This window comes from Ptychodera flava, chromosome 3, assembly GCF_041260155.1.
Source record: "Ptychodera flava strain L36383 chromosome 3, AS_Pfla_20210202, whole genome shotgun sequence".
Classification (NCBI taxonomy): domain Eukaryota; kingdom Metazoa; phylum Hemichordata; class Enteropneusta; family Ptychoderidae; genus Ptychodera; species Ptychodera flava.
Window position 1 is genome coordinate 45,203,909 of NC_091930.1, and position 72,089 is coordinate 45,275,997.

The 72,089-nt window shown below is 37.5% G+C and overlaps 2 protein-coding genes across 4 annotated transcripts in view; both read left to right on the forward strand.

Annotated features, from left to right (window-relative positions):
* Positions 1–15,024: 15,024 nt before the first annotated feature.
* Positions 15,025–32,051, forward strand: LOC139130117 (myosin-2 heavy chain-like). Of its 3 annotated transcripts, none has more exons than XM_070695834.1 (15): positions 15,025–15,086; positions 15,256–15,377; positions 18,473–18,517; positions 19,443–20,655; positions 21,878–21,922; positions 23,112–23,177; positions 23,579–23,656; positions 24,485–24,553; positions 24,937–25,014; positions 25,297–25,365; positions 25,748–25,825; positions 26,878–26,949; positions 27,291–27,680; positions 28,621–29,094; positions 30,447–32,051. In XM_070695834.1, the coding sequence occupies exons 3-15, from the start codon at positions 18,500–18,502 to the stop codon at positions 31,262–31,264; spliced, it is 3,468 nt and encodes a 1,155-aa protein (XP_070551935.1). In that variant the 5' UTR covers positions 15,025–15,086; positions 15,256–15,377; positions 18,473–18,499; the 3' UTR covers positions 31,265–32,051. The 3 variants fall into 3 exon arrangements, with proteins under 3 accessions (XP_070551935.1, XP_070551937.1, XP_070551936.1); XM_070695835.1 differs by having other exon boundaries at positions 15,055–15,097; positions 30,447–31,624; XM_070695836.1 differs by lacking the exon at positions 23,579–23,656 and having other exon boundaries at positions 15,044–15,086; positions 30,447–31,624.
* Positions 32,052–63,163: 31,112 nt separating this feature from the next.
* LOC139129341 (uncharacterized) overlaps positions 63,164–72,089 on the forward strand; it is a 10,677-nt gene continuing 1,751 nt past the window's right edge. The window contains exons 1-5 of the mRNA XM_070694975.1: positions 63,164–64,430; positions 66,842–66,904; positions 68,674–69,069; positions 69,494–69,790; positions 71,138–72,089. The exon at positions 71,138–72,089 is cut by the window's right edge and continues 1,751 nt beyond it. Coding sequence (XP_070551076.1) covers positions 63,164–64,430; positions 66,842–66,904; positions 68,674–69,069; positions 69,494–69,790; positions 71,138–71,988 — 2,874 coding nt within the window. The 3' untranslated portion in view covers positions 71,989–72,089. The remainder of the gene's footprint in view (positions 64,431–66,841; positions 66,905–68,673; positions 69,070–69,493; positions 69,791–71,137) is intronic.

The window sequence follows — 72,089 nt, forward strand, 5'->3', positions numbered from 1 at the left end:
TCTTTCACACTGATTTGGATTTTTTTGACGGGTTATTTAAAGTAAATCAGAACAAATAGTAATTCAATTTACTGTGTCTTCATGCCGGAAAATGCCGAGAGAGTTTGACCGGTTGAGAAGGGCTTGACTACGCAGTTTCTGCGTAGTGAAGCTTCATTACGTATTCATGGTGACCCCTGGCCAGCTGTCAATAACTTTGGGGGCTTTTGTCTTTTGGCCTGCTTTGCATATGCGTCGTTGGACACGACCTGCCAATCACCCAGGTAGTCAATTAAACTATTAATTGACTGTTTACCGACCCAATTAACACTATCCAGCAGTATCAGTCATATTTTAATCGCGTGGCCCGGGTGGGCACAACGTAGGAACGCGCGTATTTCTGTGTGTACGTTTCACTTGTGGTGTTGTTTGTACCATCGTGTGTCCTTGTTTCACCTACAGCATTACCTTCAAGGTGACAGGCTTACTATTAATGTTCAGTATCATTGCACCGAGTTCTGCCCACGGTGAAAACCACCTGTTTTGCCTACTAATTACTGCCCGTCGCTGCCCGTCCTGAATGTAGCCTATCTATAGCTACAGTAATCACATAAATCATTTATCAGTTTTGATATATACTCCTAAATGTAAGTTTGATCAAAATCGAGACCACATTCAAGGGCTATGCAGACTGTTCATGTAAGCACACACAGTGACAAGAAGGCGGCAAACACCTACTCACCAAGCACATCGAATCGGCGAAAAGAAGCATAAAAAGCTAGGCTTATCGCCAAAACAAACGCGCCAAGGGCTAACAAAAACCCGTACCAAGCGGCCCTTTTCGGGGCCACCAAATACTCCAAAAAGGGAACTACCAAAAAATACGATAAGATGACATAGAACACACAAACACTTAAAAGAAATAACAAAAATCGTACACATAACAAACAACTGAAACACAACATTAAATACAAAATAAACAATCACAGTAACGTAACAGAAAACATGGCCGTGGAAATAAATCAGCTATTTCCAAAGAAAAGCCGACAACAACATGAAATTCAACAACAACCTATCATCGCTCAAACTATGAAACTCCGAAAAATAGTACTAGGCAAAAACCTTAAAATTCATTCGGACACAACAAAACCAAACAGAATAAAACCACCTCAGGATTTCAACAAATAAAGTCGTACAATGTGACTACGCTACATCGTGAGACACAAACAATCGCAACAACACCAATTCAAAGAAAAGTCAAATTGGACTCCACGAACAACAAAAAAACAAAAACTTGAAAGCTATCTGAAGCTTCTAAACTCGCACTTCTAGAGATACCCTTTCAAACAAGGAAACAAAACATGTCGCGTGCCAAAAGAATCGCGATAAACCAGCTTGCAAACATTGGACAAATTTTGGGAAAATAACCCTTCGACAAGGGTCGGTTTTTCGTTATTGTCAACACAAACGATTACGTACTCGAATGCGAAAGGCAATTACGTAACACTCAGTATTATACACAACAAGCCAGAACAAACAGTAAACAAAGTAAATGAACTATTAATTAAAATGTACGAGAACAAGCACATCAGCCAGGATACTTGTAAGTATCTTGATCCAATAAACATAAAATCCGTACCCCGCAGTGGTACTTATTGCCTACAAATTCACAAACCTCCGCAAAAATCTAAAAGACACACCAGTCAAAACAAAATTTACCGAAGTAAAGAAATATAGAACAAACAAACCGAACCACCAAACGGACTCACAACGTGACCAAAATTAATATACTTGCCTCGCTAATCGGAAAGCAAGACCACTAAAATGCATTAAAATAAATTTTCACAAACACAAACTAAGGAAAGAATCTACACTGCGACTGATGAGAAACCACACTCGGGTTTCGAAACGCAAGCGTCAAAGGGCGACTCTATCAACTTTTGTAACAACATAGGTCCGGCTGCGTCTCGCCATAAGCTTTCCCCACACAAACAAAACATTACCGTACACACTAATCCAAACTTCTCTACAAATATCCAAAGCGAAACAAACATTTCATTAACACAAACAATCGGATAAGAATGTAGGAACACATTTTCGAAACGAATCAAACACGAACTCGACACAAAAACATTTAGGATAGTTAGGTGGGGAGCCTGTTTCACATTTTTTACATCTCGCTATACTGTCTATGATTCTAAAAATAAAGTCATCTGCCACTTTTTCTGTATACGCGGTTTGGCAAAACTCATCTCTTCAATCGAAAGTCGGGCGATTTCATGGTTCTTTGGGGCACTTAAGTGTACGTCGAGCTTAAGGAATGTAGTTACATTCGCGATGTTATATTCGAAAATTATTTATTCCTTCAAGGGCAAATGCACATAATTTATGCTGTTGGAAATACTGGCCGCTCATAAACAAGACAATAAACTCAATATATGTGCATTTTACTTATATTGTCAAAGTACCACCGACACCCACAAAAAACCAAATGGTTCAGTCCAGGTATTTGCAACTCTGCCATCCGACTGGTCAACAGGAAATCAACCATAGGTGTCTTTTGGCACGCGTATACGCCAGTCACCTAGGCGACGGTAATCTGCACCACTTATCACCATCGGGAAGGTACTCCTCCCCATATACCACTGGTGATCCCACCCTCAAGGCACTGCGTCATTCGACCAAGCATTGTTATTGTAATTTCCTGCATAAAATTAACAGCGAGGTCAACCGGTCAAACTCTCTCGGCATTTTCTCTCATGTTACTATTATTAATTGTGAGCACTAAAATGACTAGCCAGAGGCGGTGGCCACACAACCCTATAACCTTATATGCTGTCACCTGATGATAGCCTTGGGAGGGACATAGTTCTATTGTTGACAAGTGGCCATACCTGACTGATTCTGAAAGTGTGTTGAAACTGTTTAAAAGAAAAAGCATTGCACAATCATTGTGATAAATTGCAGAAGCCAGAAGTAATAAGCTCTTGGCAAAGTCAGACTGTCATACTAGTGGGAATAGTTGACATTGTTAACGTAGGATTACATGAATACACTAATTACAGAATGAATTTATTGACGCTGCTCAAAATTTCGGAATTTCATCGTGTATAAATCCGTAGTATCAATTTGCGCTCTAACAAAAGCTTCCTTCCATTTCCCGCGTCCCCTAAAATAACACAATTCAACCCGAATTAGCAGTGAAGAGCGTGATTACCAAAGTAAAATACTTGTGATTGAAACAATCGGTGACAGAATTTTAGCCACTCTGCGTGATATCCGCCACTTAGTATCGATAGTGCAATGATGCATGTAGCGTATACGGTAGCCGTCATTATTTACTGCCCGGGGGGTCACAGGAATCGGTAGGGCGTGTCAAGGGAATTTGGTCGGAAACTCCGAAATTTTGAGTAGCCCCAGCTAGCCATAATTAATTTGAATAAATCCCCTGTGTAACACAGAAATGTTACCCTACCCCCTAACTTGGAAAAGTTATATACATAATACATGTATTTCCAAAATTTACACATAAACACAGCAAAAAATATTGAACGGGCTTGTCTGCCTCATGGCCGACCATCTTAGAAGACAGTTGGTTGTTATCACAATTTGATAAATCTCTTCTTAAAATTGTCATACAATATTGTGAACATCTTACTTAATCCATGGAAATCCATTTATGGATGTCTATATTAAAAAAAAATCAATGAAATGAAATGAAATTTGTTTTTTCGTGTACTCCATGACAAGCAACACCGAGCTATTCTTCACCTATAATCTACACCGCCATGCTGTATTTCGCCAATCATAAGAGAAGAAGGTTTTAAGTGAATACCCAGTATCAAATTTGATCTTAAATTTGCCGATGGACAGGGAACGGATACGAGCTCATTTCTAGCAGCTTTGCTTTACAGGATGGTACTGCATGGAAGGTTGACTGAACTGCGTTTTGACTGAATATTGGTAGTGCATATTGTGTGTCACATTGTTTATGGAGTGCTCTGCAGGTCGTTGCTAGTGAAACAACCCTTTCATAAAGCATACAATTTCTCATAAAAGCTCTATTTAAGATGGGAAACAAGCATATTGTACTGGGACAGGGTGAACTCTGTTTCTCATTCCGATAAAGTAAGACAACTACAATAAGAAGAGAGAAGTCATATTACTATTAATGCGTTTGTATGGGAAAGCTTTGGTCAATTCCCAATGTTTGTACTTCCCTTCTTAGTAATTCCTAGTATAGGTGTGTCGTGACACGTTGTGCATTATGTTCCGTTTTCTCTCTCTTTTTAGCGGTTGACGTTAGACAGGCACCACGGTTAGTAGCGTGTAGGATTTCATAAAGCTATTTGCAGTGAAATATACCCTCTTGAACTTGACTATTACGTACAGACGTATTTACTATAGAGAGTGCCTTTTTTGACTTTCTCTTTTTCTATTATTTGAAAATAGAATAATATAAATTATTACTTTCATTTTCTCTTAACAGACACAGCGTCGTATATCTAGGTTACCAACGGCAAGGCTACTTGTGGAGCTCATATGTGACTCGAAACGTAAAACTATCTTTACCAACTGAACTTCCTTGATATTGATCGAAACTTTTTGTTTTGTCCTCGGCCGACTACTTTGATATAAAACATTGGCACCTATTCTTAATTTTTATTCGATACATAATCAACTACCAAACATCGCCCATTGCTGACAGGCTTTTTGGCCATACATCTTCTCCCCAGCAACACTTGCTATAAAGGCTATTTGCTGTTCATTTTGCTATAGCTACTTAGTATGCTTTTACGAATCGAAATTTCAGGTCATTTCCATACTGTGCGACATTTGCCTCACCAGCAGTTTTACAGCTACGATGAAAAATAAAGTCCAGCCGCATGGAAATTCCGCTCTAGTTATTTAATATTTGTCCTCCGATCCCCGTGAACAGGAGTCTGTTTCAAAGTCATTAAAAAGACTGCAGCGATAGGAATTCAAAATGACGGGCCACATTATTCGGTTTAATCTGCGATGATTGATCACTTCAGTTGTACCATGGCCAAAAGAAGCAAACAACAGTGACATAACTCAGGTGTGCCATAGTATTCTATCGACCTGCGTGCTATAGGTTCAGGTTTTATCATTCTAGAATTTTCCACTTTGTCTGACGCAACTGTAAATTTTAATGACTCAGAGTTGAAAGGCAAAGGAAGACCACCTATCACGTCATTTTTATACATATTCGAGCTTATTTTGACAGTCATCTTATTGTGCAATCCCTCGATATCCATGAAGTAACGTCAATCGAGAAAGATATGAAGGTCACTTTATTCGTGCCATTTGTAGATTTGTTGGATAAGAATTCTGAGATTCCTCTACACTACATATCAACGCCAAATATACTTGAGCTTGAATAGAACAAATGTTGAGAAAGTTGAGGCCAGTCGACTTCTCTGTTCTGACTATCTATCTGTAGATCAGTTGGCGTGACCAATATCTTTGCTAATACGGTGCGTTAAATGATTAGCAGACCTGTAGCCTGGATATAAAACCATTCGAAACAGTGTTTGCATACCTGAAGACCACGTTTATAGGTTGGTCTAAGCCATTAATTGACTGATGAGTGAGAGGGCCGTTGGAAACCCTAAAAGTGTGGCTTACTTTAAGAAACATAATTTAAATCTATGTTATGATATTAACTTCGGTATTCTTCTCAAATTTTGAAATTTCGCGTTTAGATCACGGTTACGCCCGAAGGTCAACTTTTTAACGTGTCTCGGTGTCAAAAATGATTTGTGGAAAAAACATATTCATAGTGTACGGAAGTTATAGTTTCATGGTCAAAATACCGTCATGGGTCGATACTCATGGTATCGATATGTAGATTAGACCTATTCCAGCTACATGCATAGTTTTGGAGTGGAAGAGAAGAACTCAGAATTACGTCAACTATTCTTTTTGTCAAACACCCGTATGAAAACGGGAATTATATTATATCATGCTACCATGCGCCATTCTGATTGGACGAGAGCTCATTCCACCGATGCTAAAATACTGTTTTAGCACTGATAGCAGTGGTAAAACGGGCCCCTAAACCAGAATTTTCGAAAATTTCCCACTCGCTGCATTTTGAACGTACCCATCTAAACCATAGACCCTCGCGAAAAACCGAAACAGTCCGCTTTGTTTCAAAGAAAGAATACAGAATTTTGATACACAGATAGAGTGTGGGTCTGTAACTCACCTCTTGGTGAAAATAAGTTGGGATTGATGATAAACTACATCTCTGAACCAGCACACTTGAGTTTGATGTAGACGAATTATTGCATTTAGGCGACAGCGCACCGTGCACTTTTCTTGATATTGCGGGAATCGAGACGTGATATATCCTACCGCTCTTTAAAATGAAGCTAGTATTCGTTCACACACTGATAAATTGACACTTCGTCACAGTAACGGTATGTCAGATATTCTTTACCAAAGTTTGGGCTGCAACAGACCAGGGTGTCCTAACGATGTAGACCAAGAAGTTCAAAATAACAATGGGACGACTCCTGGCGACTGCGACAAAATTTGACATCAAATGCTACGAACAATATCAGCGTCCAGCTCTCGCTGCATCGGTCTACACACACTGTACAACTGTTCATCACAATTGCAGTCATCGTACATCTGGATTATTTCAAAACTGCATGTTTTCTGGTACGTCCGAATTATCCATCAAATACATCCTGTAACTTCACTGTACCACCTCTGAATGTCGCGACGGTCGAGGTATACCGTATACGCGTAAGCGGTACAGAATGAGACAAATCTTTTTTTATTAGGCCTATGCCAAAAAAACCCGGACTATTGTTCATATGTAAATTTACGAAAAAATTGTTATTTTCTTTTGATTTGAACTCTTGACCTGTTTTCTGTGTCTGCAGCAGGTATTTTTATGATAGTCTTCGCGTTGCATGCGAATAAAATGCAATGTTGATGAACGTATGCGTATTTATCGTACGATACTGTGTGCGTGTACGTAATCCCAACATAAAAATGCTCGGTCCTGGGCGCAGAATTTCCGATGATCGATCTCTCACACGTCCATTTTCTGTATTTGGGGCTTAATGTGACGAAAATAGTCAAACAAGACAACAAAGACACATAAGTTGATATAATATAATAGCAATAACCCCCTTCGCAGTCGGGTATACACTCGATTTTGGTACAATACGCTCCATATAGCACTCGCCTATCGGCTCGTGCTATATGTCGCGCATTGTACCAAAATCTCGTGTATACCCTCCTGCGGCGTGGGTTATTGCTTAAATCATGCTATTCTCTGATGTTGGTCATTGTAATCTCGAATTTCTTTAATTTTGAATCGTTTATTGAGAGAGTTGGTCGTCAAGTCGAAAAAACAGTTTGTCACGTATTTACTCAAATTTGGATGGCCCATCACAAGCTGACAAACATGATGTCTATGATAGTAAGGGTGCTGCATTCGACATAGACCATGCAACTGAACTGGGTGGCGATCGTAATGATTTTGCGGTTGTTCTAAGGGACCGTCTCAGATTGTCGCAGAAGTTCAAAAAGCGAAATTCATTCGTTTAGGGGGGGAGGGGGTTTGACCTCCATTCAATTAGTGAACTTCACTTTCGCACTTTTATTTTGTTATCACAAGTTTTCGTGTGTATATTTTAAATTAAACAAAAACTGCACACTCGTGCCAACAAATTTGTAACTGTTACCATCTCGTTTGTGCCCCAAACACAATTTACCGATAGTAACATTGTATCCTAAACATTTCATTCATCAAATTATACAAAGACAAAAAGTATCATCTTTTTAAAAATGTGCTATTTATAAGCGTCTGCTCTAACCACTAGATGTCTTTATTCTCACTTGTTATGCACCTTGTCATAGCCGTTTTAATATGATTGAACATGCCTGGGCCCCCTTGGCAAAGTTTCTCGCTTATTTACCGCCCCTACCAAGTACAAATTGCGTGTTCACAAAGACAAAGAACAGCACAAGAGATGCAAAAAGGAAAAGTAAAATAAAATGAAATTTTTATGCGGTAAAATACCCTGTTAGTACTCAAATCTGATGGATTACTTTAATTGTAATGAGGCAATGGGAATACGTCTTTAGTAGCTATAGCAAAATGCAACATTGCACTCTCAGGTAGACATGAACATTTCACACTTTTGAAGTTTCGTTTAGGGGGAGGGGGGAGGGGGTTTTGATCTTAACAAAGGAATTTCGTTTCTTGAAATTCTGCGACAATCTGAGACGGTCCCTAAATGACCTAAGATTTTAGCAGATGTGTTTTGCATCCGAGACAATTCAACTCTAATTGCACAATGTTTTGATATGTTAGCTGTTGAGACAGGCCCTCCTCAACCTTCATGTTGTTAAGTTTTATCTTCTCGCATGACTATGGATCGTTTGCGCTCCCATGAGAGAGAGAGAGAGAGAGAGAGAGAGAGAGAGAGAGAGAGAGAGAGAGAGAGAGAGAGAGAGAGAGAGAGAGAGAGAGAGAGTTTGCAGTTACCTTTTAGTTTCATGTCATGTGATATGCACCGAATGTTTGATGCTTTTTGTACTGTCACTGGAATCATGTTTGGCAATTGAAACTTCAATCATTTCATTTATTCCGTCTTTAAATTTTAAGGAAAAGAAAGTGGCTTCCTTTAATTTCCTTTTTGTGGTGTAAAAACAGCGAAGCACACAGTATTAAAGTGAATTACTTCTAGGCAGCACTCTGCATTGTCGCATGATATGAGTCGGGCTATTCGACACCGATTAGTTTTTTGAAGAGTTATGCAAAGTTATACTGAACAGATAGTTATTATATTTACCATGTTTTACTATTGTTGATGGTGAGCACTAAAATTACTGGCCAGGTGCAGAGGCGTATAGCCTTTCAAACCTATGACCTTATATGACGCCAACTAATGTTTGCTGTGCACATGGGGGCATTGTTGTATTGTTGTGAAGTGACCACGCCTGACTGATCCCGAAACTGTGTTCACACTGCTGAAAAAAAAAACCTTGCACAATCATTCTGATTAATTGCAGAAGCCAGGAACGTTTATGGGCAACGTCGGACTGTTGTACTAGTACTTGTTGAAACTGTTGCCATATGATTATACAAGTACACAAATTTCAGAATAATTTGAGTGACTGAGCTCAATAATTCGTAATTTTATGACTACGACTAAATCGGTACCATCAATTTTAAGTCTAATGAAAGATTCCTCGGATTTCCCCTACCCCCGTAAATTAATACAACTCAACCACAAATACCAGTGAAGCCTCAAATACACGATATATTGCATATCTATAAAACTTCATTGGTAACGACATATCATAATTTACCGAGATAGTCCTCGCAGTATTGCCGCATTCAGCACGTTTGCTACTTAACATTTCCCAACCCGTCTTTTTAGGAGAATTTATTTGTTTATCCAAAAAAAATCTCGAGTAAACTGTAAAGCTGCCTAACATATGTTCAGGCTTGTTATATTGCAGTTTGTCTTAGGGTGTGCCAGTAGGACTTCTGTCGGCAACTTATTATCTCTTCCTCAAATCATATTGTTTTGCCCGGCCTAAAAATCACAGATTCATATTTTTATAGAATAAGCATAGCTAATTGGCTTGACTGACACATTGATAATCATAGATAATCACTATCTTCGTTCTAAATTGAATAACAGTCAAAGATGTAGAGCACAGGGTATGTCATATTCCTTAAAAAGTGACAGGATGCCTATCTGAATCTCTAAATAAAGGAGGGGAACCTACAAATTGAATTTAGAATCCAAAGAATGTTCCTCGTTTTTTTAATTAAAGACTATCGAGATCTCTGTGAAATTATCTACTCTGCTGACGCCAAGAATAGAACCAACACATCAGGGAGTATTCCATCGGCAAAAGAACACCCACTTTGTCGTTCAACATTTCATGACCGAGGAAAGAAGCTATTTATAAAGCTCTAAATACACTTTAATATAGTAATTTTTGAAATAAAATGGGAAGTCCTTCGGAATAAGAGTTCTTTGATCTCTATGGCCATTCAATAACACCTTGCTGTTACTATAAGAATAAAAGTGTGACCCCTCACGTGACCCCACGCGGGAATACGTGACGTTAGTACAGATCATGTTATGTCAGGCTCCTTCTTTTCCCCTGACGACGCGAGATAGACACAATGGTGAGTACAATCAAATATTTAAACTCAACAATGTGAATAACAATGTCTAAATTAATTTAAAATATCTGTGAAAACAAGATGTAGACGAAGAAATTTCTATATTTTCCCGTCCTTGTACCATGTATGTAACACAGTCCGGTTAAAATCGTTATTTTCATTTTGTTTTTAGGTGCTGTGTATAGTAAGGCTACGTTTCCTCAAAGGTTTTGTTGTTCAGTTTCGTTCGCTGTGTGTCTTTAAGCAGTCGCTCAGTTCAAGAAAGTTTGAAATACTAAAAGGTTTATACGGTATATTCCCGTTCGTCAAATCTCTCAGCAATAGCATTAACTTCTCGTCCGATCCGCACGATAAGCAAATGGCTCATACAGTCTGCCAAATCAGGCCTTGCTTGAAATTCAACCTGTTTCATGTGCCTCCTTTGTATTAAAGCGCATGTTTGAAATAGAGCTTATTGCGTTCCTCAAGGCAGTTTACCGGCCAAGCAGGTAGTCGTTATATGTGAGTATTACAATAAACGGAATCAAATTAATGGATTTCTACGAAAACCTATTGAGTTGAGGGTATCATTACTAAACTGAAACATTTGTGATTAAAAATAATCTGTGAAAGACTTATAGCCACCATACGCCATATTGGCCAGTCAGTACCGTAAGGGAGCCGCCATTATTTATTGCCAGTGGGGGGGGGGGTCTGAGGAATGTGAGGCGGGTCACTAAAAAATTGAAAACTTAGAGGAAGGTTGCTCAAAATGTTGAGAGGAAGAAGGGTACTCAATTTTCTGTTTAAAATAAATTGAAACACCTCTCAGATTGCACCATTCCACACATCAATTTCTCAAAATTTTCCACGCAAGATAGGGAACAGCCCGATCTGACACTTTTCCTATCAGCCTCTCACGTATTCTCCCAGGTACTTTCAAATTCTGCCCAGTCAGACATCCTAGTGAAAACCATGTCATGATACCCATCCAAGTTAAACAATACTTAGTCTATATGGTTGGATACGGTTTATAGTGTGAGCTTTTATATCTGTTTTTTAGCTGTGACTTTGAATTTCATTTTGTTTGTTTCATCTTATTCGACCGTCAGGAGATGACCGATGATAATGTAGCAGGGTAAGCTTACATCAGGATTTGAAAGGTCTTTACTATTGCTGTATTTATGTAAATTTTACAAATACATGTATCGGTATTAACTTTTCTGAGTGAAGGGGTCAGTAATAATTTCTGATTTAGAGAGGGGGGTTACTCAAATTCATCATGGTTGAAGGGGTTACTCAAAATTTCGGAGTTTCCGATGAAATTCCTTCGACAACCCCCCCCCCCCAGCTGCAGACCGTAAATAATGACGGCTCCCCACGAAAAATCTTCCTTTATTCAAGTGGCTACTTTGCCTCAACACCGGTCATCTTAAGCGACAATTGGCCTGATATCACAATTGGATATGTTTCTTTTCGAACTCGTCATACGACATAGTGAACATCTTACTATGGAATGAAATAAAATCTCTTTCGTATACTCCACGCAGAGCAACCCCGCGTTATTCTTCACCTATAATGTACATTTCTTTCATGAAGACGTTGCCATACTGTTTTTTTTTTCGCCAAACTATAGAACAGAAGGGATTGATTGAATACCCTATCTGGACATCCTTAAAATCGCCCTATTATGCTTGACCTTAAAATTTGCCAATGAACAGGAAACGGATACGGGCTACTAGTGGCTTTTCTTAACACGATTGTACTGTATGGCTGGTGGATTGAACTGTGTTTTGACTCAATATTGATGGTGCATATTGTGCGTCACATTTTTATGGAGTACACTGCAGGTCGCTGCTCGTGAAAGCTCCCTTTCATAAAACAGACAAGCAATCACAATTGCTCTATTGGAGATGTCCTGTTGGACTGGGTGTATTATTTCTCATTCAATAATGTAAGATAATTCCCATAAGAATAGTGTGAATTCATGCAACTATTCGTGCGTATTGGGAAACTTTGGTTAATTCCCAATGTGTGTACTTCCAAATATGCACTCACAAAATTGTACATGAAGCGACAGCTGTCATGGGACTTGAAAAGCACTAAGGAGTTGCTCAGTGATTTTTTGTTCTCAACATTCAAATTCAGTGCATAACGTACTTAGAGTATATGCGACTATTCTGACTGCAGTTCTCAATGGAGGAAAGCGACCATTTCTGAAGCATACACAAATGCATCAAGGAATTTCTTGGACTATTAACAATGAAACAAATGACATCCATCTATTACAGCGAACCTTGTACTTGGCACGACACAATGTACACAGTGATGTCGGAAACACATTGTCCTATTATAAGTTCATTTTTACTCCTTAAAACTTGTATGTTTTTTACAGTTTCAAAAAATATGACTCAGCTGGAATTACTGTCTAGCTAAAACCGGCAAAAAAGACCCCAAGGACAAAAACAACAAAAAAACCACATAGACACAATAGAACCATAACGACACCATAAAATGATCGATACACGATAATACAGAAACATGCGTCGGACTTGGACGTCGTAGTTCAGCATTACAATGCGATGACTCACCACTTCTACCTGGAGGATAAAGCGAGACAATGTAAGATTCCTCAGCGTTAAAACATGTCATGTCATATCAGTCTCTTTCGCAGTCCATTGAAGATGCCAGACAGAAACAATAGTGAATATAATTAGGGATTTAAATAGCATAGCATAGTATACCTGGATTCATCACCCATTTATCACATCTGGTCTTTCACGATCTCTGAGTTGAGATACCGGTTGCGGATCTTAATCCTCTCAGTTATGGAAACTGACACACAAAGTTGTCGGTTGTAAGCCATTTTAGATCTGTTTTCGAAAATAGAAAAGGTGAGGAGTAAACATTCTAATCTCCACCCGACACTCAGCTCTACTCTCCCTCTTTCTAGATAGCATACAATTTAAATAGCTTCCAAATTGTATATACTATAATGAATGATTTGAGCGTAGGACTCTATTTAAATACAGATTCGTCCGAAAAAATTACTGAAAAGGCATATTATCAAATCTTTGAAGTTATAGTGAATGTACGCCTATGGTAATTTTTAATAAATTTAACTTCTGTTAAACAGTACAATCGCTCAACGCAAGGCAGACGGTTACTCCGGCCAAAGGAAGTTATATCTGCTGGCAATCAGTCAAGTTGATTACTATGGGGCAGTGTTAGACATCGGGAATCATCGGAAGAGGGAAGAGCAAAGCATTACACAACATTTTGTTTTAAAATTAACATATTATGATAGATATGTCTTGCAATAACATCAATTAAATGACCAACTTTTCTCTCAGCATACTTAGGAATATAGTAGGTGGATATTTGTAGTATAACGGTTATGCTTAGAGTTCAGAGCTGGGGTTTTAAATGTCTTTGTTAGATATTTTATCTGTGTTTTTTAGAGAGAGACAATCAGATTGGTCTGACGGATATGACAAAGCAGGCGACAGAATAAGTTACTCTTATATGAAAGGCCAAGTATTTATCAAGGATTTTAATAGCATACGGAGACATTTCTGTTCCATTGAAAGAGAAAGTATGGTTACGACGTTAACAATAGAACCAGCTCAAGAGGTATCTGACCAGCGAGATGAAAAGAGAAATCATGAATAAAGAATGTACTATTGTTTTGCTTCTCCACATTTTTAAGTCACCGTAATGAAATGCTTTATGCGTGATACAGACGGAAATTCAAACGGTTAAAAATGTGACAATTGGAAATCTACTATCTTTTGGAACAACAAATACATATCTCTCTCTCTCTCTCTCTCTCTCTCTCTCTCTCTCTCTCTCTCTCTCTCTCTCTCTCTCTCTCTCCCCCAACATGTGATTGCCTGTCTGTCTTTGTCTGTCTGTCTGTCTGTCTGTCTGTCTGTCTGTCTGTCTGTCTGTCTATCGCTGTCTCTCTCCTTCTCTCTCTCTCTCTCTCTCTCTCCTCTCTCTCTCTCTCTCTCTCTCTCTCTCTCTCTCTCTCTCTCTCTCCTCTCTCTCTCTCTCTTCTCCTCTCTCTCTCTCTCTCTCTCAAATGTTATTGATATATACTTTTAGGCATGCTGGGAGCTTGATCTACTTTTCAATTATTTACTCTACATTCTAATGTATGTTTGACCTTAACTCACTACTGTAAAATGATTTTCAATGTGTTCTGTTGCGTCCTTCTATTGTTTGTTGTGAACAGGGGCAGTAGCTACACAAAGGAATGGGTAACCCCATAACCTTATATGCTGTCAACCAGTTTATGCTGTGGGAGGGCATTGTTCTATTGTTGTGAAAAGACCATGCTTGACTAACCTTGAAACTCTGTTCACACTGTTGAAAAGAGTTAAACATTGCACAATCATTGTAATAAATTGCAGAAGCTATATAAGCTCTAAGGTGTTTGTACTGGGGAGAATTACGAAAGTTTGACACCACATTTGGTTTCAATATTAACATAATAAATGCTTGCAATTGCATTACATACATGGCCAACTTTTCCTCGGCATACATAGGGATGCTGTCAGCGGGTGTATGAAGTATAGCGTCTTTGCTTTAAGTCAAGACAAGCTCTGCCTCTTTGAGTTTTTATGGCCGACGGCCATTCCCTTCGTACAATTGTCTTTTGCCGAAACGTTGCAATATGCCAACCCTTAAGAATAAACTGTACGTCAGCAACTTGTTTAGACATATCGAGATCAAAACTTCATTTGACCTGTGTGTCAGGTAATTCTATACTTTTCAATAAAGTGTATACGTACTTACCTAACTTATGTCAATGAACGGGTGCGGCCTTTTGTTAAACCGCTAAAGATACGTCATGTGACTCGCCAGACAATTATAGAATGAAACGTCTCGTTCTGGTCTTTCTTTTCTACCGGAGCCCAGAGACGGCACCACAGTGAGTAGTGGGTATGACTTCAATGAATGATTTGTGGATAAAAAATCCCATTTGAACTTGTCTTTGATGAACACACATCACAAAAGAAACGAGCCTCTTCAATTCTTGCTTTGTATGCCTAAATATTGGACGAAATGATATTAATTTTGCACTTTCGCTTTGTGAACAGGTAGCGTATTGTGAGGGTCACCATCAGCTGAGGAAAGGTAATAAGTTGGTTGACCATTTGGTGCTGTCTCAAAGTTTGAAATTGAACTTCAAGTGTCTGTTTGGTTCGCAACAACTTCAACGGTAAGTATGCTAAATTTATGTATTCACATGTCTGCACCTCTGTAATCGACCTTAGCTTTAAGGGCTGTTATTTGTTGCCAGGCAACCCTTGTAAACATAACACGGACGCTGACTTTACTATATCATTGGCTGTGACTTGAATAAAGATTATATACTAAGACCACACTGTCCCGTATACCCTTGAACCTTTACCGACTGACAGAATAAAATCGATCAGCTAGGTATCCGTTACTTGATACGAGTCTAGCACAGTCGAATATTGCTGACAAAAGTCATTGTTTGACCTCAGGCGGGGCAACAAAGCAATCAGACGTTCTGTGAGCCTCTCTTTCCTTTAACATATAAAGTTCCAATGTTGACTTGTCCAATGTTGACAATGTAAACTTGACACGAGTCTGAAACTGCTCAGGGTTATTCCAGGCAATCTTATCCTGTCATACCAGGGAGCATACCCTTGAATGACTATTCATGAAGATGCGTTTTTGTTTTCCGTCAATCTTTGTTGTTCCGGCAAAGCATTGTTCTATTATGACGTGGCCTTATTTCTGACTCAGCTGGAAAATATGTCTGGCCGGAAAATCAATCAGGTCTCACAAAAAAAAAATTGAGGCACCAATCAAGTTTCTTGCAAATTCCCAGGAGATTTGTTATGAAAAGTGTCTCATTATGAAGAATACGGTTGATAGTAATGGCAGAGTTGTACGTTTAGGCACAGTCCAATTTATTTAATAAGGATATGACTCTGCAAAGGACGTCAGTTTTTCAACAGTAGGTGTCAGCAACTGTAGGGTTGTAGGGATTGTGTATTTTTCAGGGGGGTGAAATCATTTCACTCTTACTGAGGAAATATCTTTGAAGTTACTGATACGTTTTAGGAGCTGTACCCAAAGCCTTTTTTTATGAAGGTGTGTTCAATTTCACTGTAGGATACGGACTGTTATATCCGGAGAAAAATAACACCTTTTGAAGTACATGTACCGGGAACTACATGTCTCAAATTCATGTGGCTGTTGCTTTGTTTGAATGTGTAACTATGACGAAGAGTGACGTTTCTCAACGGCTGACATATAATTTGTTGAAATTTTATTACATTGGAGCTTGTTAAAAGGTAAACTAGATGTAGTCAAAAATGTAGAAGTTACTTTCATGACATTTAATTGTTGAATACGCCTTCTATCACATTAACATTTGACGATTGTAAATGTTGCGCATGCACTAAATAGTTTTTACAGCATGTGTACAGCCACACTTGACACATACGGCAGAAATGGCACTGACGGTTGAACAGACAAAGAAATTATATGATTGGCCGCTAAGGGCGTGCAAATCTAGTTTATCATACCAGGTCACTGGTACAGAGCTTGACATGTCCATAGACATTAAGACACACGGACAAATCAAAACAAGATGTGAACTGAATGTGCTCACGTGTTTTACATGAGGTTAATTAAAAGTAATAGCTTCACAGAACTATCAGATATCTGTTATATCATTATATGTAGCAGGTTTCATCAACTTTCGCACAGTTCTCTCAGAGTTAGATCACAAATTACAAAACTTCATTTAATATGCAAATTAGCGGTTTATTAACTTGACACAGCCGAATGATTCATGGGACAATTAGATATCTATCAGGTCAGCATTTGTAGCTCAATGACGAGGCGGACAATAATCTTTGGCTAATGGTAGCGATATACATTAAATTTATGTTTGTTAGTAGGGGCACATCGTGTTATGTCACTAGTTCTGAGTTAAATTGCTATCTTTGACGATACGTTAGGGTGACCCTATTACTCCTAGACCTTCCAAAACTTTGCCGTTCAGTTTTTGGTTCGGCCTTCAGCAACGACTAAGTTAGAGGTTGAACAATTCAGGGCTATTCTTTGACCAGGTGTCTGTTCTTTAATTGTAAATTGAAGTAGAAAATATAGGTTGCACTAAGTCCGGGCGTATTGGCTATTACATGCTGATTAGATTGGCAACCTGTGAAAACAAACCAAGCAGGGAAAGATTACACAGTAGAAAATATATTTTAAAGTTAGACGACCGTTTGATATTGAATGTACATGTGTCACACCGTGTCTCTTCATACAATACTGTGAGGCATTTAACTGAAAAGCATTTTAAATAGACACATTCAAAGGCTTGGACATTCGAGCGCCTGTCATATTTATTCATTCGCCATTAAAATAGACCTGCTAAACTAAACAGCGACATTTGTACCAACTATAACATGTTTCTCACAGTCACAAAACCTAAAAATCTACCTAAATTGTTTATTGCAACTATTTCTAGAATTTCCCATTTTAGAGATGCTGGATTTATTTCGATTTGTTTTCAATTGATTTTTCCTACTCCTATGACGGGTTCAGACCTTGTCGAAATAGCTTGATCGGAGGTTGAAGTATAAATTTGTTCTCGGGTCGGCATTAGGGGCATTAAGAAACTGACTCTGAAATTTTATTAGAAGCTTTGAGTTTTTAGCCGATAGATATTAAAGGTATACTGTCACCTGTTCCAATTTTGCCACAATTACCATGGAAAGAGAAAATCTAACCAATAACAGATTTTAAGCGGGTGGCCGCTTTTAAAAACAGCGCCCTCAAATGGAAATTTGAATACCAAGGAACGCCTCTTTGACCATATATGGGTATATTTAGATTACAGGTGACTGTATACCTTTAAACAAAGGCTATCTAGCCGATGCACCATTGCATATTAATGATCTTGGATTTTAGATCGTAAACTTCTTCTGAAAATTGTGTCCTTTAATGTATAGTCTGTTATTAAGAATGTACATGTTATGCGTACATCGTGTTTTACTCGCAATGAAAGTTAGACTTATGTAACGTTTCTTAATATTGCCACCATTATACATTTGGTCTTGTGAATAAGACCTTTGGATTAACAGGCATAGACGCGGTTTTGCCTTTGCGCCTGGTGACATTGGATTTAAACTTTGACCATGTAAGTTTTACTTTTCTTGCAACTTAGGAAGAATGCTTCAATTAAAACGCTAGAAATATAAAAATACTTTGTTTATTTCTTTTCATTGGTTGTTCATTTCATCTCTTATTCCCTCTCTTTTAACCCAGGAACAAGAATATTTCAAATCTATAAAGATGCAACGTCCGAACAAGGTAATACCGTTGTGAATATTTAAAATTTCTAAACTTTCTATACCTCTAACCACCTACCTACTTGCTAACCTGCCGACCTATTTTATAACCTACCTAGTACATAACTACCTAACTACCTACCTTCCTACATACTACCTACTTACGTATCTACCTACATACCTAGCTACTTACGTATCTACCTACATACCTACCTAATGCCTACTTGCCTACCTACACACCTATCTGCCTGCCTGCCTGCCTGCTACCTACCTACCTACCTACCTACTTACCTACCTACCTACCTACCTACCTACCTACCTACCTGCCTGCCTACCTATCCATGCACTGACCCATTCATCCACTCAACTAACTACCCACTCATCCATCTACCCACACATCCACAAACCCACCCACCCGTCCATCCATCAATCCATCCGTCTGTCCGTCAATCCATCAATGCATCCGTCTGTCTGTCTTCTGTCTGTCTGTCCGTCTGTCTGTCTGTCTGTCTGAATTACAGTCCGTCCGTCCATCTATCGATCTATCGATCGATCGATCGATCGATCTATCTATCTATCTATCTATCTATCTATCTATCTATCTATCTATCTATCTATCTATCTATCTATCTATCTATCTACCTATCTATCTATCTATCTATCTATCTATCTATCTATCTATCTATCTATCTATCTATCTATCTATCTATCTATCTATCTGTCTGTCTGTCTGTCTGTCTGTCTGTCTGTCTGTCTATCTGTCTGTTTCTTTGTCTATCTGTCCGTTTGTTTGGCTGCCTGTTTACCTATCCTTGTATTTATCTATTACTCTTTTTCTTGATCTACTGTGTACTTTGTATCTCTTAAAGGTTTTCGGTCACCTGTTTTTTAATTACAAATCACATAAAATCTCTTTTGTAATTCGATTTAAATTATCACTCTTATAGGTTTCAGCATTAATCGTAAACGAAGGATGGGGTTCGGCATGTAGTGATGGAATTCCGTCAATCAATCGCATGATTGCCAGCGTCCTCAGTGACATTGAGATCGATAACATCTATTCCACGGTGGTACAATGTGGCGAGAGGGAAGAGGAAGAAGCTGAACGATTCAAAGTTCTATTTAAATACCCAGTACCAGAAGAGCGGAAATTAAAACAGTTACTACCTAATCATTCAATTCCGGGCACCGTTTACCTTTACTTGCACGATCACTTTTATCCAAATCTGCGGAAACTCTCAAGAGACGTCAAATTCGTGTTTGGTTACTCATTAACAACAGCTGCGGAAGCTCGAAAGCTTAAGCGAGATATCTTTCATGATGCAGAGCTGTATCTCATTAACGTGTGGGATCCAGATTCGATCAACCCTGAAATTATCTCGTGCGATAAGAAGGAACTATCAACGAGAACTGACGAACTTTCGGAGTTGCATACAGGGTCGCACGCACACGTACTATCTGTGGGTAAAAGCGCCCACGAGTACTTCCAACCTAAACATCGAGGATCTCAATCTAACCGACACCACTATGTTCAACCAAACCTCGGCAATGTCTCCAAAGCTTACGAAGAACTAGAAATCGACTCAACATTTGAAGTAGTTTCGCTTCTACAACCAACAAACTTGCAAAATCTCAAACCATTAGTTGAGATATTGGGATATATCGCAAATGCCCGCAAGGGCAAATTAAAGATCAAGTTGAAAGTTATCGGTGATGTCAGCGAATCAGAAGGAAACATAAAGATAGAACTTTCGCATTCCGAAATCAGACTTGTTTCTAAACACTGCGAAACTCAACGTCAACTTGAGGACGCGCTACTCGGCTGCCATTTGGTACTTGCAAACCCAAATGCTCACATTTCCGATCCGTCGATCTCGTCAGCGCTATCACTTGGAGTTCCACTTTTGCTACCGGACAGTGATGACTTCGAATATATGATTAAGAAATATCTTGAATCATATCGACATAATTTATTAGTAGATATGAATGATAAGAACATGCTTAGCATAAAGTTGGAGGAAAAAATTGATTCCTATCATCACGCCGTTTCAACCGCTAAAAAGATCAAGGAAAGTCTTACCTTTGACACTTGTGTCGAACTTCGCGAAGATTTGAAAAAGCAGCTTCTTCGTATTACCCGTGTCGGTCGACCAAAACAAGGTAATTAATAAGCCTTCCTTAAATACGTTGCAAAAAATGATGATTTAAGCATGGCGACTAACAATATTATAACACATACACATAGACGTATGTGCGCATAGAAACAGAATAAAAACATATAGACATTCAGTTACCTAAATAGACACATCCATGTCTTCACGTGACAAAAATTGATATTTTTCACCATCGTACAGTCGAACATGGGCAGCCAAATGAAAACAACATTGTCCGTAAAAACAAGATAAATCTAAATCGAGAGATTTTTAAAGTGCCAACAATTATCATAACCACAAAACATTTCTTACGGCAATAATACACTCTAAGATAAATATGAAATACGAAAGACTGGTCATTATTTATAATAATCGAATAACAGCTGCATGGCAGTACAAATGCAAGAAATCGTATGTTGTTGGGCAGCCATGACCTTACCATGTGTTCATAGAAAGGGAGCTCACCATTTGCTGTTTGCATATTAGATCGGCATGGCTGAGGTATTTCTGCTGGGCTAATCATACACGTTCACACTTCGGAGGAGGTTGCCTCTGAGCTGAGGCGTCTCTGGCTAAAATTGTGAGCACTAAGGTCGGCCATTGGCTAATGTACTGCATATCTTGCTGGAGAGATGACTTCAGAGAAAAATCAAATTTTTAAGAGCACACCAAACTCTTGTGTTAACGGTTAAGAACGGCCCTGCACCCATTGTACTAGAACGATGTGGACAATTGACTTGGAGGATTACATTCAAATATCGTGTGAAAGCGGACCAATTTCTCTTATGTTATCACATCTAGCAAAAGTTGCAGAGACGGCCTATGGGCTGAAGTTGAACGTGACATGAGGATACTTACGTTTTGCGGGAAAAAAATGGATTTTATATGCTCTAAAATATCTTCACAGAAAACGGCTAGGACAAACAAATACCTAAACATTTAAAAGGTTGAAATTTCGATATCACACCTTCACTGTGTTGAATTTATTAACTCCTTCTGGCAATACTCTGGCAAAACATAAGACCAAGAAATTTCGCTGGTGTAGTAACTTCTAGATATTGCCAAATGAAGTGTGGAGTATCAACTGCGAACACAACACAAGACAGATGAAAAGGTTGGTTATTCTTATCCTACGATACCAGGCGTGCTTTAGATGTAATCCCTACGACAACTCATGATCCGAGTTACCTATCTGCATAATGTATTCTTTGGTGTATTCGGCTTTTCAGAATCGACGTCCGAAGATGATGATTTAAACAGTAGTCAGGCTGAAGGTTAGTTCAATAATTTATCGTCAGTTCAGATAAAATTGAAAATGTGATAGTGTTGTTCCCGTTGTAGCAATGCAATGAATTACTTTTAAAATTTTACTGGAGTTTCATTTTGTCTCCAAGGTTTATCATATTCTCATGCCCATATCGCCCCATGTAGGCGACATATCAGCCGTGATATTTTGTGGTAAACGTCGAGATATACACGATAAACGTCATCGGTTTTGGAGTGTTCCCGAACAACATTTCCAATATTATAGTAAACCAAGTAAACAAACAAGATGGGTGCCACTCTCAGACAACGATTAGATGTTGTCGACATAAATACTTGAACGGCTTTGAGGAAAAGTATACTTTGGTAGCTACAAATGTGAATTATATATTGAATCTTGTAATATTATTCCATGGTTATTCACTTAAAGTTCTTGTATTTCTAGACAAGCACTAGCATATTATTAAATACCTTTATCAAAGTATTATTTGTACCAGTGTACGGAAAGTGCTATCTCTAGCTGGATAGCTCCTATCAAAATCTGAGATGTCCGCCACGTTTATTGAGCGAGTTGGGCGGGGTGGGGTGCGGCGCAGGACTGAAAGAAGTTCCAGTTTGGAATATTAAAGTTTGCCTGCAGCAGAGATATGAGGGGCCTAGCGATCAACGAGTCGGGGACCGTCAAGGTTTGTTAGAATTATCCAAGCCGCACCCGCTGACACACCGCGCTCCGATCTCTGTGTGGAGATTGCCTCCGAAGAGTTGTGTGCATGTGAAGTGACAACGATATCGCGCGCGCAACATCTGTTGACAAGGCAACTCGCAGAGTAGAACAAAATGACTACCACTTTCCGCTCCGTACGACGATGGAAAGCGATCCAAATCAGAAGAGATTTAACGGAGAGAAACGTTTACGATAACATATTGCATCATAAAAAGGTCTTCCCGTAAACTATTTTTGAATGTCGGTGTCTTTTCTATTTGTTATCATCTAGGAGGGTTTGTCGTGCATGATTTATAAAGAAAGCCTGGCGTAGTGCTTATTTCCAGTCCCTCATTGCTTAAGCAATAAATCTTAACAATATTTTCAAACAACAGTTACATGATTAAAAGCAACAGCATGACACATACAACACTTATCGTGTCCTCCTAGAAAGGTATAAAGTGCGATAACACGAAATATTATTTGTTTAACAACAGTTGGCAATGAACACTCGCCCAGCGGGAGTAAAGATTTTGAAGACATGGAATTTGATAGCAAGTCAGGTGAGTTGAATTTTTATAATATCGATGTCTGTTGGTGGAGTTTGACTTCTAATCTGATAGTGATGAAATAAAAACATAATGAATTTGCATTGTAAACTTTTCCATAGGTAATTGCCATTTTAATAATTTTACGGGCAGGAAATTTGCTTTCATGTATTTAGAACAAATTTGAACGGACGACTTCGCTTATGGTATGTTTTTATAATCTAACTAGCGATTAAGTTAGACAAACCTACGTACCGTGAGTAGGGATACATTTCATGCGTCAGATGTTCTACATTACATGCTTCATTCACTGTCATCGCAATAAGCAATCGCCATGAAATTTTCTTCAATTCAATAATACTGTGTTCTTGTAAGTTCAATGTACAATTCCATTCTGTTAAATTCTGTCTACACAGTTGCCGTAGCAGTAGCAGAGACCACGACTGACGATGGAACTAAAAAGCGGGGAGATGTATCGGTAGCAAGCACACCAAGTAAGATACATTGATTTCGCACTCTACTACCATTATAAGGGTGTACACAGACATACCTTTCATGATCTTTGTGTTGATTTCTTGATGAGGAATGAGCTTCAGAATGTAATTAAAAATTCCAGCATAGACAACGACTGACGATGAAACAAAAAAAGGGGGAAGTTGCATCGGTGGCAAGCAGATCAAGTAAGATACATGGAGTTTGTATTCTCCTATTTTCATGAGGTTGGAAACAGACATACCTTTCATGATCTTTGTGTTGATTTCCTGATGAGGAATGAGCTTCAGAATTTATTTCAATATTTAGCTTCGCATTTCGGGAAAACAGGTGCACCACATGACCAGTGCTTGTTACCCAAGTACTTCATTCATACTTGAATGAGACCAATACCATATCGCCGCATGGGACTCTATGGCAATTGACATCAATTCAATGCCAGACGAGCTATACACATTTTCCGCGTCATCAAAAGATGTTCCGCTCGTATACATATGATCTTTACAGCCAATGATACACATTTAACTTAATATTTGCATTCCATGCATTACCTTGTAGACATTATGAACGTGTCCATTATAGTATCACAAAACCCAATATTTGCCGCGACTAAACAAAATCAAGTCTCAGGGGCATATAACTTGTACTGCGTGAGCCTATTATCATCATTATTTCTGTACTGGCCCCTTTCCAAGTTTACGCAATAATCTTCACCGCATTGTGACGTCAAATTTATATGATTTAATGGCAACAGCATGATACGTATGATACTTATCTTGTCCCTCTGGTGTGGTATAAACTGCAACAAAACGAAGCACTTTTTTTTACAGCGGTTGGCGGTGAACGTTCGCCCAGTGGAAGTACGCATTCTGAAGAGATAGAATCTGATGGTAAGTCGGGTGAGTTGAATTTCCAATAATATTGATGTGTGCTCGTGGAGTTTGACTTGTAATCTTATTGCGATGAATAAATAATATCAATTGATGAATATATAATTTTTTTGGCCATGGGTAATTGTCACAAATAATATTACTGGCATGCAACTGTTTTTCTGTGAATTTGGAACAACATTTGAAGTTACGTTAAAATGTCTTAGCAACTGCCCTTTGGGTATGTTTTGATAATCTTTCTCGTGTTTCAGTCAGTTAAAGCTACTATTATTAAGCTTTCATTATACTTAAGTCATTGTCATTGCAACAAGCAATCGTCATCGAAGTTATTTTAAATCAATTGTACTTGGTTCTTATAAAGACAACTGTACAATTTCATGTCGTCTACACAGTTTCCGCAGCAGTAGCAGAGACAACGACTGATGATGGAACTAAAACGGGAGAAGATGCATCGATGGCAAGCAGACGAAGTAAGATACATGGAGTTTGTATTCTTCTATTTTCATAAGAGTGTGAACAGCTAGACATACCTTTCATTGACTGTGTTGAATTTTCAATGAGGAATAAACTTTAGAATTTAATTCGATATATCAGCCTCGCTTTTCGAGAAAATAAGTGCATCACATGATAACCTTTGCTTTGTAGCGCCAAATTTATGTGATTTTATGGCAACAACATTATACATGTAACACTTATCTTGTCACTCTAGTATGGTATAAACTGCAACAAACGAAGCACAATTTGTTTTACAGGCTTTGGCAGTGAACAATCGCCCGGTGGAAGTATACATTCTGAAGAGATAGAATCTTACAGTAAGTCGGGTGAGTTGAATTTCTAGTAATATGTATGTCTGTTTTTGGAGTTTGGTTTCTCATATGATCGCGATAAAATTATAATTCACTTGACAAATATATAAATTTTCTGCCATACGTTATTTTCACATATTATACTACGGGCATGCTACTGGTTTTTTCATGTAATTTTACAACATTTGAAAGTAGGGTTAGAAGGTGTCAGCTACTTCCCGTGGGGTATATTTTGATAACATGTCTTGTGTTTCAATCATTTAAATCTACTGTTCTTCACCTTTCAATATGCTTTAATCATTTTCATTGCAACAAGCAATCGCCGTGTAAGTTTCTTCAAATCAATTATACTTGGTTCTTGTAAGGACAATTTTACAATTTCATGTCGTCTAAACAGTTGCCATAGCAGTAGCAGAGACCACGACTGACGATGGAACTAAAGTGGGGGAAGATGCATTGGTGGCAAGCAGACCAAGTAAGATACATGGAGTTTGTATTCTCGTAGTTTTCATAAGGTTGGAAACAGACATACCTATCATTAACTTTGTGTTGATTTTTCTGATGAGGAATTAGCTTCAGAATTTATTTCAATATTTCAGCTTCGCTTCTCGGGAAAACAAGTGCACCCTATGACCAGTGTTTTGTTACTCCAATACTTCAGTCATACTTGAATGAGACCAATACCATATCGCTGCGAGCATCTCTGTGGCAATTAAAATAATAACGTTGCCTGACGAGTTATACTCAGTTTTTACGTCATCAAAATATTTGCTGCTCGTGTGCATGTGATCTTTACAGCCAATAATACACATTTATGATAAAGATCAAAGATAATGAACTAGTAGATTCTAAAATCACAAAATCTATAACACTTTTCTAGTGAGTAGGCGTTAATTTTCAGTAGTTTTTAACTCTTATACCCTATATATTACACCCTAGACAGTATCAGATAAAATACGAAAATCATCATGTAAGGAATACAAGATAAGAAGTGAACCCTATTTGACATCATGATAAATACAGATTATCTTATGGTTCCTTCATAACCCTACATTCATATCATCTATACACCGTATACAACATCTTGATTTGTTTTCACCGCTAAAGTCAAACCACTTGTTGCTTTTCTGTTCAAAAAATACAGAGGTTGTATACAGAAAAATAAGATAGGAAATGAATATGCTTTCTGCAGATGTCTCCTCGATACACTGATTACAATTCTAATAGCCTTTGGGATCTCGGGAGGTTATTTACATGCAACAATACAACCCTTCTTCAATTTCGATTATACATATGACGAGATGCCCCCGATAATCCAGCTGTGTTTTTTTGCGACTAATCATAAGTACTACAACGACACGTCTCCTTTAAACAAAACAAAAGATATCAAAATAATATAACTATAAAATCTGCCAGAAAGTGAGATGCAGTGGTACAACCTTTCACTCATTTTAACCGTACATATACTGTGATACTCTTACATTTAAAACTTCAATAACACTAATCGAAAGTTTTGTATTAAAACAGTAGCTAGTGGTGAAAGCTCTGCCGATGGAAGTACTGACCCTGGACAGAGTAGGGATGATCCTTCCGTAAAAGGTAAATAAGACTTTTCATTTACATGTTTTGTAGACTTTCAGGTATGCGGAATGATTGTATAATTCTGCCCGCCTCTCCCATGTAACTTCCATACTTGAAATTCGAGTTGGGAATTTTGTTTTCGTAACCTGTAGTAGGCCTATACGTAATGATACTTTCCAAAAATAAAGAAGGCTCCATTTATTTAAGACGATAAGTTTGAAATGAAGTTAAGTTATGTTCCACGTTCAACACGATAACGTCTTTAGAGGACACTGAAAATGATGAAGGTTGAGACAAGATTGCTTTAATGCTCATGTTAACAAGTATTTAATCTTTTACTATCGGCCATGCTGTCCCAGCGGAACTTCGAGTAGCGAGTGGTATCCCAGAGCATGGTGGTACAATGTCTATGGTATCTCACAGTCTGTACAACACCAGCGCCGAGGGGCTATCTGCAGAACATGAAAAGACGAGACAGGTACTCAAAGATGATGACCCAGACATCGAAGTAAGCGATCCCGAGGAAGGGAGCATCAGGTACAACGTCAAATGTAAAACATCAAAAGCACTGCAAGGTTTGTGGCAACGCTATCAAAGCGGTAAACTGCGTGAATTGGTGCAGAAGAGCTTGATAACACCAGAAGTGTTAAGTAAAGTGCACGCTGTTTGCATAACGATGAGGGTTATCATCGATTACAGTGAATACGAAGAAGCTCTTCACGTATTGGCATCGCGGGAGAACAAATCAGGTGAACACTACAACGAATATAGTTGTTAACCCCCCACCCCCCCTGAAAAATTTGCACTATTTGGAAGCATCAAAACCACCGAATTCCACATTACTTTGATACTGTGCCCTATTATCATAGTCATTATATATAAATCATGATAGTAATTATATGTAAATAAGTCTGTTAGTTGTTGTTACATTTGATAATATTATATGTTTTGACATTTACTGAGATTATTTACTTTTGAGTTGTAAATGGATGAATTGCGCAGACCTAACAAACCGTTTCACAATAGGTATGTATATTGATCGGTAATTTGGGAATGTAAAATAAAAACAAAACGCGTCAGTACTCTGATACAAGCTGAAAATCACTGCGAATAGGATGAACTAATGGCTTAAATTACTGGAGTGTTAAAATTACGAATGACCGATCTTCTGAACTACTGATTCAGTTGGCTATTGGGGTGCTGACTTCTTTAGGATGTCCCGCAGACCTGTGCACATTTAATGTTGCATCTTGTGTGGGGCATCTACGTCACAAAGCTTAATGTGCAAAGAAAGCGTCTATTGTTGTACGTGAACAAAATGACTAACATAACGTTTTAGTCCAGTAACTTTGTCAAATATTTTAAGGGGCATTATCCTTTGCGCCTATGGGGTTAAAACTTTTATATGCAACTATTTGACACAAAAGTGCTGTGTATTTAATGTGATCAGAGCACAAGGGGTGAGGAAAAGAGCTCCAAAATTTACTTATGAACGTTGTTGAATGGAAATAAGTTCTGGAGTTTGTATGCAATTCACAAGTGAAACATTAATACCAAGTAACCGGTTCATTCAGACGCGGTCTCTTATGGCATTATCTGAATAACATAATTATCACGTACAATACAATCACTCAGTCTGGCCACAATATCTTTCTAAAATGTTTTTCGTTAATCTTCTAATGAACACAGGAAATATCATATCAACTGAAACTGATTTAACCCTAAGTGAAAATAAGGACAAGGAATTTCAACAGAGAAATATCACTGACATTTCGACTAAGTCTAGACAGGAGCTACTGCAAGAAAAAAACAAAGACGATCTTCGCTTTCAAATGGAAGAACTGAGGGCCAGGCTTAAAGACAGCGAAAAAGAAAGGGTGCAGCTGGTTATGGAACTGGCGCAACAGGGAAAAACCAAACAAGATCTTGGTTTTGGAATGGAAAATCTGAAGGCCAAGCTTGAAGACAGCGAAAAAGAGAAGGATAAGCTGGTTATGAAACAGGCTCAACAGGGAAAAACGAAAGAGGATCTAGACTTTGAAATGGAAAATCTGAGATCCAGGCTTGAAAACAGCGAAAAACAGAAGGAGCAACTTGATATACAGAATGAGAAACTTAACGGAGAGTTCGACTACCTGAAGTCGATGCTGATATCTATAGAAGGTAATAGATGGATGTATTATTCTCTGCACATAAAACAAACTGTGGATTATACCGTGTATTTTCATACAGACTGTATTTCTGTTGTCATTCTCGTAATGCTCACTTAGCACAGACATAAACACATATGTTACATGCTTAAACATGATGTTATATCTACTTAGAGCTGGGCGTACATATTGTCATGTCAACATGTACGTATATAACAACTGAACACATAAAAGTCAGTTTTTAAAATTTCAATGTCCTTCGTCAATTGTTTGGCTGTTGTACATACACACAAATACGAGCAAGTTTTACTGATTTATTACAAATAGATGCATTCAACAACTATGTATTATGAGTGATAGTTTTCAGTCTTCACGACCAAAGGTAAGGTCACGATAAACAGTAAAACATGACAGAGTGATGAGTCTCCTATTAACGATTTTTATGTGAAGTCAGAGAAATACAATTCCAGGAAAATATTATGTAACTCTCTGCTCTTCAAACGGTATTCCATCCTAAGAATGTTGCCGCGCAAAGTTGGAAAGTCACGTGAATACTCAAAGGTGAAATGCCTGTTTTTCGTGTCCCAAATGAAACATGCAAAAATGTACAATTTTGGGAAAGTACTACAATTCATTGCGCTTTGCTATGATACCTTCATTGTGCTGTATCTATTGCTGAAATCACCAAAGGTTCAATGCTGAAACGTGTTCGTAACGTCTTATGCGATGGTATTGATATTTTGGTCGAGTCATCTTTTTCCTACTGACAAAAATCATTTTAAGAACGTCTAGAGTATCATTCATGTTAGGAAGGTCATTTCAATTTTTTTGATGGAGCACTGACTGCGTTCCATTGGCAGCATAATTCATTGTTTGAGTCTCGCTTTGTAGTGAATATTATCTCATCAGTATAAAATGAGTTATATGTGCCCTTCATACTTAGTGGTCATAATCCATATACCCCCTGCCATTGATGACTGTATAATTCTCAGTTTTATATCACATGATTTATTAATATATGTGAAATGTACGCCACATAGTGTTGCTGCGACAGAGTATCGGTTCATTACGATTGCTTCCAGGTTACCTTGCAAGTTTAGGACAATGATAGGTTAGTAAAGGTATAAAACTCTAGCTTTAAGAAAGGAACATATCACAAGTGTCAGCATTATTTGGTGGTGCAAAAGAACTCAAAGGATTCTAAAGCAACTTAAATGTTGATTAACAATGCTTTGAAAGTACATGAAACCAAATACCATGTAGACACTTTTGCAGAATAAGAGTGGGACTTGGTCGAGCAGTTCTGTCTGTGGCTACGTCGCTATGTGACTGTGTGTCGATTAAAGATTTACTGTAATCTTTCAGATTCAAACACAATTGGTGGTCCCGGGAAAGAAGATGGCCGATTTGACCATCCGAGCGGACTAGCAATTGATGAAAATGGTGACTTGATCATTGCTGACAAGAGCAATCGAAGGGTGCAAGTAATGGGTTGGAACAACGAATGCAAACGTAAGAATGTTTTTGACAAATACGAAGGATGGTTCAGACCACGTGACGTTGCTGTGTCTTCTGATGGTATCTACTTATCGACTGATCATGGGAAAATGCAAGTTGTGGCTTATGATAAGAATAATGAGCTTATAACCTCATTTGGTGAAGACATAATAGATCCCTACGGCATTACGGTGTCTAAGGATGGCTATGTACTCGTCAACGACCGTGGTAATCACTGTGTGAAAAAATACACAAAAGATGGAAAATATTTGACAAGATTTGGATCTCATGGTAAAGATAAAGACCAATTTGATTTCCCATGGTCAGTCGTCGTCAATAGTAAGAATCAAATTTTAGTATCAGATCAAAACAATCATCGCATACAATTACTCAACTCAGATGGAGAATATGTTAAATCACTAGGTTCGAAAGGATCGGGGCCAGGTCAGTTGAAAACTCCCTACGGTATTGATGTTGATAAGAATGATAATGTATATGTCTGTGATTATGGGAACGGAAGAATTGTTCAGTTTTCATCAGACGGCGAATTCGTTCAGAATATCGGTGAAGGAAGGGTTAGCCCGAGGTACGTAGCCGTAAGAACAGACGTAAATCCGTTGAGAGTAGCTGTAAGTGATTGGGATCAGAATTGTGTCAAAGTATTCTATGTAATGAAGCAAATGTGAATTGAGGCAAAAGCAACCAGGATAAGGAGAGGGGTTACCTTGAGTGTGTGAATCTCGAGATTTATCGCAATGTTGTGATATGGCAAAGGCGTTCTCTGTGTATTAAGTGTACAGGTATAAATATGATGGAGATCTGCAAATATATCAATATAGCAAACTTAAGGCCTTCTTAATCCTTATTTTCACTGTAAAGACTCTTAGAGTTTCAGCTATATGTTCCTAAGACGAATCACATGCTATCGATATGTTTTCTTCTTACTATAGAAAAAAATCTAGTTAGATATTATTCCTGTTCAGCAGTAGCAATAATTGAAAGCGACGTTAAATTGAATTATTGTGCACACCTCCTTTGTTTTAAATTTACGCTTAGCCCCATGGGAAAGTAAATATCCTTTCCAGATAACTTTACTAGCAAAGTGTCATACAACGGCAATTTAAAAAATATTATGTTTTCTAATTGTTGTTGTTGTTGTTGAATTCCAAACCTTAAATACGTTTCTTGTAACTTCTCACATGTATATTTGCAATAAAAAACAGATCTAGATCTGTCATGAGACATGTCAACAAGATTTTGGGATAACATGAGTTTGCGTCTGTTTTTTGTAATGAGGATTGTATTTTATGTGCCAACCATTTGAAATTTGTGTAATAATTTATGTAATAACTGCTTGGTAAATGTACCTGTAATTAATATTTCAATCAGAACTGATGAAAGGCGTAGTTGGTGTCACCTGTACCTTTGGCTCCAAATACTGAATAAATAAATCAAATAAATATCTTGATATCGAAACGTATTGACTTCATGTTTTACATTTGAAATATCGGTGCAAATCAATTAATGTAGTGTACGATTTTTCTGTTTCATACAATTTAGCTTTTTTGCACACCTGAAGTATTGAGTGGCAGCGTACTTTTAAGCAGCTCTCTTAACTTGAACTTGAATTTGAAAAACTTGAAACTTTGCTCAAACTTTTTTAAACGAAATTTTCAACTATCCTCTTTGATCAAACAAAGATCAAAAATTTGTACTAGATAACAAAGTTTGGTACAAGAGAGTTAATAACCTAACATTTACCGAGATTTAAAATGCGAAATCAAAGAGAAGAAAAGTGCAAAAGCCAACAGTAGTCTGCGTCTGAAGAAAAGTCTCTTGATCGAGGGTGTCATTCTTTTCTGTTTACACATGGAGATCAACAACTAGATAACTTGTGCACACAAGAGGTTCAAAAATATTAATTAGTAGTGCATAGAAGTACACGCAAATCATGTTCTTGAAATAAAATTTTGATAACAATGTGTAACAGAATATCACCCTGTTAAAAATATTAATAATCTCAAGTTATACAGTCTAGGTTTTTTCGTAGTCATTTCGTTTGAAAAGGGCGGTTGAAAACATTTGCCACCCAATGGTCGTTCTTTCCATGGCACACACAGCGGCAGTCTTTCCCCTGCCCCAATTCTACCGCTAGCTGCGCTGCTCACGGAAATAGGGTCAGGTATGGGCCGCCATTTTAGTCAGAACTTTGACTGCACATTAATGAGAACAGTCACTTGACAATATCATGTGGAAAACTGTTAAGTGTCAGACTCTGTACTTCTATGGTGGCATTAAGTGGTGAAATATTACGATTATCGTCTATTTTTTTTCTCGGATGTGACAGACTATGCCACCTTCGCATACGCCTGTGACTAAAAAATGATTGTTCTTTTTTCATTTAGTGTTGACAGAGGATGCTTTGTTGGGAAACCATGTAGGTAAAATTACTCGCATGGGCAAACGGAATCTAAATTCGATTGGTAGCTTCAAGTTGGATGTAATTCAATGCAATCACTGCACTCGTACTATTTACCAATGACAGCCATGCTTACAATAGTCCATACCTGACCAAGCAACTGTAGAAATCGGGCAGGTGACCAGACTTTACCTAGCGGTTGTTGGTTGTACATAGAGCATGCGAGCCGATGGCGCATATTAGTCAGAGGGTTAAGTCACTCCATCATAATCACGCGACATAATACATTGATACGGTGCCGTCTCGTATTCGCACAGCATTTAACCTTTGCTTACCATACACAGCAATCTGATGTACTCGGAGAGAGAAGAATTTCCTGCATATATAGTAAACGTTACAAAAACCCAGCTTGCCGAGAACGATTTTGTTCAAACAGGTCACGCATTGAACAATTGTCGATAACCCGTGTCCTGAAGAGATATTTAACATGTGGCGACAACATGACCAGTGCAGAGCGACGAGCGATGATCGAATTTCGAAAATATCTGATGATGTCGATATTCTTATTTAACGTCATCGATAAAATTTTATGAAACTTGTTATGAACAACGTCAATTTTCTGTAATTTAATCAAGGTGACATCGACCGATTAGTAAGGATGACGGTCATTTATGCAATTTTACGATGGCGTACGACCCCGACTTTACCCATGACAAACAAGCAATAAACAATCATGGTAATACCAGACAGATGTTAACCATTGTATTCTGTCTGCATCGCGGTATAACCTTCAACTGGACGACATCCCGGGCCTACCTTACTGCAAATATCATGACCTATGCAAATACGATGACCCAGGCTAAAGCTTTAACACAATGACTCAGTACATGTACTACACATCATGGCAGAATGTGACACTGGCCTATCGACAAATACATGTACACTTTATGGAGATTACCCTTGGCTATAAAATACATGTACACACTATGGTAGATGACCCAGGCCTATACACGATACAAATCTATTGAAAATGACCTAGGCATATCCATCTACAGACTATGTGTATTGATGATGGATGTTGGTAATGCTCAATAGTGCATACATGTATTTGTTTTCTAGATAGGCCTGAGTCCTCTTCCACACTCTGTGTATGTGCGTTTATAATGGACTGTCATGAGTCATCTTCCAGTGGCTGTATTTGTATTCACCATCGTGGATAGTCTCAGGCCATATTCCATATTTTTTGTATATAATTGTGATGTGGATAGGCCAGATCATCTCCTTAGCACCTACATGTATTTGTCGGACTTGATTTGAGGATAGGCCCGGGTCATCTTTTGCCATGATGTGTACATGTACATGTTTCATAAAGCTGGCTGAGAATTATCTTAACGATAATCCCTCGATTTAAATAAGTACTTAGCAGCTATAAAGATAATATCATTCTTGGCACCATAACCTGTTGTCTTGGTGAGTGTTGTGCGAAAGAGGTCTGCGATTCGACACCAAAGTTGGTGCTTAATATATGCGAAACTATTTAGAATCCGTTTGGAGAACAGAAGATATCGATTTACGTCGAACAAAGCCAATCCTCACAAGGAGTGTGACAACCTGCTGCAGCTGACCTACACGGGTTATAATACCCAGGGTGACTGAATATGCACACCTAGACTACTTGTAAATAAGTCAAATTAAAGGATTGGTCTTACGGTAAATTGTAAATTTGACATAGGAACAGATCGTTCAAGGTAAATAAAAAAACTACCAAGGAAAAAAATGGACTCAATGGACTATTTTGAATTGTCGATTTAACTTCACTACAGAGATTCGGACATTCAAAGAGTTTTATAAGAATCATAAAGGAAATGGCTATACAATAGTTGACCTGGCGTACATGTTGGAAATCGATCTGATTTAACTTTTTAGTGTTAGTGTAATGTTAATATATAATTTTAATACATAAAAATATATAAAAGAGCCAACACGCTTTCTTATTGCCGATATTTCAGTGTTTCCCATCATGGACGTCTGTTGATACCATTGGTTGAACGACATATCTCAAAAGTTACAAACTTCACAATGTATATTAATGATCTAGATTTCATTAAAATTCAAAATCATCATCGTCACATACTGTTTCGACGTAATGAGCTGAGTATTTTTACGTGAAAATGATAGCAATTTGTTACATAAAAATATCTGCTGCCTTTTGTTTTCTCACGATGATGGATCTGTGTTGATTTTGAAAAAAATGCATACTATTCTTTGAAAAGTTCACAATACGAAAACAGTTTCAATGTCCAACTGTCTGTCTTTGTTCAAGGCCGTAAACATTGATTGATATATGACAGAACGTCTTCGATAAATTATCTCTTGTCGTTTGCGCTTGACATATGTTGACGTATAAGTAACTTAAATGACCCTCTGCTGTCAGAAGACTGTCGTGAATCCCCTTCCGAAAAGATGATTAAGCAATAAACCACACCAAGCGATGTAATACCACAAGATTGTGACCAGTTCACGACATATGTTCACAAGCTACAGTGAGCGCACATATTGAGTAAATTGGTCAAATCGACTAGTACCCGTTGCTGAGGTGATATAATTGTAATTATATCATAAAATTAAATTGACATTATGGCGTGAAACATCAAAAAAGAACTATCCTCTAGCTTCGAGCTACTGTTCCAACCGTCACTGCTATATTGTGAATACAGTAGAGTTATTTTCTCTTCTCGATCAATTCGACCGTAGTATTTGCGCCATGATTACAGTGATATAATATGGTACACCGCATAAAATAATCACTGTTCAGGAGGATGGCCACTCTTCAAATTTGTCTAACAATCAGGATATTGCTGAACAAACGACTTAATCCAGAGCCCTAATCTCTCTCCGAAGGTAATCAAACATTCTGCCTGACGGCCCAACTTTCATTCAATATGCCGATATCCCCCTTCATATTCTATTTTCAAATTCAAAGCTTATGTCACTTTAAATTCACGAATCCATAGACCACTCTACATGCACACATTAATGTACACTGTTACCCTGCGTAACGTGTTTCCTCACCGTTGCAAATTTGCCTTTTCTGCATTTTGATTATTACTACCTGCATAGGTACCCATGAAGTAGCAACGGTATAGTTATCCGAGACCAAGTGCATGTCAGAGGGAACTGGTTTGGTCTTTTAACAGGGCATAACATAGACTGCGGGTCCTGGGACGGGAGTGGGGCGGCTGTCCCCTGAATTGTCAACACAGCCAATATATTAATTTATGTAAATTACGCCAAGCCAGCTAGGTTCTTCACCCCGACAATTTGTTCAGGCTGTGGCCCTGGTTAATAATTAAATCAAGTTATACGGTATGCAGTTACCCTTAGACAGATCATGTTCTTTCGCGTCCTTCCTTTTGAGCTGTCGACGTCAGAGGGACACCACAGTGAGTAGTGTGTAGAACTTCAAAGAGCCATTTTTACAGAACTATATCTTCTTGAACTTGGCTTTTACCTACCGACGTATTTAAAATAAGTACCTTCTTCTATTCTCACCTTCTCTTTCATATCATTTGAAAATAAAAAAGCTTAATTCATTACTTTCGTTTTGTTGACAGGCACGACGTCGTCTGTACAGGTTACCAACGGTAAGGCTACTTAGTTGAGCTCATATGTGACTCGAAACGTTGAACTATCTATACCGACTGAAGTGCCTTGATATAAGTCATCAAGTTTTGCTCGGTCGACGACTTTGATACTACAAAACTCGGTACGTATGCTCGATTTTCATTCACTAAATATCTCCGTTATCGAAAACGGCCTTGGCTGACAGGCGTATCGGCCATAAAGCTGTTCCTAAGCAACCATTGCAATAAAGGAGTTGAGTTGGGTATTTTGCTATAGCTACTACAATACTTTTAATGAATCGCTGCTTCAGGTTATTTGAATACTGCGCGACAACTCCATTCCGTTTACTAGTCCTCCCATATTCAAAGGAGTTCATTACAAAGTTATTGTAAAAGAATGTAACCATAGTAATACAAAATGACAGAACCACATAATGCGGTTTAATCTGACATTATTTATCAATTCGATGGTACTATGATAAGCAAGACGCAAACAACAATGATATCACATTGATGTACCATTGGCATGCTCGCGACCTGCGTACAATCAGCGCAAATTACGCATCAATCCTTCTAGAAGTTTGACCCTGTCTGAGGCAGGTGGAAATTCTAATGACTCAGAGTTGAAAAGCTAACAAGGACCGCCTATCGCGTCATTATTGTGACACAGATCCGAGCTAACGGTTTGGGTCATCAACTTTGAGGCCTTGCGAATCAGACACAATCCCTCGATATCATCTTCAATCGATCAAGTTCTGAAGATTGCATTATTCTTGCCGCGCATCTAAGGGTAAGTTTAGTGACACTCAAACCTACAGTTCCGCTCCATATCAATGTCAAATGAACTTCATCAATAATAGCTTCAATGTTGAGGATGTTTGGTCGAGTTGTATTCCTGTTCTGACTATCTATCTGTAAATCAGTTGACGGTAACCAAATCCTTGCTCACACGGTGTGTTGAACGTTTAGCAGACAAATAGCCTATGGGAGATAATAATGACATTGGATAAAGGCTTAAATACACCTGTAAATCTAGTTCGTAGATTGGTCTAGCCATGAAATGTAACAAACAATGATAGATCACCCAGCGAGAGAGCTAGCTGTGAACAGCCTTAAACATTTTACCTGTTTTACGAAACACAATTTTTAATTATATGCTATGATACGAACTTCGATAATCGATATCGTAAAACTGTGGTCAAGACAGCCAAAAATATAGAGTCAATTGTCATGACACGGTTGTAACGATGACAAGACGATTCTAAAATTTAGATAATTCTCTTTCAGTCGAGTTTTTTTGATATGTTTCAGTTTTTACAAGGATTTGGGGAAAAAACATTTCGTCGGTTACTAAAATTAGTTTCGTTTTCAAAATTTAGCCATGTGTCGATATTCATAATACTGATAATGTAGATTGGACCTTTTCCAGCGAAATTGTTTGGAAGTGAAACAGAATAACTCCGAGTTATGTCTACTATTTGTTTTGTCAAACCTACTTGTGAAAACGGGAAATCATTATTTTTTGCTGTTGTTCATTACAATGTCAATACAGTTTAGTTCTCTTTTTTGCATCGTCTTTTGAGAGAATCGGTCAGCAAGTCGAAATAATATTTGTTATGCATGTAGTGGTTTGACCATCGGCATAGACCATGAATAAGTCACAATCCAAAAGGAAGACATCTGTTCGGCATAGTCGTAAACATAATATTACTGAAGTGTGGGTTTTTAAACAAAATTTTGAAGCCGTGACTTCCATTAAACCACATATACACATTTTATCAGATCATTAACATCGTTGTGGCTTTGTAACTTTTTTATACACGCTACAACCTACAACTCCTGACGTAAAATTCCAATGAAGTGATGCTGCCGTCATCTAAACGCGTTGTTAAGGGTGACCGATTAATACTACGACAATCTCCATTCACTTGATTGTGGTTATACCCGGATTCTCCACAACCAATTGCACTAACAGCACTAAAGATTGTCAGCACACCTAGAACAATGCAGTCAAATGAGGTCTAGTACTTACATGTAAATTACTCATTTTTATTGCTAAGAGGCACAGAATATGAGAGAGAGAGAGAGAGAGAGAGAGAGAGAGAGAGAGAGAGGCAGACAGGCAGGCAGACTGAGATAGATGTTAGTAGTTACTTCTTATTTCTTAGCATTTAATATCCATTTCGTGTTTCATATAATGCGTGTTTTGGTATCAACTGTGAATTATTCTCGTTAATTGATATCTTAAATAATTTCGATCATGCAGTTTTTAAATGTCAAGGGAAATAAAATGGTTTACTTTAATTTCCTTTTGTGGTTTTACAATATAGAAAGGCACGGAAAAGGTAATTACTTCTAGGTAGCACTAAGCATTGTTCACATATTATTAGTCAGACTGTTCGACGGTGGTTTGTTTGTTAAGGAGTTTTTTAAAGTAACTAAGACCATATGGTAATTCCACATACCGTATCTTTCTATTGTTGTTCGTGTGCACTAAACCGATAAGCTAGGGGCAGTGGCCACACAAAGGAATCGTTCGCCTTTTAGCCTTAAACCCTATAACCTCATATGATGTCAGCTGGTGTTTGCAGTGGGAGGGGCATTGTTCTTTTGTTGTGAAGTAATTCTGAAAACCGTGTTGAAACTGTTGAAAAGCCAAAAGTTTGCAGAGTCATTGTGATACATTGAAGAAGCCAGAACCTATATGTTGCTTGAAAATTTAGAGTGTCGTAATATGACAGAACCCCATGACTGTGAGTGCAAGCGCGCCGTACTAGCGGTATTTGCACGAGTGCTGCGTTGTGTTCGGCGGCAGTCCTTTCTATTTTTTATTTGCTTCATTTATCGAGAGAATCGACGATTAGTCGCTCGTACTACTTGTCTGTCAAAGCTTCAGCTCGACCCTGCGGAGTTGACATCACAGTAATGAGGCATCGAAACAGCTTTCACTTTTCATTGGTCAACGCCGCTTCACCCTCTATTTTGATTGGCTAAATTATTGTTTACTTGTTTATCAAGGATGACGTAAAAAGAGGAACGTCGGAGGGCTCAAACTCTGCTTGCGATCGCTCACACAACGTAGCAACGTGCCACAGACGAAGAGAACTTTGAAAATGGAACGCTTTTGATTTTTTTTTTCACATTTTGAAATTGAATTCTTCTAAATGATCAATACAAATAACAGTTCAAAGATGTTTACGGGAATTTTAAGCGTAAGAAACGGCAAACGTAACCTGTCGAATGATCAAATTTCAGTGTTCACCGTGGCACACAAGCGCTCACTGTTGTCAATAGCACAGAGAAAACTGCACAAAAATTACTTGAAAACAGGGAATGTCCTGTGAGAAAACTACTTGCAAAAACGTCTCTGGAAATGTTAGTTGTTTAACTGGCTCGGCTGCGCCCACAGTTACGTGTGGCTCGATACATGATAGCCGCCGCGGCCACCGTGTATCCAGCCACTCGTAATTGTCGCTGGCCTGTTGTCAATGTTTTTGCTTTGCTGACGTCAAACTGCTCTTCCGGATAATAAAAATCATCCTCACACTACGCAAAGTACATGCAATTTTCTTTATCGTAGTTTTTATCGGTAATGTCATCCATTTTACGATAACTAGCATCGAACCAAAGTGAAATGAAATCTTGTAGACGAAACTTTTTATGTTTACAAACAAAAATAGTTCAGGGTCAAAATCGGTAATAACTCATTAACATAAAGAAATGGCATAATGTTTTGTGTACACAAATTACAGTATGATTTGAGTGACTCAGCGCAACGTTTTGTACGTTTTTTATTCGTAAGAGACTTGAGCGGTATATCATTCATGAAAACCAATTCGAACCAAAGACTCTTTGGATTTCCCCTACCCTACATCGACCCAAAACACCGGTGGATAGGTAAATAAACAAAACGAAACATGCTACATTGCATATCTAGAATCCCCTTTGACTACAAACCATTGTAATTTACCGAGATACTTCTCCCTTGCAGTATTGTCACTCTCACCACCTCACTACTTCTATATTATATTGCTCAACCTGTTAATTAAAATGGGAAATCTCTTTTTTTACAAAACTTCCACGTAAACAATTAAGCTGCCGAATATAAATTATATTCAGGCTCTGAATTGTCGTTCGTCTTAGGGTGTGTATGTAGTAATTCTGTCTGCAACTACTTACTAATTCTTTTAAGGATCGTGTTTTGCCCAACCACAAAATCACAAATAGGTACTATAGGAGTGAGCTGCGCTGGCTACGTTTTCTAGGCTGACAGACTAGTAATTGGTAGCATCTGAATTTAACAATATTCGAATTTATAGGGCATAGGATCTGCCCTTTTGCTCAGAGAGTGACAGAACGTCCGTCTGAATCTGTGAACAACACAGAGCATCCTGCAAAATGGAACTCGGAATTCCAAAAATATTCATCTCCTTTTCAACTCACGTTTCTTAAGACTTGTCTGAATCATCCATTCTGCTGGTGCCTTGAATAATACCAGAACATCATAAAATATTCCATCTGAAGATGTACGCACGCAATCTTACAACATTTTACGACGGAGAAAGAAACTATTGTTAAAGTTCTGAAGCCAGTATAATATAGTCTATCTTTTGAGATGCATGAAAAGTCCGTGTATGGTTTCTTTTTTCTAAATGTCTTTGTAATGAAACAATTCTTTTACTATGAGAACAATAGCATGACCCGACGCAGACTCCTTGACGTCAGTACGTACACGTAGTACCATATCTAGTCAGGTCCTAGGCTTACTTCCCCTGAAGACGCGATATAGGCTCCATGGTGAGTATAATGTCAATTGAAAGATTTGAAAAACAATGTTTACATTAATTTTAAGTATCTGTTAAAGCTTGTTTGGAAATAATTCTTCCATCCCAGTGTCTTATATCTATGAAAATCAGTTTGAAATTGTTACTTTCACTTTGGTTTCATATGCAGCGCATAGTGAGAGCGATCACAGGCATATCTACGTTGTGCGGTTTGCAATGAGACCGATCTATAGTGTAATGATTACCATCTTCAAATGTTTTGTTGTTCAGTTTTCCCTTATGTCTTTAAATAATCTCTCTCATATCAATAATGCGCGAGGTAAATGAATACGAAATGGTGCTAGAGTGCACATTCAAAAATTCTGTCTGTAATTTCCTTTGTGGAATTGTCTTTTACGGAGCATTGAAATATATTGACTCAAAACAAAAAACCTCTCGACAGCAACTTGTATAGTAGTATCAAGCTCAAAATTCTATGTGGCCAGTGTACAACAGATTGCTACATGCTTTGCACCATAGACAGTAGAGGGTCTCCCCCCTCTACTGTCTATGTTTGCACTAAGATATATACCACCTTTGCTAACATATGTCAATGACCGGCTGCGGTCTTTTATTAAACTGTTATAGTGACGTCATGCGACATATCAGGAAACTATAGCATGAACGATCTCATTCTGGTCTTTTTTTCAGTGACCCCGAGACAGCACCACAATGAGTAACGGTTTTTACTTTATTAGATAATATATTGACGAAAATTTCCAGCAGAACTTGTCTTTCGTGAAGGAACTTAAACAAACAGTCATATTCATTTCTCGCTTTGTTTGAAAGTTAACATCTCAAAAACACAGCTTGTAGAGAAAAATTTGTTCAAACAGACCATGAATGCAATAATTGTCGATAACCTTTGTACTGAAGATATATTAAACATGTGGCAGCGATTTGAATACAACGACAAGCGATGAATTTTGGAAAAAGCTTATGATATCGATCAGAGCTACTTTATGCTTATTTATTGGTATTGATATGAATTTTGTAATATCCCTTGTTTTGAATGGCGTCAACTTCCGTAATTTATTCCGGCTGACAACGACCTCAGGGCGACGGTTCGTTTTTATGTAGAACTATAAGTTCGTAGGCTTGTGAAAGTGTAGATAAAAGCAATAACTATAGTAATCATGTCAAGTTGAAACTCATTCAGCATAGGATTTGTCGCATACCATACTGCAAAAGTTTTCTTCTGAAACAGCGATCATCTGCAGAATGTCGTGCCAATGTTCAATGACGAGTTTTAAATCGGAGAAAGGTTTATCATTACGGCTCATTTAAAAATAAGTGAGCATACGTTGTTCTTGCCTATCTACACAAATACAACCGCTTTGACGTAATTATTCTTCTGATCAATATACCTAATATTATCGAAATCAGTATTGATATTGTGTCATATATTTTTGAGTTATGTAAATGTCTTAAAAATAAGAATCTTATCAACTATCAATGAAGTAATGCTGCGTTCGGAGTTAGGGAAATTCATGTTGAGGTACAGTCTTGATCGACATACCCGTAAGATATTAATTTTAGCACTGCTAAAAATCTTTATTCCAAGATGCCAACGTGACACTCCACGCCCCAAATCTGATAATTCCGTGCACTTACGCTACTAAGTTATATATCTAACACGATAGGAACTGAGTTAGGATACTTGGATCTTCATTTTTTAAAGATTTCTCTGAAGTGTTTGGTGCCCTATGGCTAAATGTTAAAAAATTATATATTAGTCATTAAAACACGTCTATAGCTTAAAAAGAAAAAGCAGATGAGCTTACATTTCCAGATTAAACGGACATTACCTCACCATCCAATTATCCCGAATTTGTTCCAATCATGTTATCTTTTCTAAACTTAGCGTAACTACAAAATTATCATCATGATACAAAAGTCATCACGTGAAAATTTCCCGCCAGTCATTGTTTCTCAAGATTATACAAGATCACACCATGATTTACTATCCCGTTCTCGATTGTTCTAATTTAGAAGTAATAAATTAAAGTATGACGCTATCTCCTATCTGCTTCTTGTATGTTCTTTAACCAACCTACACACGCCTTGGCCACGTGAGGGATGCTCCGAGAAAGAATGTCTACGAGGGAGGGCGTTACAACTTATAATAGTTGAAAGAACTTATATAGAATTTACTGAAATGTTGCCTTTTGTGTTGATAAATATTCAGAGCGGTCGCTAAAGTAATTCTTTTCCCAAATGTCTTTCAGAGTGAGAGTTACGTGTTACTTCTAGGCAGCACTAAGCATTGTTCATATATTATTAGTCAGATTATTTGAACCTGCTTGATTTATTAAGGGGTTATTTAAAGTAACTAAGATGACATGGTAATTCCATTTTCCGTATCTTTTCATTGTTGTTCGTGAGCACTAAACTTATAAGCTAGGGGCAGTGGCCACACAAAGGACTCGTTAGCCTTTTAGCCTTTAACCCTATAACCTCATATGATGTCAGCTGGTGTTTGCAGTGGGAGGGGCATTGTTCTGTTGTTGTGAAGTGACCATAACTGACTGATTCTAAAAACCGTTTTGAAACTGTTGAAAAGCAAAAAGTTTGCACAGTTATCGTGATACATAGAAGAAGCCAGAACCTATGAGTTGTTGGTAAATTTAGAGTGTCGTAATTTTAGGAACAGTTGACATTATTGAAATGTGACTATATATGTACACAAATTACAGAATGATTTGATTGACTCTGCTCAAAGTTTTGTAACTTTCACTTGTAAGCGACTCAAGCGGTATATCAATTCTGAAAACCAATTTGAACTATATCCAAGGACTCACTGTATTTCCCCTGCCGCTATAGTAATACAACTCGACGCAAAATACCTTTGGATAGGTAAATAAACAAAACGATACATGCCACATTGCATATCTAGAATCCCATTTCACTACTAACCACTGTAATTTACCGAGATACTTCTCCCTTGCAGTATTGTCACTCTCAGGGAGAATTTACTGAAATGGTGCTATTGGTGTTGGTAAATATTCAGAGCAGTCCCGAAAGTAATTATTCTTTTTCCAAATGTCTTTTAGAGAGAGTTACGTATTACTTCTAGGCAGCACTAAGCATTGTTCACATATTACAGACAGTTTGAACCTGGTTGATTTATTAAGGGGTTATTTAAAGCAACTAAGATCACATGGTAATTCCATTTACCGTATCTTTGTAATGTTGCTCTCGAGCACTTAACTGATAAGCTAGGGGCAGTGTAGGGGCAGTGGCCTCACAAAGGAACAGTTAGCCTTTTAGCCTTTAACCCTATAACCTCATATGATGTCAGCTGGTGTTTGCAGTGGGAGGGGCATTGTTCTGTTGTTATGAAGTCACCATAACTGACTGATTCTTAAACCGTGTTGAAACTGTTGAAAAGGAAAAAGTTTGCACCGTCATTGCGATACACTAAAGAGGCCAAAACCTATGAGTTGTTGGTAAATTTAGAGTGTCGTAATTTTAGGAATAGTTGACATTACTGAAATATGATTACATTGTGTACACAAATTACAGAATGATTTAAGTTATTCTGCTCAAAGTTTTGTAATTGTTTGCTAGTAAGCAACTTGAGCGGTATATCAATCCTGAAAACAAATTCGAACCATAACCAAGGACTCATTGGATTTCCCCGACCCCTATAATAATACAACTCGACCCAAAATACCGGTGGATAGGTATATAAACAAAACGAAACATGCCACATTGCATATCTAGAATCCCCTTTGACTACTAACCATTGTAAATACCTCTCCCTTGCAGTATTTTCACTCTCACCACCTTCACTACTTCTATATTATAATACTCAACCCGTTTTTTGACATGGAAAATTTCTTTATTACCAAACTTCCACGTAAACAATTAAGCTGCCGACCAAAAATTATATCCGGGTTTCTGAATTGTCGTTCGTTTTAGGGTGTGCATATAGTAATTCTGTCGGCAACGTACTATTCTTTCTTCTAAGGATCGTGTTTTGCCCAACCATAAAATCACAAATAGGTACTATACTATAGGAGTGAGCTGCGCTGGCTACGTTTTCTAGGCTAACAGACTAGTGATTGGTAGCATCTGAATTTAACAATATTCGAATTTATAGGGCATAAGATCTGTCCTTTTGCTCAGAGAGTGACAGAACGTCTGTCTGAATCTGTGAATAACACAGAGCACCCTGCAAAATTGAACTTGGAATTCCAAAAATATTTATATCCTTTTCAACTCATTCTGCTGGTGCCTTGAATAATACCAGTACATCATAAAACATTCCATCTGAAGATGTACGCACGTAATCTTACAACTTTTCACGACAGAGAAAGAAACTATCGGTAAAGCTCTGAATCCAGTATAATAGTTTTTTGAGATAAATGAGAAGTCCGTGTATGGTTTCTTTGTTCTCAATGTCTTTGTAATGAAACCATTTCTTTTACTATGAGAACTTGAACAATAGCATGACCCAACGCGGACTCCGTGACGTCAGTACATACACATCATATTATATCTAGTCGGTCCTAGGCTTCCCCTGAAGACGCGATATAGGCCCCGTGGTGAGTATAATGTTTTAATTGAGAGATATGAAAAAACAATGTTCACATCAATTTAAAGTATCTTTGAAAGATTATTGGAAATAATTCTTCACTTCAAGTATCTTATATCTAAAAAAATCAGTTTAAAATTGTTACTTTCACTTTGGTTTCATATGCAGCGCATAGTGAGAGCAAGCACAGGCATATCTACATTGAGAGGCTTGCTCTGAGACCGATGTCTTGTATATCATCTTCAAAAATTTTGTTGCTCTGTTTTCCCTTTTGACTTTAATCAATCTCTCTCATATTGGTAATCGCGAGGTAAATGAATACAAAATGGCGCTAGACTGCACATTCAACAATTCTGTCTGCAATTTCCTTGTGCAATTGTCTTTTACGGAGCATTGTAATATATCGACTCAAAACGAAAACCACTTCATGACAGCAAACTTGTATAGTAGTATCAAGCTCAAACGTCTATGTGGCTAGTGTACAAACCATTACTACATGCTTTGCTTTAAGATATATACAACCTTTGCTAACATATGTCAATGACCGGCTGCGGTCTTTTGTTAAACTGTTATAGTGACGTCATGCGACATATCAGGAAACTATAGCACTATCGATCTCGTTCTGGTCTTTTTTTCCGGAACCCCGAGACAGCACCACAGTGAGTAACGGGTTTTACTTTAATGGATGATATATTGTCAAAAATTCCAGCAGAACTTGTATTTCGTGAAGGAACTTAACCAAATAGTCATATTCGTTTCTCGCTTTGTTTGAAAGTAAACATCTCAAAAACAAAACTTGCCGAGAACGATTTTGTTCAAACAGGCCATGAATGCAATAATTGTCGATAACCTGCAGCGATATGACCACAGCGACGAACAATCAAGTTAGAAAAATCGTTTGATATCGGTCGTTATTCATAATGTATTTTGTAATATCTCTTGTTTTGAGTGGCCTCAACTTTCATAATTTATTCAGGGTGACAACGACTTAGGGCGACGGTACGTTTTTATGAAGAGCTATAAGTTCGTTGGCTAGTGAAGGTGTAGAAAAAAGCAATAACTATAGTATTCATGTCAAGTTGAAACTCATTCAGCATAGGATTTGTCGCAAACCACACTGCAACATTTTCCCTCTGAAACGGCAATCATCTGCAGAATGTCGTTCCAATTGGAAATGAAGAATTCTAAATAAAGTCGGAGAAGCGTTTGTCATCATGGCTCACGTAAAAGTAAGTGAGCATACGGTGTTGTCTTGGCTATCTAAACAAACATAACCACTTTGACGTAATTTTTCTTCTGATCAGTGTACCTAATATTATCAAAAGCAGTATTGATATTCTGTCATATATTTTTTAGTAATGTTAATGCCTTAAAAATAGCATTTTATGAAGTATTAATAAAGTAATGCAGCGCTCGTTGTTAGGGGAATTTAAGTTGAGGTACAGTCTTGATCGTTTTACTGTCAGTCACTGAAGTCAACACACCCGCAAGATGTTAATTGTAGCACCGCTTAAAATCTTTGTTCCAAGATGTCAACGTGACACTCAAAGTCTCAATTCTGATAGTTCGCGCACTTGCGCTACTAAGTTATATATTGTGATAAGTGGATATTCATATTTTTCAGATTTCTCTAAAGTGTTCGGTGCGCTATAGTTGAATGTTCAACAATTACAAATTAGTCATAACAACAAGTGTATAAGATTAAAAAGATAAGCAGATGAGCTTACATTTCCAGATGAAACGGACATAACTTCACCATCCAATTATCCCTAATTAGTTCCAATCATGTTATCTTTTTTAAACCTAGGTAAATACAAAATTTTCATCATGATACATTAGTCATCACGTGGAAATTTCCCGCCAGTCATTGATTGTTTCTTAAGATTATACAAGATGACACCATGATTTACTATCCCGTTCTCGATTGTTCTCATTTAGAAGTAATAATTTAAAGGCATGACGCTGTCTCTTATCTCCTTCTTGTATGATCTTGAACCAACCTACACACCCCTTGGCCATATGAGCGACGCTCCGAGAAAGAATGTCTACGAGGGAGGGCGTTACAATAATAGTTAAAAAACTTATATAGAATTTACTGAAATGTTGCCTTTTGTGTTTGGAAATATTTAGAGCGGTCGCAAAAGTAATTGTGTTAGCAAATGTCTTTCAGAGTGAGAGTTACGTATTAATTCTAGGCAGCACCAAGCATTGTTCACATATCATTAGTCAGACTGTTTGACGCTGGTTGATTTATTAAGGAGTTATTTAAAGCAACCAAAGTCACATGGTAATTCCATTTACCGTATCTTTGTATCGTTGCTCGTGAGCACTAAACTGATAAGCCAGGGGCAGTGGCCACACAAAGGAACAGTTAGCCCTTTAGCCTTTAACCCTATAACCTCATATGATGTCAGCTGGTGTTTGCAGTGGGAGGGGCATTGTTCTGTTGTTGTGAAGTCACCATAACTGACTGATTCTTAAACCGTGTTGAAACTGTTGAAAAGCAAAAAGTTTGCACTGTCATTGTGATACACTGAAGAAGAGAGAACCTATATGTTGTTTGTAAATTAAGAGTGTCGTAATTTTAGGAATAGTTGACATTACTGAAATGTGATTACATTGTGTACACAAATTACAGAATGATTTGAGTTACTCTGCTCAGAGTTTTGTAAGTTTTTAATCGTAAGCCACTTGAGCGGTATATCAATCCCGAAAACCAATTTGAACTATAACCAAGGACTCATTGGATTTCCCCTGCCCCTCTAATAATACAAATCAACCTGGTGTACCGGTGTATAGGTAAATGCACAAAACGAAACATGCTACATTGCATATCTAGAATCCCCTTTGACTACTAGCCATTATAATTTACCGAGAAACTTCTCCCTTGCAGTATTGTCACACTCACCACCTTCGCTAATTCTATATTATATTACTCATCCCGTTTTTTTAACATGGGAAATTTCTTTATTACTAAACTTCAACGTAAACCATTAAGCTGCCGAAAATAAATTATGTCCAGGCTTCTAAATTGTCGTTCGTCTTAGGGTGTGCGAATAGGAGTTCTGTCGGCAACTTATTATTTCTTATTCTGAGCATCGTGTTTTGCCCATCCTTACAATCACATACTATACAACTGGAGCGGGCAGCGCTAGCTAAGTTTGCTAGGCTGACACACTAGTAATTAGTAGCGTCTGAATTTATTAATATTCGAATTCAAAACGCATAGGAGCTGCCCTATTGCTTAGAGAGTGACAGAATGTCTGTGTCTGAAACTGTGAATAACACAAAGCACCTATCTACAGAATGGAACTTTGAATCCCAAAATTATTCATCGCCTTTTCAACTCATGACTCTGAAGACCTTTCTGAAATCATCAAATCTGAGAGAATAATACTAGCATATCATGGAAAATTCCATCAGTTCTAAAGATGTAAGCATGCTTTTCCTACAACATTGCACGGCAGACGAAAGAAACTTTTGGTAAAGCTCTGAATCGAGTATAATATAGTCTGTTTGAGATGAATGAGAAGTCCGTGGGACTAGTTCTTTGTTCTCGATGGCCTTGTAATGAAACCTTTCTTGTAAAATGAAAACAATAGCGTGACCCAATGTGGAACTCCGTGACGTTAGTACATGTCAGATCATGTCTGGTCAGGTCCTTTTCCCATGAAGACGCGAGAAAGACCCAATGGTGAGTATAACGAAAGGTTTCCATTGACAAAGTTGATAAACAATGTTCACATTAATTTAAAGTATACGTGAAAACTAACCGTATGGAAAGAATTCTTCCGTTCCAATGTTTTACATCTCACAAAATCAGTTTAAAAATTGTTACTTTCATTTTGGTTTCATGTGCAGCGCATAGTGAAACAGGCAAATCTACGTTGTGTGGCTTGCTCTGAGACCGCCGTCTCGTATTTTGACAATAATCTCTAAAAGTTATGTTGGTCAGTTTTCCCTCATGTCTTTAAACAGTCTCTCTCATATCAATAATGCGCGAGGTAGATGAATACAAAATGGAGCTTAACTGCACATTCAACAACTCTATCGGTCATTTCCTTTGTGCGATTGTCTTTTGCGGAGCATTGATGCATACAGGCCCCTTAAGAAAAAAACTTCATGACAGCAACTTGTAGAGTCTTATCGAGCTCAAACTTCTATGTGGAAAGTTTCATGTTTTTGAATAACATATATACGACCTTCCTAACATGTGTCGATGGTGTTGCCAACACTGTCAGGTGTAATTATCAGCTGAGCAGTAATTCCAGTCGACCACAGAGAAATCAACTCTGCCAAAGTTGAAACATTGTCTCGCAGCAGGTCAGATGTAGTCAAAACAACTACACCTGAAAGCAAGCGATGAGACTTGGACAGTGCTTAGACATATTTGGTGGTTTTGTTTAGACTACGTCTGACCTCCTGCTAGACAATGTCTCAACTTTTGCAGAGTTGATTTTTTTATGATCGATTCATGTTACTGCTTAGCTGTTAATTGCATCCGACAGTGTTAGCAACACCTCGATTTAGACAATATGTCTAGTTCGTCTAATGCCAATGCTTCAAAGCAATTCACTGTATTTAGGGTGACAACGACCTTAGGACGACGGCCCCTTGTTTTTATAAAACTATAAGTTTGTTGGCTTGTAAAGGTATAGGTCAAAGCAATAACAACTGTATCTACGCCAAGTTGAAACTCATTCAGCATAGTTTTTGTCGCAAACCACACTGCAAAAGTTTCCTTCTAAGAGTTTAGAAAATGTTTGCCAGCTCATGGTACACTTTAAAGTCAGTGCGCATACAGCGTTGTCTTTTCCATCTACACAAATGCAACCGCTCTGATACGATTATTCTACTGCTAAGTATACCTTATATTTTCTAAAATCAGTTTTGATATTTTATTATATATGTTTGTACGGGGGCTTAATGAGGCCACAGCTGTATTTTTTTTTATTTCATGCCTGTATTTTTTTTTTCATGGCTGTAATTTTTTTCATACCTGTAATTTTATTTTATTTTTGCTTCTTGCCTGTAATTTTTTTCATACCTGTAATTTTTTATTTTATGCCTGTATTGTTTTTATACCTGTAATTTTTATTTCATGTCTGTAATTTTTTTTCATACCTGTAATTTTTATTTCATGCCTGTAATTTTTGTTTCATGCATGTTATTTTTTTCATGCCTGTATTTTTTTTTTCATACCTGTTAATTTTTTTTCGTACCTGTAATTTTTATTGTAGGCATAAAAAAAATACAGGAATGATATAAAAATTACAGGTATGAGAAAAAAATTACGGGTATGGAAAGAAATTACAGGCATGAAAAAACTTACAGGTATGAAATAAAAAAAATTACAGGTATGAAATAAAAAATTACAACTGTGGTCTCATTCAGCCACCGTATGTTTGAGTAAAGACAATTCATTAAAAAGTTAAGCATTTTTATCGTCTGTCTATGAAGTAGTAATTAACTTATCTATATACTACCTCATTTAATTCACTGAAATGCTGCTTGTGGTGTTGATGAAAACTCAGGGTGGTCGCGAATGTAATTATTCTTTTCCTATATGCCCTTTAATGAGTGTGTGTTTGTGTGTGTGTGTGTGAGAGAGAGAGAGAGAGAGAGAGAGAGAGAGAGAGAGAGAGAGAGAGAGAGAGAGAGAGAGAGAGAGAGAGAGAGAGAGAGAGAGAGAGAGAGAGTCCATTTGAAGGATAATGAATCTACTTTTCAAAATAGGTAGAAATCTGTTTCTTCCTCAACGAATATTATTTCATAAATTTTTGAATTGAAGGTTAGTCATATTTGTTGCCTGTCATCTAATATAGTAGGGATGCAAAGTATAAAAATACATGTTTGATCATTTCCCACAGGGACCTAACTAGCCGTTTCTGCATGTGTACTTTTTCAATACATTGACTGGCAAAATCTGCATAACTGAAGTGGCGTTGCACAGCAACGAAGGAATGACAACGTTGTCTATGCATAAAATCGTACGCTTACGATTGGCCTGATATCTGTTCTCCATGCCAAACATAAGCGGTCAATCTTCTCCTCTTAGGGCGATACATACATTCGCACATAACACGGAGTCTCTGTTCAAAGTTGACGTTTGACCAGGATTTCCCTGAATATGGCCTCAAACATATTTCAAATCATCAGTGGCCCAGTGTTACCTGAAGTTTAACAAACCCCTCTACCAACTTCTATGATTACATTTTGGAATGCCTGTTTAGTCCTACAAGAACGTTTTTTTACTTAAAATCCACCAGAGAACCGTCGACATTACGCAGAAGATCGTTTCTCACAAAATGCGCACATTTGCACTTCATAAAATCACTCTGCCCAAAGTTTATTGCGTTCATGCGTCAAGACAGACTGAACATTCACGTGGATGATTTTGCAATTAGATGAGAATCATTTGATTAAGGTGATTGATTGAGGAAATTGGTGTGTAAGCAAATTTCCCTATATTATCAGTCCTACAACAGACTATTTTCCATGTACAGAAGCAATGCAGTTGTTTTTCTTGATAACCATTCTCGAATTTATTTCTACCTACATGTCCCCTATTCATGTCTCTACCGTGACATATGGATAATAAATTCTAATATTTGTAAGTAGCAAATAATAGCAATTTTCAGTATATGCTTGTGAGACTTAAAATTATTTACGAGACAGCTGGTTAAAAAATCAATTCTGAGCTTACTGATCTTTAGAGTGCTGTACTCCTGATCCCTCTCAGTTCCTTTCCTCCACTCTGTCACAATAGTACCAGAAGCCTGAGGAAAATCTTGTGCATGTGTAGTGTGATTAATTACAATAAGTTACAGCATTGATCGAACTGTCATAAAGTTCACAAAAGATTGAAGATGACTGTAGTGTATTAGTGCTTGAATGAGAGTACAGTAGTAAAAACAGAATCGGAGTGATGGAGCGGTTGTCAAACTAGACTTACTTGTATAGCTGTTTGTCATGCTGTCAGTGCAGTCAACTTTTCTAAGAGTTCTAGGGAAGTCGTCAGGTTTTGTTGTCGTAAAACAGAACGTGTTTTTGTACTTTAGGAAACCATTGTTTGTTTGTTTTCCTGACTAGATACACAAAATTATATTCAGAGAGTAGTACATTTCAAACTATTTTATCGTACCATATGTTATGAAATGTCATAACATACAGAATAAGTCAAATAGTCCCTCCTTATTTAAATACTGGTTGTGTAAATGCTAATTGCTAATAAGCCTAGAAATATGTTTTTTTTTTCTGTTCAGTCATTGCAATGGCAACATTTTTTATAGAAATCAAAATAAGATTTTGTATCATAAATGCCGGCAAGACATAGAGCTTGCTTACTTGCAAATAATGTATTAGCACCGCCTCCACAAATTATTCAATCAAATTTCCCAGTTTGCTGATTTCAGTACCTTGATGACTATTCTTTTTATTTCGATTTGTTTCAGCATTTCATTCTGAAATTACAGAATGAAACCATTTTTTCTCCTTTACCTACAGACAGTTTTCCTCAAAAATCATAAACTCCCCACCAGTTGATCAAATGGTTCTCCTCTAACTTCATTTGCATTCATACGACAGTCTTTTAGTGTGTGTGGAATGTGCTCTTCATAAATATGTAAAAATGTCATTAAAAATATGACATTTACAGTGAACGTTTCATTTTTCAGCCGTTCATGGGACGCGGGCATCACAGTAAGCAGTCTGTAGAATTTTGTAGAACCATCTCCGGAGAAAAGTATCCGCATGAGGTTGAAATTCATGTAGAGACTGATCAAAATACAATCCCTTTTTTCTCTCGATGTTGGTTTTTCCCTAATGCCGGGAATAAGAGCTTAAACCATTGCTTTCACCTTATTGACAGGCGTACGGTCATTTATGCAGTTTACTGACAGAAACGTTCCTTTGTATGCAAATGTGACTGGTGACGTGGCGTTCTCTCCCTTAGCAGCTGAACATTTCCCATTTGTTCGTTTTCTCCATCACAGACGACTTTGTCTTTTGAAATTCACAGGTAAGCATGAGTACTTGCCAACTATACCCGTGGCCATGTTATTCTTGATTAATCCTTCTCGATACAGTCAGAAATTCTGCTTGGTCAAAGACAAAACAGGCCTTGCCAATGATTGTAAATGGGAGCTAATAATTAAAGATTGAGACACAAGGCACCAGTGCTGTCATTCATAAAGGCATCTACGCGATAATCAGTTTATTGAAGCAACACACTTTTATGAGATCACTGCTGTAACGACACGCAAACTTGTATGTTCCATGTAGACAGTGTGTCCGACGAAATTGAAATCAACTGCACTCAGACTGTTGTATCATAAAACTAACAAGACACTATGATTAGCTAAAAATATATACAAGAAAATTCGTATTTGGTGTATAGACAATAGTCTATAAGTTACAATGACACTAGTTTTTTCTCTTTGATTATGATATAGATAGGACAAATAAATTGTCTGAACAAAAATTGTACATTGGCTAGTGCAGGACAATGTTGTATCTCAATCTTGAACACAGGGTGTCAATCGTAAAGTCTCATTTATAGCCCAAAACAAAGCTGGCTTTGCTTCCGTACAAACAGAATTTCTGACTGTATCAAGGGGATTAAATCAACAGTAACGTGGTCACGGGTGTATATGTTGTACTGTGGTGTATAATTACCTTTGCACACAACGCAATATTGGAAATTCCATAGGTATTCGACTACCAACAATGTTTTCCCTGTCGTTTTACAGTATATATATATATATATATATATATATATATATATATATATATATATATATATATATATATATATATATTATATACATATTATATACATAAAGATCACGTTACAGCAAAGTTGAAAGGCCTCAAAAATCGGTTTTAACATATATATAGATATGTGTGTGTGTTTGTTTATGAGAGTCATATATTTGTGATTTGTACATTTATGAATGTTTTGACTGCATTTTGTAACTATTATATACATAAAGATCACGTTGCAGCAAAGTTGAAAGGCCTCAAAAATAGGTTTTAACACTTCCCTTAGCATATCTCTCGGATCCATGTTCAAAGAGTGTAAGCGGTTTTTGTTTGATAGTCTTTGTCATTTTCTATGAAGCGACAATATCTCACCTTGTGATTGATCTCAAGTCTAACATTTGTAGGAGTTTGTAATAACAGAAAGGAAAAATAAAAGTTACATTTGAGACACACTTTTTGTGTTCACAATATTTTCAATATCACTTCCAATTTCGACCTGAAATACTGTGTTTTTTTAGCAGGACAAAATTACAACATATCTTTTAGAGGTTATTTAAGTTTACCGTCACATTGTTCTTATGTAAAAGAGATAAGAAAACAAGTCGTTGCATTCGATGATATCTAGGCTTTGACAAAATGAAATACTTTAATGAAGTTCTGAGGTCATTGGAAGCTTTTGTTGTTTCTTTGTATGGTTATGCCACGGAGATCAAATACGTCACAGTTACGTGATTTTCATGTAGAAAAGAAGAAGTCGACATATTTATTCTTACTTACTCACACTTCCGTGTGAAAGCAATCCACCAATAGCCGCATGATGCTGGAAGTCTGATTTATAAACACTTTAGTTCTCATATTTGCGTTGTATATTTTTACAGTCATTAACACCGCCGTTGATAGCATTTACCGGTCCAGGTTAAGATGCCGAATTTTACAGCCACGTCCGAAATATCTAACCGTGGAAGTGTAAACCTACTCCATTAAAGTTCGCTTATCACTCAAATGACTATGTCGAATAGTCGACTATTCTTCACTAAATATAGGCACGAAATTTCTTTCGATATTACAAAGGGTGTGGCTACAAGAACTGACCCGGCATACTTACTTGAAATATGCCTATATAAACTTTTAAGCATAGATTAAAACCTCTAAAAGAGCCAGTACACTTTCCTTGCTAATATATTAGCGTCTCTTATTGTAAGCATCTATTGTTACGTTTATTCGAAAGACATAACAGTTACGAACTTCACAATGCAATAATTCAGTGATCTAGATTTCATGCAATGTCAATATCATCCTCACGTAACGTAACGACGTAATGAGCTGAATATATTAACACGAAAAAATGAAAATAACAGCCTGTACCTGTGATACAGTAATATCTAAGGCCTGTTCTTCGTTCACATTGACGACCCCGTTTACATGGCAAACTGCATATATTTATGTGCACAATCCGATAAAAAGTTTAAATAAAAGGTTTAAATATACCAGAAGTTGGGAATGGTGGCTCCCAGAAACACACTCAATGTTTATGGAACGCGATCAACGTGCTTGAACAAATACCAAACCCTATAAGCTACGAGGTTAGTGTAGCATAGTGTTTAATCTTCAGTAGTGATAAATCGGTACGACCAAATACAGTAAATATGTGGGATTTCACATCAAATAAACGCTGCGCCATGTGCGGGCGATTAGTTTGAATGCTACATGGGCTTTTGCATTGTAGCACTACTAGTGAGCAAGGTCGCAAAAGCCAAAACTCACCGATCGCCTCACCGTAGAGCTACAATTTAATCTAGTCCGATACTGGCGTTAATCTGTCTAGAGCAGCAATAAGGCATGAGTCATGAAATGAGGAACACCCACACTGTCGTATAATGTATAAACAACATCCGTGTATTACTAATTGCATCAAATCATCAACTTCTACACACAAAATAGTAATACTATTCTTAAAAAGTATTACCCCATGGTAAAAATTACCATGCTTATCAACCTCCAACAAAGGAGTTCAATTGAACGGACTTTCAGTATTAAAACTCTATTTCAAACTCTTCCTAAACGCGTAACAGTTTCTACAAAAATATTACATTACCGATGAGGCACCTCTGACTTGACCCACGTGGCTCAGAAACACGAAGAATTCACACGCGACTTTTGACTCTTATTTATATATGCAAGCGATTCTAAGTCTGGTACAATGTCTGCACATAGAAATTGGCGACAACACACGCGATCGCGATCCGCCGCTAAGCAGCGTCCGGTCAAGCTACCATAGGCGCAGCCATCTTGGATCTTCGTTTACTTCTGCTCGGCTCTTCGAAAACACTCGTACTTCTGCCGAACTCAAACACGTGGAACACAGCAAATCTGAAGCCCTCCGAGTCACAATTGAAACTGAGCGCATCGACGAACGTTCAGTGAAACAATCACAGATAATGTTCTCGTGATGATCACAGACATCTAACAGAACTCATAAACTGTGTGTAAAGTTCGTAGTAGGCACACCTTTTGCTGTGGAAATACTAACCTCAAACTCATGGTAAGACTGCCATCTCTTTGAACAGTGTGTATCGCACATAGACGTGCTCGGCTTTGTGAGCTATGTCCGTTCGATCGACAAACTAGAGGATGGCGTATGGTTAAAACAATCAGTCCGACCTATCGACTCACCTGTCTTTCCACATATCTGCTGACGTAACCGAAACTCAAAATACAGAAATATCCGAACTAAATGCACACTCTGACTCTCAAACCTTGAAGTGTAGCGTACGAAATGAAAAACTAACTTTAAAATTCTCGCACCGGACTCCCTAGGTATACAGTAAAAACACAATAGTACTCCTAGGCAAAAAAGAAAACACACAGCCTGACAATTAACTCGTTATATATATATATATATATATATATATATATATATATATATATATATATATTATATATATATATATATATATATATATATATATAATATTATATATCTTGATTGATCCAACCTTTACCTCACCAAGTTGTTTTGTCCGAACGTATTTTAATGAACTTGTGACACAATACACACACACACACAATATATATATAAATATATATATAATATATATATATATATATATTATATATTATATATATATATATATATTATATATATATATATCTTGATTGATACAACCTATATCACACCAAGTTGTTTTGTCCGAATGTATATAATGAACTTGTGACACAAAATTTCGCTCCAAAACTAGAGCTTCTTCAGGTGTACTGTGTAAAGAAAATACAAAGATCGTACTGATAAATAAATGCTGTACACTAAAAAAATTGCTTTATATATATATATATATATATATATATATATATATATATATATATATATATATATATATATATATATCGGATGAACAACACTGGGAGCTATCTTTACATCGCAAGTTTACATATATATGTATGTATGTATATATATATAATATATATATATATATATATATATATATATATATATATATATATATATATATATATATATATATATATATATATATATTTACTGTTATATTATATCACGCTACCATTCGCCATTCTGATTGGACGACAGCTAATTCACCGATGCTAAAATACTGTTTTAGCACTGATAGCACTGGTAAAACGGCCCCTTAACCAGCATTTTCGATAATTGCCCAGTCGGTGCATTGGAACGTACATATCTAAACCATAGACCCTCGAGAAAAACCGAAACAGTCCACTTTGTTCCAAAGACCGAAGACCGATTTTTCATACACAGATAACGTGTGGGTCTGTAACTCAGCTTTTGGTGAAAATAAGTTGGGATCAATGATGAAAGACATCTCTGAAGCAGCACATTTGGGGTGTGATGCACAAAATTTATAGGGCGACAGCGCATCGTGCACTTTGCTTGATATTGCGGGAGTCGAGAAGCGATATATCCTACCGCTCTTTGAAATGAAGATAGTATTCGTTTATACACAAATAAATTGACACTTCCTTACAGTAACGGTATGTCAGATATTCTTTACCAAAGTTTGGGCTGTGACAAACCGGGGTGTCCTAACGATGTAGACAAAGAAGTTCAAAATAACAATGGGATGACTCCTGGTGACCGCGACGACAGCTGACATCAAATGCAACGAGCAGTGTCAGCGTCCAGCTCTCCCTGCATCGGGCAACACACTCAGAATCTGCACAACTGTTCATCACAGTTACAGTCATCGCACATCTGGATCATTTCAAACTGTTTGTTTTCTGGTACAATTAACGTCCAAATTATACATCAATTATACCACTCCAGGTCATGTGACCTATTGTTCTTGCCATACATTTATCCCTGAAATCACGACTGCCACCTATTGTTTTCATGCAAATTAGTAATCAGTCACACTTGTATTCGTATAATAACCACATTTTAATGAAAGAAAATCATTATCATATCATTAAGCGTAGTGGTTACTCATTTAAATATAAAAAAGTATGAACGATTACTAATTTATATGAGAACAATAGGTCCAGTGGAGATGCCTAAAGCATTCAAACACATTCAATAACACAATAAAGACAATTTTTCAAATGATATGTTATAACATCACATTTTATAATTCGATTTTAACTTTCTTTGAACCATGCTCAATATAAGCAACATGATTTGTTGATGAAGATCTGTCTATTTTGTGATTCTGCGTCTTCTTGGGTTGGACCAATCCTGTCTGTTTTGTTATGTTGTTTCGTAGCAACTTAAGAAACTGGTTTACGTACAGCTTCCTCTGATTTAACTCTAGATGAAAATGGTAGATGTATTCGACACATGCTTTTGTAGTGAGATCGACAAACATTTGAGGCGCGTAAACCGTCATCTTATCTGTGACCTATTTGTTCTTTGATAAGCTGCACATCGAATCCCTGATGGTACAAAGATGTTGCCAGATTCACATGAAATTATCAAACACAAAACATATGTCACAAATAACATGGAAATAAGTACAGCTTTTTCATTCAATACGTTTGTGGAATAGAGCAAAGAAATTCTGCGATATTGTCACACGTACAACAAAATATTTTGATCAATGAATTTAATTTTATAACTTTACAGAATTCATTTTATGATGGTATAAATATCTTAGTAAAAGAAAAAATTACCTTGCCAGTGCTGGCCTTCTATCCAAGCCATCTCGCACATTTGCTTCACGTAAAGACGCCTACTTTCTGGTAGGAGAACTTGATTACCCCTTGGCAAGGGTCGTCGATGGTACGGTGCTACCGGCGGTATCATCGCCAAGTTCTTTTTATAAGTTGAACTACACATCGTGGTTTGGATGAAGTCTGTAGTAGCGGCTGCTCTTATAGGGCAGTTTGCCCCAAAATCCACTTTGGTTGTTTTTAATGGCCGTCCATGGACCTCTAGGAAGTCTCTAGGGTCATCAGATCAGACAAGTTGACAAGATCCATCTTGACCAGTCAAAAACACCAAAATGGCATTGAAAGTCTGATGCATCCACGAGGCAATCACATGCATCTACAGATTGAATGCCTTCTCCCTAGCCAATAGCCAATACGACAGAGTAAGGAAAGCCATTTTATTTAACCAATCAGACTAAACTGTTTCCTTCTACACAGGTGCATTATACCACTCTGTAGCCTTATTTAAATGCAGATTTGCAGTTGACCAGAGCCCTTGTCCTACTTGTCTGGGCTAGGTCATTCTCCAAACTCGCATACCAGGTGCATAATAACCTCTGTGATCATTTCGACGAACAATGGGTAGCTCCATTCCATTGTGGGTGTTCAAATGAAAAGTCGACAGTTTATTAGTAGTAATTTTCAAATTTTAGAGAAGATTGGCCTGTTTTTCGTGGTATAAGTCGTTAGTCGCACCTCGTAGGTGAGCTGTTACATTTGTAATCACCACACTTATGGTCATGAACTTGTAAACATCACTCGAAGGCCGAGTGATATTTAAAAGTTCCTGACCATAAGTGTGGTGGTTGCAACTGTAACAGCACACCTACTCGTGCGATTAACTATACTAATGAGATCCTGTTACTACACTGTTCCACCTCTGAATCTCACGACGGTCGATGCGGTACAGAATGAGACAAATCTATGTTTAGTATGCCAAATAGCCAGGACTGTTGTTCTTATGTAAATTTACGAAAAAAATTCTTACTTCTTTCTTTTGATTTGAACTCTTGACCTGTTTTCTCTGTGTATTTTTGATAAGTATAGTGTTCGTGTTGCATGCGAATAAAATGCAATGTTGATGAACGTAATGCGTATTTATTGTAGGATACTGTGTGCCTGAATGTAATCCCAACTTATAAGAATTCTAGGTCTCGGGCGCAGAATTTCCGACGTTTGATCTCTCAGACGTCCATTTTCTGCCTTTTGGGCTTAAAGTGACGAGAATACCCAAGTAAGACAACAAAGACACACACTTTAATAATATAATAGCAATAACCCCTGCCGCAGTCGGGTATCTACTCGATTTTGGTACAATTCGCTCCATATAGCACTTGCCTATTGGCTCGTGCTATATGTCGCGCATTGTACCAAAATCTCCTGTATACCCTCCTGCGGCGGGGGTTATTGCTTAATTTATATGACTTACTTACGTTGCGGGTCGTACATGGATAACGGAAAGAGTGAAATTATACCGTCGACAGCTATGCTCGCGTGTAGGCTTTTCAGACTAACTTTAACATGTTGGGCCCTTCCTCTATTATCAAAATCGTTAAATCCATCCACCGGCATACTACTCACATATGGCCATGATAGACTGACTAAGAACGTTTGTATAACTTTTTATTTCTCAGCTTCAACCTTATGTTGTCTATCTTTTAAACAAACATTGTACTTCTTATATATCCTTAAAAAAATTGGCACTCTGTATAAAATCAATCACTATATTGAATTGTTTGTCTCTCGATCTGAGATCCAAAACATACAACATGATTTTGTGCTTTATCCTAGACTGTGTTGTCGAAAGTTTGTTCATTATTAGCATGTCATGTTTCCAACACAGTAACAGTCAGATATACATAACCATGACGTATGTCAATACTTCCTCGATCTGCAAGTCACAGGTATTGAAGAGTTGGCAATCAGATTTACCCGATCTTTGTATAGAGATATATGTACATCGTCTTTGCTCCTCTTAAGATTCTGTCATGTAAATTGATGATGTGGCTTTATTTTTCAAGCATTTGTTCCTCACTTTCATTCGATAGCAATATCCATCATTTTCAGTCAATTATTTGTCAGGTGACTTAAATACTGATTCGTCTTTTTCTTTAATCCCAGAAACAAGAGCGATCATCTTTTGAATATGCAACATCGCGACAAGGTAAAAACATTTCTAAAATGTGTTAAGCTTTCCTTTACGTGAATCTGAGAAAACACATGTAAAAGTCAACCAATCGACCTACCAACTAATCAACCTACCAATCTATCAATCAATAAGTAAATCAATCAATCAATCAATCAATCAATAAATCAATAAATCAAACCATCTATCTATCTATCTATCTATCTATCTATCTATCTATCTATCTATCCATCCATCCACTGGATCTATCTATCAATCTATCAATCTATCTATCTATGTGTCTGTCTGTCTGTATATGCAAACATCTATCCATCCATCCATCCCTCTAGCATATAGTCTCAAAATGTTCCGATGTAAATATTTATCGATCACTTATTATGTATGCATTCAAAGAATTTGAAAACCTGTGGTTTAAATTGTACATGTGATTTTTCAGCACCATCGCATCCGATATTCCTTTAACAGAACTGAAAATGCTTCTGTGTTTGTTGCACTTGTATGTAAATTCAAACATTTTCTGACATGATTAATGTGAGTTTGTACTTTCATTGAAATTGTTATGATTAACATCACGAGCACTATTCACCATACACACGATTCACAAAAAACTGTTTAGTGTGCAAATTAGAAACTAGCTGAAAAAAAAATCTCTGGTCAAATCGTCAGAGCTTTATATCCCAAAACCGAAAATCTCATTAAATATGTATGTTATGAATTATAGCTGACGTGAAATTCAAATGTCTTACATTACTTTATAATACGTGACCATCAAAACATTACATTTATTTAACCTACTAATACCTTTTGTTTCTGATATATCTGTGTTTGATAAAATTTGCGGCAAATTGTATCAAAGTTTCAGCAGCCTTTTTACATGCATATCAGTTTCTAAAATCATTATGTACATAAGAGTGAAATATCAACGCCACACTCACCAAAATCTAATTAGTTCTTGAGAATTTGATACAGAAAAAATGCACCGAGTGTGAACTAAAGCAGACCAACCTATCTTAAGACATTGTGATAACAGAAACACAGGCACCTTTACAACAATAAATCAAAAATCTTAGTACGTGAGCTAAAATCTACTGGTATGGTCATTATTGAAGTATTTCCTTTCCAGGTTTCGGCATTGATCGTAAATGAAAATTGGGGTTCGGCAGGCAGAGATGGCATACCGTCGATCAATCGCATGATTGCAAACGTACTCAGTGACATTGAGATTAACAAAATCTACTCGACGGTTGTGCGGTATAATGCAAATGACGCGGAAGAAGCGAAGGGGTTCAATGTTGAGTTCAAAAAGGCCGAGCCAAAAGAAAGGAGATTCGACAATATACTCCGTAGTGGCATGGTTCCAAACAGAGATTATCTATACCTGCACGACTATTTCTATCCGAATTTACGGGAGCTGAAGAGTGATGTTAAACTCGTGTTTAGTTATTCTTTAGCCACAGCCGAGGAGGCGCGAAAGCTAAAGCAAGATATCTTTCACGACGCAGCGCTCTTTTGCATAAACATATGGTACCCGGACACTATTAGCCCGGAAATATTGTCGTGTGATAAGACGGAGCTGTCAAAACGAGATATGGAACTTCCAGATCAATTCGTCGCAGGTTCACGCATCATATCGGTGGGTAAAGGTACTCACGAGCACTTTACACCGGACCATCGAAGAGGTCAGTCGAGCACACATTACTACGTTCAACCTAACTTCATTCACGACAAAACCCTCTCCAACCAATACAAGGCACTGGGCATCGACACAACGTTCGAAATTGTATCAATGCTACAACCCAGAGACTGTACACAATCTCAAGAAATCATCCGACAAGTTTTAACAAATGTCGCCCGCACTTACGAACGCGAGTTTAGAATTGTATGGAAAATTATCGGTGATTTTGCCGGAAAGGAAGACATCATAGAGGAGAACTTTACGCCCTCTGGCGTTAAGCTTCGTATAAGAGTGTGCAGTTCTCAGACGCAAATCGTAGATGCACTACTCGGCTGTCATCTCGTACTCTCACACTCGAAAACGCATATTTCTGATCCGTCGATCTCGTTGGCACTATCACTCGGAGTTCCGCTGTTGATACCGGATAATCTGGACTTCGAACACTTGATTGATAAGTATTTTGTGAACTACAAGAGTGGCTTAATGGTAAAGATCGACGACGAACACGATCTTAGAAAACAACTCGAGGCCAAAATTGGTTCTTATCGTAACGCAGTTGCAAAAGCGCGAGAAATTAGTGACCAAATATCTCAGCGTGACCTCGCCAAAGAGTCGTGCAGTGAACTTCGCAAAGACATAGAAATGCTGCTAGATCGTATATCACCCGTCAGTGAAGCTACACAAGGTAATATCATCAAATGTTCATTGAACAGAGTCGAATTGTAGTGCAACCATTTTCAGAAATATGTAACTATGTATTTTGTTTGCTGTGATTAGCAACTTTTTACAAAATATAAGCCAAAACATACATACATACATACATAAATACATACATACATACATACATACATACATACATACATACATACATACATACATACATACATAAGAACGTAGCTACGTGCGTGCGTGCGTGCGTATCTAAGTACTTACGCTCGTACAAAACGACCGACCGAGCAATCTACCAACTTACTAAACTGGGTAAATATTTAAGTTTAGTTGATGTAAATAATTGGAATTTTGATGATCAATTATTATATATATTATATATATATATATATATATATATATATATATATATATATATATATATATATATATATATATATATATATATATATATATATATAGATACGCTGTCTGTGCCCAAGTTCAGAGATTGCCATAAAGCCATTATAGTCATAACCGGGAGGGCATATTGTATACATTATATATATATATATATATATATATATATATATATATATATATATATATATATATATATATATATATATATATATATATAGATAGATAGATAGATAGATAGATAGATAGATAGATAGATAGATAGATAGATAGATAGATAGATAGATAGATAGATAGATAGATATAATTTGCGATATAATGAATGCAAAGATAAAACAGCTGGCTCACTAGGACTCCTTGGTGTTTTCTGGCCTTCAAGGTAATTTAATCGACCATGTCAAAAAGAGAGATTTGATGCATCCCGAGTGACAGATAACGTCGATAGAACAAACTTAGCACTGGTGAACATATGATGTCAACATATTTCTTTTTCAATTGATGTCATGAATGTCTATGTAAAAGTCGCCCATACATCAAACTACTGACCGCCAAGTCAAAAATCTCATTTTCTTTCAAGAAGGGGATATCTAAATAAGCTCTTAACTGCATGTTCGTCTCAGCTATTCTTCGATGTTTTCCTGTTGGTATTTCTCCTTTCAGTTCGAGAGTCGTTCTGTGTTTGACATCAAACGATAAATTTAAACGATGTATGACCTAATCCTATACGTTATCGTTACCGACAAGGAAAGGGGGCATATGAATATAGCAGAAAGCGTCATGTTTTAGCCTATTATGCAATTTTGTATTGTTTAGTTCTACTCATTAATTTATCCACTTACAAAATGTCACGTCCCTTCTCTATGCGATTCGCAGTGAAATTTGACGAACAGGATATAACTTCCTTCAAAATCGGGCTTTGTGGATCAACCCAATTATAGCAACAAAATTATGAAGCCTGACGTATATAACATCTGTTGATGAAGCCTATTCATAAATATATACATTTAATACTAAAATTTAGAAAGATGCAGGTGTTAGAATGAAACTTGACCTGTATAATAATTTGGTAAATCTTGACTAGCTTTTATCATAACCACTTTCTTTTCCGTGTCGTCGACCTAGTCACTGAGAGAACAGCGGATGAGAACACCTTGACAGAGGATTCATCAACTTTAAGTCGTCGCAGATCAAGTAAGGTAAATATATTACGTATACACTTTGATTGTTCATTGTAGTGATTACAGAGATAGTTAATTAAATGCTGTATATTTTGATAAGAAAAATTATCTAGACGGTTCAATGCGAATTCGTATGCGGATTGCTTTTTAATGCCTGGCAAAAAAATTAGTGTATTATAATAGTTTTCCGTATATTATCTGTTCTTCGGAAAATAATTAGAAGACGCTTCACAAAAGATAGATAGAATTTTTTTCAGGGAGAATAACTTTCTGGGAATATGAGGTTGTTTCATCTGTCTTCTGTTTGTCATTTGCAAGAAAACGTTTGCGATTTCAATTTTTATTTATTTTTTGATAATTAAGGTCAAATCTCGTGCGCAAGTTATTCTGACAGAGCAAGAGTATGTGTCATGCGCATATATTTATAGAGTTTTAACATAATATTTTCTGTAACATGTAAAATATAAATTAATCTATTATGAGGTTGAGATGTTTTTTAATTTTCAGATTCGACTAACTGAAATAAAAATATGACAGCCTGAGTGGCATTCTGTAATGTAGCAGTAAATACCCAATAACACATATTACCTGGTCAGTATGGCTTTAGCCAAGGTTTATTACTCGATAGCGATGTGTAAACCGTAAAGCAAGGGATAACCAAGTAGCGCAATAGCCCTCATGACAGGGTAATTGGCGAAATCTAAGAACACTCTGCAACAATACCGCAATACCCCTCTCTCTCTCTCTCTCTCTCTCTCTCTCTCTCTCTCTCTCTCTCTCTCATGCTCATGATATACACCGTACCACCAATGGAAAAGTATTTTAATTTCCGTCTATTATGTTATAACAGCTGGTGACGCAGGCTCGGCAAGAACTACTCATACTGAAGAAACGGAGCATGTTCATGAGCCAGGTAATTAGTTCCAGAGACCAGCTCTGGAACTGTTAGTTTTTGCTCACTTTCTTTCTGTCTGTCTTTCTTTCTTTCTTTTTTTCTCTATTTCCGGTATTACTACCATAGAAAATGCTATACACAAATTTTACCTTAATTACCCAGAATGCAATGCGACACGCTTATGACGTCATCGCTCAGCTCGGACGGGTTTTACGGGCATTTCTTGTTTGTTTATTTGTTTATTTTTTATTTTGCATTGCCCAACTATCATATTGCGTTCAGCTATTAATAATTCTAGCTTTCTTTCGCTTTGTATTTTGTTGCTTTTTGCTTTTTATTTTTCTCTAAATATTCGCCGTACGTGTTGCTATTCTGTTATGTCATACGCCTTCAATATAGTTTAGACCACTGGTTTTCGCCCGAGTGCTCATGGGTTGAATGAGATTAACAATGGCGGCGGATACGAACGCTTCCCTTGCATAGAGAGAGAAAAGTAGGCTTTGCGTGAGTTTACAAGCGCCGGCTGGGCACATCGTGTACCTAGGCGAGGTGGATGTGCTCGAAAACAAAGATCAATGCAAGTTTTGGATTCAAAATCGGCTGTTTTCGGCGGAGAAACTGCCCGCCGTATTTCTGAAAAGCCACCAGCGGCTTTTTCTATATCAGTTTGCAGGGCTGTGGTGGGAGGCCGTTTAATGCCGGTAACACACAGCCCTGCCATGCAGAGCCACGCATAGCATAGTGAACTGTCTGTCATGCACCGGCATGCGTTGGCTGCACGTAAAAGCAACTCAACTTTCCAAGATCAAACGGTCAGTATCTTGTGAAAACAGCGACATAGCAATGAAAATTGTTTTAGGCAGTGGTAAAAACTCTTAACAGATGAAGCGTTAATTGCTTTTAATCAAATGAAAATACATCTTGCCTCGGTTTTCAAGTTCAACTGCTTGGTCTGATGTCTCCTCTTGTCTGATATACATTTCCGTGCGTTGTCGCCCTCGTCTCTGTTGCGTTTTTAACCGTACATGTAGGCATTTGTAATCTGTGTACTGTAATTCCCTGGACTGCCTTGCTTTTAGTTGTATTCTGTTGTTGTATCAGCCCTCACTATAGGTACGTGCTTGCTTATTAAAATCCCTAGAACTCTGTCATTCTCCACCAATCTTCGTCACACATCTCTTTTCTTCCACTGCTCTGGTCTTTGGAACTTCGTTTTTGCTTGCAAATGCTTTCTAGATAAAATCTTAGATGTTTCTGCCGAATTCTGTTGGCGTTCTGGTCTATGCAGGGAACGTGGTTCCATGAATCAAAACAGCAGAACGTATCGCAGCGCGCCAATGTTTTTTCTCCGTTGTGTAAAGATTCAATCTTGTTTGTGGCCGGGGTGTTTGAATCTCTTAGAAATTGCAAAAAAAACAAACAAACAAACAAACAAAAAAAAGTAAAAGCTATTCAGCAACACGTTCATCAGGAATAGTGTTGCGTGATCTCTTAATATCCTAATCTAGTAATGGATCTAGCTAAATGCGATATATGAAAAAGTTTCTGCTCAACTATTTGAAATTTTATCTCTATATGCCTTTTTTCGTACGTGTTTTCTGTATGTCCGTTTCTCCATTATGGCGTCTTTTCTTCCTTTTCCCCTCTATGTATCGTTCGCGCATGATTTTTACATCATGAAGTTCATACCACTTTGTTCGTATCAAATATTTTTTTTCGAATAAAATCTGAATTTCGTTGTTTAAACAAGTTCTGCACGAAATTAAAAATTGTACTTTCTGATGCAGGTGAGAGTATCTCGGTCTCCTGTGACGTAGCATATGGTATACCAGAAACGGATCGCGAAATGGCTGAGATTGAGAATGAACTATTTGATCCCCAGGAGCAATCCGAAGCACACGAAGCAACCAGACAGGCAGTGCAGAATCTTGAGAGTGATATCGAGGTAAGCGAAGCTGAAGAAGGAAGCATCAGGTACAACATCAGATGCACTACATCTGAAGCACTCCAAGGTGTTTGGCAACGCTATCAAAGCGGTGAATTATGTTATACAGTCCAGACGACCTTGATAACAGCAGAGGTTCTACGTAAATTGCATGCTCTGAGTATCACAATGAGAGTGGTCATCGATCATAGTGAATATAAAGAAGCTCTTCACAGATTGACATCGCGAGAAAAAAAAGGTAAATCCGATAAACTAGCCCTTTCATTTTCACGAGCAGTACTAATATTCCTGCACCATTGTCAAGCTTAATTAAATAACCAACATCTTGCACTTCTTTTCTTCTATGTTTACCATACATTTTGTTAATTTTAACATTTAGCATTAACTTAAAATGTTAATTGCAATACATCAATTCGGAATTGTAAGTAAAGTTGTAAAATACAACATGTAAATGTATTTGCCCTGTTCTGTGAAAGAAGTAATATGAAGTCTCCGGTAACAAATGTCTAATATAAACGCTAACACCTACGACCTTCAAAATTCTCTCCTAATATTCTATTTATGGGTTATATAAATAGCATTTGCATTTTAGCTCGAGCACATCTATGCAACAAAGCCTAGAAATAAAATATTGTCCTCCCTTCAAAACATCTTAATAACAGGCTCAGGACAAGAAACTTCAACTGAGGTGCGGGACAAGAAAACCGAAGATGAATTGCTTCCAGAGGTGGCTGACCATAAAAGCGATGAACAAAAAGCGCTGACTCGGGGTGAGAGAAAATTGAGTGAAACTGAAGTGTTTTTGCACGATACTATGAATGCAGAGCTACGTCAGGAGAACAATAGTCTAAAGGACTTGGTTGCTACACGTGAGAAAGAACGGGATCTTCTGGCTGCGAATGATCAGGAAAAAGTAGACCAAATAAATCATCTTCAGTTAACTGTTGCAGAAATGAAAGGTAAAATTTAAATAATAACACATGAGAGCGAGGGCAATATCACGATTTATTGCTTGCCCGAGGGATTGTGGTCATGATCGAAATATTGATGATGCCCGAGCCGTAGGCGAGGGCATCATCAGTATTTCGATCATGACCACCAGCCCGAGGGCAGGCAAAAAATCGTGATATTGCCCTAGCTCTCATGTGTTATTATTTTTATTACACCGAACAAGCAAACAAGAAAAGTCAGAAAAACATAAAGACTTCTTCGAGTACAGTTCGCCTTTCTGTGTCCGAACCTTAGCGTGAAGTGTTGTCAGTGCCGAGTCTAGGGTTGCCGCTGAAAGTTTGCTGATCTCCTTGATGGTGTATCCAAATTTGTTGCTTGCATAGTCGCTGAACACAGAAATTGCATTCCTTGTTGCCATTTTCGTTCGTTTGCTGTTTACTTGCATCAAAATATCGTCTAACTGTGCCGGTGACAGCTCTGCATAACGTTTCGCAGCCACAGTTGCCGACTGCACTTGCAAGTACAAGCGAACGACAATTTGTTAAGCGCAGAAAGGATGCGCAGTAAGTAAAATGACGTCATCCATGTAATATCAAATGCAGAGGGCATCATCAAGTTCGCAGAGGGCATCATCACGTTCGCAGAGGGCATCATCACGTTCTTTTACATGTCACGTGCGTCGTGTTTAACCAATGGCAGTGCACGCTGAATGAATGAGGTGTAATAAATTAGAATAATATACATCTATAAAACAATTGAGCTTAGCTTGACTGAATAATGGCACAACATGAAAATAAACGTTATAGTCTATCCTATTTTGGAATTAGGATAGAATCGCATTTATTAAATGTTCCATTGGCTGGGGAGGGGAATGCCATGTCTTGAAGGAACCCAGTTCTCTGCACTGATCACCAAGGATTCGAACTCGTAATTACACTCAAGTATTGACAATTGTCTAAAGTGAAATCATACAAAATTTAACAATTCTTATATGTTTATTTGCCATCATCGATTACATAGACATCGAATGTTTCTAAGGGTAACGTTTGTTCAATGACAATTACGATGAAAACTACACTTGGTCTGCATATACAATATAGTTTGCAAAAGAGACAACCGGCACGTAATTGTTATTCTTGTTTAATCTTTCTTGTACGATATATACCGAGCGGTAGAAGTTACTCGTTGAAATTATCAATTTCAGTTTTTCTTTTCTAGTGGCGACCGTCAACGTAACAACAGAGTATTTAATGTTTTTAAATTTCTTTCCGACATCGTTTTTATTCTATAGCTGCTGCTTTCTTTCATCCATTCACTCATATCTTGCTTACTTATCAAAGATTATTTCGTTTCAGGCCTTTTTTACAATCTGTTTGAACCCGAAAAAACTATTGGAGGCCTCGGAAGTGAACCGGGTCAATTCAACAATCCGAGTGGTATAGCAATGGATCGTAATGGTGACTTGATCGTGGCAGATAAGAGTAATTGCAGGGTTCAAATCATCAGTTTGAATGGTAAATGCAAAGTTCCCAACATCTTTGACAAGTACGAGGATCGGTTCAGTCCACGTGATGTTGCTTTGTCTCGCGAGGGCACTTACTTCTCAACTGATCATGGGAAAAAGAAAGTAGTGATTTATGATGTAAATAATAAACTTTATACTTCCTTTGATGTCGCTGCAAACCCCTATGGCATTGCAGTGACTCAGAGTGGAGACGTACTCATTTGTGATGACACTAAAAATTGTGTGAAAAAATACTCACAAGGGGGAAATTGTGAGGCAAGTTTTGGATCATACGGTAAAGATAAAGGGCAGTTTGATTTTCCAAGATCAGTTGCTGTTAACAGTAAAGATCAAATTTTAGTATCAGATCAAAATAATCATCGTGTACAATTGCTAAGTTCCGATGGAGAATACCTCAATGCGTTCGGTTCGGAAGGATCTGGCCCTGGTCAGTTGAAGCTTCCCTATGGCATCGATGTTGACAAGAATGACAACGTCTATGTCTGCGACTATCGGAATGAAAGAATTGTGCAGTTTTCGGCCAAGGGGGAATTCCTACAAAACATTGGCGAGGGAAAAGTATCGCCAAAGTACATTGCCGTCAACAAAGACGATGGCCCACTTCGAGTGGCTGTCAGCGATGGAAAGCGACATTGCATAAAAGTTTTCTTTTTGAAAGAAAATTTTAGTGAACAGGAGTAAGCAAAGCAGGAGCATTTTACTGGTTGGCAGTAATATGCACCTCGATATTGAAAGACTTAAAATTTTGCCCTAAGTCAAGGATACTTTCAAGAGTTGTCTTT

Coding starts and splice junctions, on each gene's coding strand:
- LOC139130117 (XM_070695834.1), top strand. Junction 23,178..23,578: donor GGAATTTGATAGCAAGTCAG/GTGAGTTGAATT, acceptor CTGTCTACACAG/TTGCCGTAGCAGTAGCAGAG. Junction 24,554..24,936: donor AGAATCTGATGGTAAGTCGG/GTGAGTTGAATT, acceptor TCGTCTACACAG/TTTCCGCAGCAGTAGCAGAG.